This window comes from Cetorhinus maximus, chromosome 29 (genome assembly GCF_964194155.1).
Source record: "Cetorhinus maximus chromosome 29, sCetMax3.hap1.1, whole genome shotgun sequence".
Taxonomy (NCBI): domain Eukaryota; kingdom Metazoa; phylum Chordata; class Chondrichthyes; order Lamniformes; family Cetorhinidae; genus Cetorhinus; species Cetorhinus maximus.
Window position 1 is genome coordinate 15,341,753 of NC_135907.1, and position 67,673 is coordinate 15,409,425.

General features: G+C 48.4%; 1 protein-coding gene and 1 non-coding gene across 2 annotated transcripts; both read right to left on the reverse strand.

The window, feature by feature from the left end:
• Positions 1-16,613: 16,613 nt before the first annotated feature.
• LOC144669497 (somatostatin receptor type 5-like) lies at positions 16,614-17,930 on the reverse strand. Its single transcript, XM_078531964.1, has one exon. The coding sequence runs from the start codon at positions 17,918-17,920 to the stop codon at positions 16,733-16,735; it is 1,188 nt and encodes a 395-aa protein (XP_078388090.1). The 5' UTR covers positions 17,921-17,930; the 3' UTR covers positions 16,614-16,732.
• Positions 17,931-34,058: 16,128 nt separating this feature from the next.
• On the reverse strand, positions 34,059-34,188 carry LOC144669874 (U8 small nucleolar RNA). Its single transcript, XR_013573775.1, has one exon. It is a non-coding gene; the product is annotated as a U8 small nucleolar RNA (small nucleolar RNA).
• Positions 34,189-67,673: the final 33,485 nt, after the last annotated feature.

The following is a 67,673-nucleotide window of genomic DNA, read 5'->3' on the forward strand; positions in this document are numbered from 1 at the left end:
CCTCATTTCTGTCAAATCCTCACACACTCTCTCCCTCCCCTTCTCCTTTGCTCTCCGTCCCTCTCTCCCTCTCTCTCTATCTCGCTCCCTCCCTCTCTCCCGTGAATTCACTTTTGCCATTCCCTTCAGGCAACTGATGGGCAGGCAAGGAACAAGTCAGGTTCTCCCTTCAATACACGCCACCTCTCGCTCAGGCTAATCAAAGCAATTTAACCGAGATCATATCGCGGGTGAATGGATTGGCTTGTCCTTGGGTATTGGGAAGTAGGACTGCACCTCGCATTGAGATGGAATTGATTTCTTGAGCATATAGGAGTTTGCTACATAGACGTCAGTGACTCCAGAGCTGACATAGCTCAAATATCTCAAGATAATCAACCTTGACTCAGACAGAGGTTGTGTGGAGGGTGGGCGAGAGGGTTAAGTGATCTTTGCGTTGCTTGCCAACTTATCATGGAAGATGGATGAAGCACTGTTTTAGTTTTATTAAAGAGTGGTGACGCATATTTCAACACACATCGCACCAGCGCAATACCTGGGGGTTTACCATGGGCCTAGGCACCCTTCCCCTCCCCTACATCCTCCCTGAGAGACTGCGTGAGGTGGTCAAAGGTCACGCTGAGGAAGCAGGCTGCGCGAGTTGACATCCGGAGATGTCAGAAGTGCCGGACATTGGCTGTACTTTGAGAGACCATGAGCGCGATTTTCCGGCCCCCTACACTGGCGGGCTTTGTCGCGGGCTGGACAGGAAAATTTGGGGAGCTGTTACAAGTCAAAGGCTCTCCAAATTTCCCTGTCCTGCCCGCGATGGTGGTGGGACCGGAAAATCCCGGCCCATGGTTGGCTCTTGATCTTCACATCACAAGCTACCGCACTCCAGAGTCCAATCTCATCAACTTTATATCCGTGTCCCTCTTCAGGTCACTACTCGGGAGGAATCTATCACTCAAACAATTCCTACTGAATAAGAACAGGAGTCTTTGTTCCTCCCTTCTATCTCACATCCCTCTTTCCCTACTCTGTGCCTCTTCTCTCTATCATGCTCTCTCTCTCTGCCTTCTTTCTCTCTCTGCCTCTCACCTTTGCTCTCTCTCTCTCCTCACTGCCTATTTCTTGTCCCCATTTCCTTATTTTCTTTCACGTTCTGGTATTTCTCTTTCCTTTGTCATCCCTCTATTTTTCCTCTGTCCAGTTCTATCCTTTGTCCCTCTTTCTTTCGCTTATCTTTCCTCTCCCTCTTGCTCCCCAGCAGAGCTCTGTTAAAAAACATAGTTGTGCATTGCCTTGCACAGCGCACTCTGTCCCTTGCCTTTCTCCCCACCGCTCACGCACTTTGTCTTAACCGCTTGACATCAGAGATCATTAGGTTAATTGCTTTTAGTATTTGAAAACACAGCTGGAGGAGTTACAGAGCTGACATCTTTGTGTGGTAAATCACTGCAGCGACGCAGTCATCGTTTCGCAAACATTAACCCTTTGAACACCGAGTTTCTTTGACAATAATGCCAGGGGTCCTCGAAATTTATCACCCCTCATCGCACGGAGCAGTCGTGCCAGACCTCGCCTGCTGGGATGGCACGGAAGGAGACACGGTGACAAAGGGCAAAGAGCAAAGGTCAATGGCCATAAGGGCAGGCAATCTTCTATTCTGACTGGAAAAGAATTTGAACATTGTGAGCAAGTCACTACTGTGGACTGTTACTTCACTTAAGTGGGGAACTCAAAAGAATACAGAGACGTTTTGTATCTCTGTATTTTTTCTTTATTCATTCAGGGGATGTGGGCGTCGCTGGCTAGGCCAGCATTTATTGCCCACCCTTAATTGCCCTTGTTCAGAGGGCATTTAAGAGTCAACCACATTATTGTGGATCTGGAGTCACATCTAGGCCATACCAGGTGAGAACAGCAGATTTCCTTCCCTAAAGGACATTAGTGAACCAGATGGATTTTTGGGACAATTAACAATGGTTTCATGGTCATCGTTAGACTTTTTAAAATTCCAGGTGTTTATCGAGTTCAAGTTTCACCCCCTACGCCACAAGAAGAGACCATAAGACACAGGAGCAGAAATTAGGCCATTCGGCCCATCGAGTCTGCTCCGCCATTCAATCATGGCTGATAAGTTTCTCAACCCCATTCTCCAAGCCTTCTCCCCGTAACCTTTGACCCCCATACCAATCAAGAACCTATCCATCTCGGTAAGAGGATAAAGGCAGTCGCTCCTTTCACCTGCTGAATTTCATCGTATGTAAAATTTCTATGTCTAGGGAAGTCTATGAATATCATGGACATGACTATGGGACAACTGCGCTATCAGTCAAAATTTGACACCAAACCACGTCAAGAGATATCAGAGCAGCGGACCACAATTTTGGATAAAGAGGGAAGTTTTAAGGAATGTTTTAAGAAGTAGAGAGAGGCAGAGGAAACAAATTCCAGTGTTTAGAGCCTTGGCAGTTGAAGGCACTGCCAGTAATTCTGAAGTCATGCAAGTTGGGGATGAGCAAGAGGCCAGAATTGAAGGAGCGCAGGGACCTTGGGAGGGTTGTAGGGCTAGAGGAACAAGGCCATGGATGGTTTTGAAAACTAAGGGTGAGAACGTCAAACTAGAGGCATTTATATACCCACAGCAATGTGGATCTACTGGCATGCCAATGATTCAGCTCATTGCTGTCTGTAATGTCAACATGTGAAATGGATTTGCACACCATGTTAGGCACCAAAGATGCAGGAGCTGGTTTCACTAAAAGTGAGAGAGAGTTACATGGAGGTTCTCGCCCAAAATTAGGCCTCTTAAGCTGACAATTAAGCATCCAAATCATTGCACCTTATACTGAACGCCTTCGTTCAGTCACCAGGGTTGCTAAGCCAATCCCATGCCAGTTGGTGAAGTATGAAACTAGGCACTAATACTTGTCGTGATAATGGGTTTATACACAGAATACTGCATTACATATATCAGCCTCCTATCCACCAACCCACATGTCCCAGCAGTCTCTCTTTGTAACTCTTTTGAGTATACCAATAAAACTAATCAATTAACTAATTAACAGCCCCTTAAAGGGGCACAGTCTCTCTTTATACTTTTTTGAGCATTAAAAGTAAACAATTGGGCAAATTAGCAAAGTGAATTAATTTGATAGCCCCTTAAAGGGGCACTGTAACAGAGCCAAAACTCCAAAGGAAACTTATCTAATTTAAAGAAACATGTCGTTTTGGGGGACAATGATGCACTCCAGCCCCTGCAGTGCCCACTGGTCGCAGAAAGACTCAAGCGTGCCAGTGGACACCCTCTCCAAGGACACCCAGCCGTGAATGTAGCCACAGGAGGTCCCTCTTTATACTCTTTTGAGTGCATCAAATCAACAAAAGGCCAAGTTAAAAAGTCATATAAAGAAATAGCCCCTAAGGGGCGCTGTAACTAAAGAGAAACTTCAAAAGAATTTTACTGAATCAAATTAAAATGTTATTTTGGGGGCCGATGAATCACTCCATCCCCCACAGTGCCCACCGGTTGCAGAAGGCCTGGAGTGTGCCAGTGGGCACCGCTCGCTGTCTCTCCAAGGGCACCCAGCTGCCAATGTAGCCATGGAAGTCTCTCTTTTGAGGGAAAAATCAAATGAACAAATAGGCAAGTAGACAAATTGACAAATTAAATTAAAAGTGATAGCTCCTTAACGGGGTGCCGTAACAAAACACAAGGGTCTTAAAGGAAACATATCGCATTAAATCAAAACGTGGTTCCGGGGGCTGGTGAAGGTCTCCAGCCCCCGCGGTGCACACCAGTCGTGGAGTGCCTCAAGCCTGCCAGTTTTCACCACATGCTCCCTCTCCAAGGACACCTGGCTGTGAACGTAGTCATGGAAGTCTCTCTTTATAAGTGCTCTAGGTACTTAATTAAACAAAGCCCTTCACCTGTGTATCTTAACAATATAATAAACACACCATTAACAAAGGCGACCCTGAGCCTTTGGTTGCCCGTCATTTGAATTCTCCACCTTGACCCCACACTGACCTCTTTGGCCCAGCATAGGGCAAAGTCCTATACTGTTCCAATGAAGTTCAACAGAAGATCGAGGAACAGCACCTCATCCTTTGAATAGGCACTTTATAACCTCACGGACACTATACACTTTCCAGCAGTAGCCCAAGTGACACTAAATGATGATGATAAAAAAATTAGGTGATCTATCCCCCCTTCCTGAGCCCAACAGGCCACCGCTGAGTAGCCCTGTGTCAAAGTTCCTCTTCTCTCAGGGGAGGTTGGAGCCTGGGATCTTGCTGTTCTCTACCACTCATCTCCACGTTGGGAAAGCAGTTAATAACAGTGTCAGCGGTGGGGGGGGAGCAATTTTACAGAGCTGAAAGGAACCTAGCTTTCCTGTTTGCTTTGGGGTTAATGCAGCAAGCCTCAGGTAATAAACACACAACACTGCCTGCCCAGCTAGTGACGAGCTCACAAGTGATTGTGAGAGAGATTTATCAGCTTAGCTCAAACCTGGGCAGATAACATTAATAAACCTGAAATTGCTTGTCTTGATATTATGAATCCAAACCAAATACAGGTTTAATATTTATAAAGATGAATTAAACATATCTCCAGATATTAATATTGGTTCTCCCTTTTATAAGTGTGGCCAAGATGACACATCAGGTTTAATGTGCCTTACAGAGTTTGATTTAATAATATTTATTGGAAATGCTGCTGTTCTATGTTGCAGAGAGAAGCATGTATTATATTTCTTCTAGACGGTTCATTTATTCAGCTGTTGCAAATGATCGCCGGGGGGTTAGCTCAGTGAGGAGGTGGGCTGCTTAGGTAATGCTTGCCGGAGCAGTTTGTTTAACCACCCTCCTGCCGCTGGATTTGATATTTGACCCTTCCATTTCACTCGTGCACTGCTGTCATATAATGGTTACCAGCCTGCTCTCGCACCTCTTCACCCCACCAACATATCCTTCCATTCCTTTCTCCCTCATGTGCTTAATCTAACTTCCTCCCTTAAATAACATCACTGCTATTCACCTCAGCTACTCCATCTGCTAGTGAGTTTCACATCTGAAACACTCTCAGAAGTTTCTCCTGAATTCCCCATTGGATTTATTGCTTGCATACAGTATTTTTATTTATTCCTTCACTTCGCTGGCCAGGCCAGCATTTGTTGCCCATCCCTAATTGCCCTCGAGAAGGTGGTGATGAGTTACTTTCTTACTGTTACTGCTGCAGTCCCTGTGGTGTGGGTACACCCACAGTGCTGTTAGGGAGGGAGTTCCAGGATTTTGACCTAGTGACAGTGAAGGAACGGCCGATATATTTCCAAGTCAGGATGGTGAGTGGCTTGGAGGGGAACTTGCAGGTGGTGGTGTTCCCATCTACCTGCTGCCCTTGTCCTTCTAGATGGTAGTGGTCGTGGGTTTGGAAGGTGCTGTCTAAGGAGCCTTGGTGAGTTCCTGCAGTGCACCTTGTAGATGGTACACACTGCTGCTAATGTGCGTTGGTGGTGGAGGGAGTGAATGTTTAAGGTGGTGAATGGGCTGATCATGCAACTTGCCTACTGAACTCAGCAATGTAGTTTCCATGTCTCTAGCGGTTGGACCTTCCCTCGATCTCGAAAGGGGACTGATTATCGGACTGGCAAATTTGCAATTTCTGAGCAGCTGCACTTGTAGGGAAGGTCCAACCGCTAGAGACGTGGAAACTACATTGCTGAGTTCAGTAGGCAAGTTGCATGATCAGCCCATTCACCACCTTAAACATTCACTCCCTCCACCACCAACGCACATTAGCAGCAGTGTGTACCATCTACAAGATGCACTGCAGGAACTCACCAAGGCTCCTTAGACAGCACCTTCCAAATGTCCTTTGCTGCCAAGGTCATAATGACATTAGCAAGGAACCATCACAAAAAATCTAATCTTGGGGTGTGGACAATACTAGCAATGCAACGTTTATTGTCCATCTCTAACTGGCTTAAGAGTCGACCATCTAGAGTGGAACTGGAGCCACACGTTGGGAAAACGCAAAGGTCAGATTCTCTTCTCGCGAGGGCATTACAACAACAAGCTTTCTGGTGCCAAATTGCCAGCGTTATTGAATCCAAGTTCACAACGCTTTTGGATGAGATGCAAAGTCAGGACAGATGGGTTACTGGTTCAGCCCCATGGCCACTCGGTTACTGTGTCCTGCAAAGGGGAGGCTGCTTCCATTCGGAAGTGCCTCTGAAACATAGGGTGGAATTTTCCATACCCGCTGGCGTCGGGCAGCGTGAGCGGACAATACGGCGCAAAGGCCAAAAATCGGTTTCACCACGACGGGAAACCAGTTTGCCGCCGTCCACTCGGCCCATCGATGGCGGGCTGCATTTCCTTCTATCGGATGTCGGGAGCCTCATTGTAATACATCAGCCTGTCATTATAAGGCCAGCCTGTCGGAATCATTCCCCCCCCCACACCACCCCCCACCCCCAGCTGGACTGTCCGAGCACCCACACCGACGTGTTTCACAACAGCATATAGAGGGCGTGCGCTTGACGGGCTGCACTTTGAGGGGAACTCGGAGGTGGGTGCACAGTAACGTGGCACAAAGCTCATGAGGGTCACCTGTTGGGCTTCAAGGTTGAGGCGTGTTGGGGGACGCAAGGGCTGCCCTGCGGTTGAGGCGACTTGGGCGGGGGGGGGGCAATGGCTGGCACTGCGGTTGAAGGTAGCGCACAAGCACGTGTAGGGTGGGGAGTCGGGAAATGGCCAGGCATTCGAGAAACCTTGTATAAAGTGACCATTCCTCCGCAGCTGAGACAGTTCGGGCGCAGCCACATTGACATGCTCGGAGTCGGGCCTCTAGCTTATCTGCCCACTCAACCAACGCAGAAGCACCAAATGCTCCAGAGCTTTTCACCCTCGGGAACAGGCTGCAAACTAATGAGCTCTTGGGAGGCCCTCATAGTGCCAGATTTGTGGAGAATGATGATGACATCCAGTGAGGAGACCCCATTGATCCTCACATCACATCTGCTTGAATGTTTGACTCCAGTCTGGCTTATTGCAGTGCCCATACCCTCTGTGATAAGGCTTCTGTCGTGGACTGCAGAACAATTGGACGACCGGGCATGTTGTACAATCTCCTTGCTAACGCTGGCCGTGGGGGAGACTGGTCCAAACTGGGATAATGACAGTGCAAGAGGCTGTGAGCGCCTCCACCAGTGACTGCTCCAGAAACTTGTCACCTGATCCGGACTCAGCAAATTTCTGGACTCCCGCAATCCTCCGAGGGCCGGGGACCTGGGAAGCCCCTGCCTCCAGCCTGCTGTGGATCAGACTGTGCAATGTGCTCACCAGATTGTGATCCCGAGGCTACTGTAAAGCTAGGTCCCACCGAGGTGTGTGTGTCTCTGCGCTGGCGGAGGGTGTGGGTGAGCGCTGTGATGGGACTTCAAAGTTGGTGCCTTCAGATTCCTCTTCAGAGGTTTCTTCGGGACTGGATTGGAGGCCCTGGGTTGCGGATGTACCTGCGGAAGCAAAGGGAGATAATTAGTGCATGGCAGTGGCCTGTGAAACAGGACAATCACTCACGGTATGGTTGTCCGCTGGATGTTGCGCTGCTGGATCCTCACTTGGTAGAGCAGCACCGAGCTCACCGTCAGCACAGGACCGGTCCTGGTCATCGCCGGCCGGCTGGATGGCTCTGTTTTCATGATCCATGAGCACCCTGACTTTAGGCATTCCTCCACCGGTCTGCAACCTCCCCCTCTTGTTGTGTGCCAACTTGTCCTGCATGGATAGAGATGGGGAGAGTGTAAGCAGGACGCCCGCCAGGCCAGATAATAAGTATGCCTGGCCTGTGTGGGTGGTGAGTGGTCCCATGGACGGGATGAGGACAATGAAGATGTCTTTTTTTTTAAATCTCCCTGGAGGTTGACAGAGATGTTTCCACTAGGGAGTCCGAAATTTGGGCCACAAATAATAGATAGTCACCGATAAATCCAAGAGAGAATTCCGGATAAACTTCTTTCCAAAAGAGGATGTGGAATTGCTGCCTCAAGGAGTGAATAGCATAGATGTACTCAAGGGGGGAAAGGGATTATGTTGATGGGGTGTGATGAAGAAGGGTGGGAAGACTCTCGTGTGGAGCATAAATACTGGCATAGACCATTTGGGTCAAAGGGCCTGTTTTTGTGCTCTAAATTCTATGTAAATCTACATAATTCCCAGTCGGCATTGATGAAGATATATAAAGAAAAACAAGATATGCACTGAAGAGCTAAACAATTAACTCCAACCAGAATTATGTTTTATGTCCCTGTTAATTCACATGCTCCCCCTTCTAAATGCCAAAAGCATTAAATGAGAAACCTCATTAGCCGAGGCAACTGCTGAACTAAAGTTGTCGCTCATTTGCATCTTATCAAACTCTAATTGAAATCCCTCCAAAAGTCGTCTGGTGTTGCTTAGCGACAGTGCCCGAGGAAGTTCAGGGAAGTGATTGGAACGCTCGCGGGGAGCTGGGGTTGGTGAGCGAGCGAGGAAGCAGAGAATGTTGGAGAGAGAAAATGATGGATCTTTCCCCCCCCACAACCCCCCACTAACCCCCCTCCCCCCAACCCCCCCGGCCACCATCCTTCATGGTCTTTGAGCAGAGCTGTACTCTCACAAGTAGCTCACTCTGGAATTTTTCCAGTCAGCATTTCAAGAGGAAATACAGGTGAAGATTTTGGGGTGATACCCTCTGTTGTGCATAGGGATTTTAGGACAAAGATCTCATGTTATCGAAACACGGTGAAAGGAAAGTGGAGAAGATGAGAAAAAACAAGTTGAGACTTTTTAAAGGGGGAAGCAAAATAATATTTTGAAAATCACAGCCTACGAGCACGACTGGGAGAGAAGTACAGAGCTCTTTCTGAGCTGGGAAAATAGGTTGTATGATCTTCCTTTGTGCTGTAGAATTTCATGATGTCAGGACTATATAAAGTGCTCAAAAAAAAGGAGCCAATATGTCCAATGGGTTTTAACACTTGTGAAAGCGCTGCGTGCAGCAACTGTTATTCTACACGGGGATCTGAAAAGGCATCGTGAAGGGTGAGTCAGATCTGCAATCGGGTATTCAGCCCTTTGAGCCTGTTCTGCCTCTCAGTCAGATCATGACTGATCTGTATCTTAACCCCAGTCGCCTCCCATTTCTTCACATCCCTCAATACACTTGCCTGACAAAAGCTCTCTCTTGAAGATTTCAATCGTCCTAACAAACACGTCCTCTCCGCGGGGAGAGTTCCAGATTTCCAAAGCAATTTGCAAAAAAAAAAAAGGAAGAAAATGTTACCAGATTTCACCCTCAAAAACGCCAGTAGCCAAATGGGCGAAACTAGCGGGAAACTTGGGGATGAAAGCAAAACACTCCAGGTGCTGGAAATCTGAAATAAAAACAGAAAATGCTGGAAAAACTCAGGCTGCACCTGTGGAGAGAGAAACAGAATTAACGTTTCAAGACCCTTCTTCAGGGCTAAAGAAAAGTAGGAATGTGATGTTGTTTGTACTGTTTAAGAGGGGGTGGAGCAGGTGGAATAAAATAGAAGCTCAGGGGTAGGTGGGAGCTCAGGAGAGATTGACAAGGATGTCGTGGACACAAGACAAAGGGAGTGTTAATGGGACTGTTAAAGACTAAAGAAGGTACTGATAGTGGCATAAAGGTAAGATAGCAGAATGCGCTAATAGTAGAACAAGGGTCAGTGCTCTGTGAAAGCACAACATTAGGGTCACAAAAGTATAATAATTCTCATAATATTATTGTGATTTATTGTAAAAGTAGGTTAATAGTGGGGTTTGGATAGTTTTTCTGTGTGTGCGCGTGTGGGATTTAGTTGAATTGGAGACGGCTGGTCTGGAGGCTTTGACTCATCAAAAGAAGCTAGGTTTGAAATGCTAAATATGTAAACATGGCTGAAGTTTTAGAAGGTGAGGCGAGGAGAAGTTGCATTTTTTAAATAAATCAGGGTAGTTTGAATTTCAAAGAGATGGTAGGATGTTACACCTAGCCAGAGAAGCTAGGCCAAGCAGTGTGTTTATTTTTCCCAAAGGTTACTGATAATATTAGCACCATGAAGAGATTTATATTATGAGAAAGGTAAAGTTCCAAAGACATATGGGAACAATGGGATTTGCATTAAAAGGGAGAATCATGTATAAAGGAGAATGAGGCTGTGTGTCAGGGAAGGCATTGTAAGGTCTAACACAAGTGTGAGAAGCCTCCAGTATTTGTGCATTAAGCTGCTGTCTACAGAAACTGAAGCTGGGAAAAGCTACTTTGAATTCTACTGTCCAGGGTACAGTGGTGACTTGTCAGGATCTGTTTCAATCTATTTTTTTACCGTTGCCTTACAGGGGTGTAACTGAATGTCAGCTTAATTAGGGGTTTTAGGAGTTATTGTAGCAGTAATTTGTAGACCTATGTATGTGCTGGAAATCTTCTCATTTGTTAATAAATGTTTAATTTAGTTTTCTAAAATTCTCTGAAGTCTGGGCGAACTTATTTTACTGAATTCAGGGCACGCATTCTCAAAATAAATACAAATTGCAAAACCATCGTGACTTCCTGATCAAGGGCAAGATTTTCCCTTCATTGGGTGGGAGCAGTGAGCGGCCTGGGAGTAGCCACGAAATGGACCCGCCGCCCACGATCGGGCCCAGGCCGCGATTTCACACCGGTGGGCCAGTTAAAGCCCGCCCAGTGTGAAACATGGCTCCGCACTGGCTGGGGTGGAGACCTGTCAGTCACTGGGTCCAATGGCGACTCAGCGACCAGTTTAAATGCGGCCCAGGCAGCCCCTGCAAGGTTGCCATGGAGGACACTCCCTGAGCCGACACTATGGGCCCGAGTGCACCTGGACACGGCAGGTGGGAGGGCAGGTCGGGTGGGCACTTGCCTCCCCCCTCCCCCCGCTCCCCCCAGCTTCTTGATTTTCCTGGAGGAGGTGGCTGCCAGGAGGGACACCCTGGTCCCTAGGGATGGGAGGAGCAGGCCAGCGAATCTCACCAAGATGGCATGGAGGAGGTGACAGCGCTGGTCAGCAACAGTGCTGTGGTGTGGCACTCCTGGGTGCAGTGTCGGAAGCGCTTCAATGACCTGCTGTGCTCAGGAAGGGTGAGTACCATGTTGGCATGGATCAGTGTGCAGATGTGTTAAGGTTTGACCGTCCGCCCATGGACCTCAGGGCTACTAGAGTCTGAGAGCCAAATGTCATTGATGCCGGGGCTGGCCAATGGGGTGAGCCCCGGCTGCTTGGACTGAGCGCTTTGTGGCTCGAGGGCTACAACTTGGATGTGCCCTGCGAGGTGTTCCTCAGCTGGGGTTGGCCAGGCTGCAATGGCGCTGCAGGTACAGAGTGGACTAATCCATGCTACTCTGTTGTATCAGGAGAAGATGGCCCACAACAATATAGAAAGGTCGCGGACCAGACAGGGCCCCGCTTGCCTCCTAATCCTCTCCAGATACGAGAAGACACCCTGGAGTTCGACAGCCAAGCGCGCCCCACGTGCAACCGGGTGTGGAGAGGCTGGGTTGCCAGGCGAAGGTCAGAGTGCAGGGCACAGAGGTGAGACTTTCACATTGTGCGACCATTCTAGTGCAGTCTCTTCATTGATGTGAGCCTCGAACCTGGAGTCCCCATTGATCATTGGAAGACGAGGCCACCATGATGCAGATCCCCAATGTCTCACCAGGGTGCCTGGCATGCACAGTGACAGTGTGATGACTTTAACTAATGACATGTCCTTCTTCTCCCGTTTAGGTTCACCAGCAGGCATTCGCTATCCAGACCCCAAAGGGCCACCCCTGACACCGGAGGACCACCGGGTGTCATTGTCACCTGCGTCACACCCGCTCTCTGAAGCAGACACCAGAGCAGATACCAGGACCTCGATGGGCATTAGAGCAGCAGCCACTATCTCCGTGCACATTGGTGAGAGCGGGGGGGTGGTGGAATGGGGGTGGGCGGGGTGGGGTGGGGGAGGGTGGAGGGGTGTTGGGGGAGTGGAAAGGATGAAAAAAAGATTTAGAACATTTTGAAAAGAATTTTTAAGAAGTTAAAAATTTGGGGAAATTGGGGAGATAGGCTTAAGTACTCGAGGTAAGTTTTTGTATTAGAGTGCCCCAGGCAATGTTGACATACCTTTCCTCTGTCGTGTTGAAACTGGTTGGAATCCAATTGATTCAATGCAAGGCTAAGCCAGCAACCATTGAATGGTAAATCAGTCCAGTTTACTTTGCATTTTCCACATGACAGCCTTGTGCAACAATAGTTGTCAAGTTGCAATTGCTCCATGTTAATAAATTAACCTTCAACAGCCTGAAGAAAAGCTTTCATTTATATAGCGCCTTTCACAGCCACTGGACACCTTAAAGTTCCGCTATTTAATTTATTCGTTCAGGGGGTGTGGGCGTCGCTGGCTGGATCAGCATTTATTGCCCACCCCTAATTGCCCTTGAGAGGGTAGTGGTGAGCTGCCTTCTTGAACCGCTGCAGTCCATGCTAGTGAAGTAGTTTTGAAGAGTAGCCACTATTGTAATGTAGGACATGCAGCAGCCCATTTGCGCACAGCAAGCTCCCACAAACAGCAACGTGATGATAACCAGATAATCTGTTTCATTTTTGCATCATGTTCTTTGAGGCTTATATATTCAATACATACACATCCAACCTGAATGTTGCTGAAAAAGAGAGACATGTCGCTGAAGCTTTTCATCTTGCACTCATCAGGACAAATGCAAGAATGCCAAATTTCAAACACTCACAACAAGTTATACTACAGGAGAAAAGGGTGCTGATTGGTTGGCAAGTCAGCTATGGCTATGAGAGACCGCAGAAAGCCCACTGTCCTGACGCAGCATATACCGGGCCCCTCCCTGCCCCCCTCCATTGCCTGGTCCACCAGTGGGACCGATAAAATTTCACCCTTTGTCTTGTCTGAGGTCCGAGAAGTGGTATCGCTGTTAGCACCATCTATAGTACCTTAGATCCTGGGGAAGCCTGTAATGTGGGAAAAGCCTAGTGACCCCTTGTCCTGCGTCACACTGGGAATGTGATGGATGTGTTCCACCTGGTGTAGAGAGCCTCAGTCAGCTCACTGGTATTGTGGAGATGTCGCTGATGTTAATGACTGCAGCCCGGAATGGTGTACAAGTTATTAGCCATGGTGACCTTGATAGCCACAGGCTGTGCTCTCGATGCCTTGGGTTGAGTTGTCAGTTATGGCATCAGTGGGCATCATAGTGGACACCAGGCACGTTGCTCCTGGATGCAGTTGAAGTGTGAAAACCTACTGTGGGTGTCGCCTCCTGTGTAGAGCCCTGTTACCACCTGCCCCACCTTCTCCTCTTTACCCTCTCCTGTCTGCTTTTCTGCTCTCCCTCACCTTCCGGCCCCACATTCCTGGGATGGGAGCGTCCTGTGAGGAGAGATTATGCGTCCAGCTTCTCTGGAGTTTAGAATGAGAGGTAATCTCATTGAGAGATATAAAATTCACAGAGGGCTTGGCAGGGTTGATGCTGAGAGACTTGTAGTAATTATAGTTTTGGGAAACGTAGGACTGTAGCTTTAAGAGTAACCCTGTGTTGCAAAATCACATGACCTGTGTAAACCAATGGGTTAGTAGGGCGGGGAACCTCTACAGGAGAGATCTTTAGTTATAGAGTTTGATGCACATGTGTAATTGCTGCTGCTGTCTTGTGAATAAAGTTAAATGTTTCCACTAAGAAAGGTTTTCTGAAGATTAACTCTATAACCAGTCTGCTCCCCTCTGACTGGAGTCTAGAACACAGGGTCACAGTCTCAGGAGAAGGAGTCAGACATTGAGGACTGACATGAGAAGGAATTTCTTCACTCAAAGGGTTGTCCATCTTTAGAATTCTCTACCTGAGAGAACTGCGAATGCTCCTAAGTCGATGAGCATGTTCAAGTCTGAAATTGATAGAATTTTGGACACTATGGGGAAGATTTTTCCCTCGTTGTGTGGGCTTATGGAGGGCGGGCAGGAGAGGTGAGGAAGCTGATCGCCGCCCGCGATTGGGGCTTCACCGCGATTTCACACTGACAGGCGCTCGCAGGGAAAGCTCCCTGAGGCACAGAGCTGTCCCAGGGAGATGAACAGTTTAAAACATGAGAAATAAAGATGTTAAAAATGTTATACAACACGTGACTCTGTCACATGAGCAGGGACATGTCATTGATGAAATGTTTTCGTTTTTATCTCATTTTTAATTGCCGTTGGAAACCTCATCCCTCCCTCGGACGAGGTGTCCTAAAAAAACGCCAAGGTCGCTTTGGCCTTTCCGCCAACCGTTCAATTATCTCTTTAACGGCCTTAATGGGCCTTTTAATTGTCGGCGGGCGCACTGCCGACTCCGGCGCGCGCCCGCCCACCGAAATATCGCACAACTGCGCGGCGACATCGGGACGCTCGCCCGACGCCATTTTGCGTTCAGTCAGGGCCGGGCGCGCGCCCGCCCAGCGAGCTAAAAGTTCTGGCCTGCGAGGAGATCAAGCGATTATATTGGGCAGGCAAGTGGAGTTGAGGTGGACGATCGGCCAAGATCTTCTTGACTGACAGGGCAGGCTCGAGGGGGCCGTACTACTGCCCCCTGTTTCTCATGTTAAGTGCAGGTCCTTCCGGACCGGGCGTGACTGGGCTAAACGGGTCCCAAAAGCACCTCACCCTCGACAAAGAACCGTCCTCAGGAGTCACAGCCGCTGGCCAAACGGACAAAATAGCCATTAAGAGAAAAAAACGGTCCAGCAAGTTAAACAGCAGCCCACGGGGACAAAAGCATCACCTTCATCGGGAGGGTGGTCCCTTCGCATTGAGGCACTGCAGGCTTGCTGACAGTTAGCGCCGGGATTTGCTGGTGGGCTTTATCAGTCAAGTTTTGGGGCAAACGAATGACTGATAAAGATCCTACAACTCGTGCCGGGCCCTTATTTAACGATTGTACATCCAGCGCCTGCCCCTAGGGACTGCCTACAGGCAGGCCAATCCAACATGGCGGGTGGCGTGGCAAGGGTCAGCGCAACACCACCCGCTATACAAGACGCAGCAAACCAAGACTCAGCATGACCAGTTCCTCTGGCAAAATGGTCCCTCACAGCCCGGCGGTGGGGTACATACATGCCAATTGTTTTTAACTGCTGGCGGTACACAATGCTCTCAGCGGCAGCGCCAACATTTCCACCATCTTGCAAGCGGAAGGATAACAGGGGTAGATAAAGGGGAAGCAGTGGGCGGGGTTTTTGTTCTTGCAGGAGGCATTCAACAAGGTACCGCGTCGGGAGGACGTGAGGGTCCCTGAGACGGTGCCGGGGAGATCGACCAGCCATGAGGGGATTGAGCCGCAAGGTTAGGCTACAGAAGGCGTGGCAGTTCTCCTTGGAGCACAGGAGAGATTTGATGGAGACGTACAAGATCAGGTCAGCAAAGGAAAGCTGTTCCCGAGAGCTGGTGGCACAGAGGGGACACAGGTGCAGGGCTGTGGGCAAGAGACACAAGGTTGCGGGGGGGGGTGGGCGGGAGGGTGGATTGCTCGACAAAAAGCAGGCATGGACTCGAAGGGCCGAATGGCCTCCTCCTGTGCCACTATAACTTTCTCCGTCACTGTGAAGCTTCAAAACTAGACCCTGGAAGAAAAAAAAACTTCACCTGTCAAATATCCTCCTTGTGACTGTTATACACACTTGATTTTAGTTTAGCCTCAGGCAACACTTCACCCGGGCAAAGAAATCTTCCCTGTTGACATTTTTGCCACATATAGAATAGAAAGGAATCCTTCCCTCCCTTCCCCTCACTGGGAGTGCTGATTGAGTTTCTCGAGCTGACAGATGACAAACAATTAACTGGTCGCTTGATGGGTTTTAATCAACCAAGGACAAAGACAATCACAATGATAACTGTTATAAAACCATTTGGCATGCATAAGGTACCTGGCAATGCGGCACAGGTATTTCTGCAGTGCAGTGTATATATACCGTGTAACAATGCAGACACGCGATCCAGATCTAATCTACAAAAAGGCTGCACACATCACTGGGTAACAAAGCTCGTGAAGTGTATCCTTGAACAATTCAAATGAGCAGGTTCTCTCCCTCTGTGTCAATCTGCCTCACCCTCCCAAACTCGCGTGTCCTCTTGCAGGTTAACGTGCTGTCAAGTGATCCGCTCGGCTAATTGTCCCCTCCCCCCCGCAATATCCACCCCCCCCCCCACCCCTCCAACCCCCCACCCCAACCCCACCCATCCTCCTGAAGACTTGGACCCAACCTCAACTTTGGCACCAACAGGTCCGTGACTGTGGAACTGTCCCCCAGTGAGAGTCCATGCTGGGGCATATATTAGGGATTGGGTTAACAACTGCCCCACGGCCCTGTTTCTTGATGCCCACTTGTCTTGTGGTGCGGCACAAGAGCTTGGGGGGAAACCTTGGCATCAAACCCTGATTGACATTTGCCACCCCTCTCCCACCCCCCCCCCCCCCAACCCACAAACTAGGGGCACTGAGGCCAATTGTAGCACCACCCCACTTTTAAATGAGGCATGGACCACAGTGTGAGCAAAAGGACCTCTCCTAATATATCCTGTTAACTCCATACCAGGGGGTGCAATTCCCGTTGAGGTAATTGGCCTAGAAGGTTTAATAAATTCAGATTTATTCGACTACAGAGAAGGAACATGGGCAGTCACGATATTTCACAATAGCTTACAAGTCACTGATCTCCAGTGTCCCATTTTTGGCTGAGTTAGGTAAGATTTCGTTGGGGATCTTCTGCTCCGAGCTGATGCCCAGCAGGCTCTCTTGCGCCTGAGCGTTCTGGGCAATATTGTGGATATGCCGCATCTCCAAGAAGGTGCTGCTTGTCCCTCTGCTGCCCGGGTTCTTGTCGTCCACTTTCCTGGTGGCGCGGCACAGGATCTTGTGGAAGCCTTGCTTGAAGTTGTCCGAGAGGAAGCCGTAGATGATGGGGTTGGCGCAGCTGTTGGCGTACGACAGCACCACCACGAAGAAGTAGAGGCCCACCAAGGCGGGCTCCGAGGGCATGGTGGACACCAGGTTGACTATGTTCATCACGTAGAAAGGCAGCCAGCAGAAGACGAAGACGGCCACCACGATGACCACCATCCAGGTCACCCGGCGCTCTGATTTCTTCCTCTTGGTGGAAGTAGCCCTCACCTTCTTGCCAGAGGACTTCACCTTGATCACAATGAGGAGGTAGCAGAGGCAGATGACCAGCAGAGGAGCAAAGAAGCCCAGGGTGGCTGTGTAAATGATGAAAGCCGTGGACCAGATGATAACGGGCTCTGGCCAGTTGATGTTGCAGGTGTGCATGCCAGTCTTCACATCTGAGAAGATGACAACTGGAAGGACCACCACGAAGGAGACAGCCCAGACCATGGCGTTGATGATCTTGGCCACATGGGATTTGCGCCACTTGATGGACTTCATGGGGTGGACCACCGCAAAGTACCTGTCGATGCTCATGACGGTGAGGCAGAAGATGCTAGTGAACTGATTGATCCCGTCCACCGTCATGACCAGCCGGCACATCAACGAGCCGAACGGCCAATAGGACAAGGCATTCTGAATGGCGAGGAAAGGCAGGCCTAGCATGAAGAGCTCGTCAGCTATGGCCAGGTTCAAGATGTAGAGGTTGGTGACGGACTCCATTTTGGCGTAGTGAAGGATGACGTGGATGACAAGAGTGTTGCCACTGAGTCCAATGACACACACGGTGAAGTATATGGCTGGAATCAGTATGGCGCCTCCACTGGGCATGCCTGAAGGCTCCGAGGTGCTGTTACTGGATATGTTTTCGATATAAAGCGTCGGAATGCTGTAAAATAAAGGACTTGCCGAAGGTGTCACAAGATAGGATAGAGGTTTCTCCATTGCTTCCCGGGTGTGTCCAGCTACAATGGATTCCTGAAAAAACAAAACCAAATTCATATTAGCGAAGCCCAAACTGAACCATGTTTATTCATTCTAACTATGTTACTCCAGGTTAACACTCCTGGTTTAGTCATGGTAATCATGTTACTCCATAGTTATCTCTGTTAACCATGTTAATCTATATTACTCCATAATCCATGTTACTCCATGTTTGGTCATGCCTATTTGGTAACTTTCCACTGACTGAAAGGAAAAAAAAGGTTTTTCCTTCTTTATTCTTTCAAGGGATGTGGGTGTCGCTGGCCGGGCCCAGCATTTATTGCCCATCCCTAATTGCCCCTTGAGAAGGCGGTGGTGAGCTGCCTTCTTGAACCGCTGCAGTCCATGTGGTGTAGGAACACCCACAATGCTGTTAGAGAGGGAGATCCAGGATTTTGACCCAGTGGCAGTGAAGGAACGGCCGATATATTTCCAAGTTGAGATGGCGAGTGACTTGGAGGGGAACTTGCAGGTGGTGGTGTTCCCATGTATCTGCTGCCCTTGTCCTTCTAGGTGGTAGATGTCACGGGTTTGGAAGGTGCTGTCAAAGGAGGCTTGATGAGTTGATGCAGTGCATCTTGTAGATGGTACACACACTGCTGCTACTGTGTGTTGGGGATGGAGGGGGTGAATGTTTAAGGTGGTGGATGAGGTGTCAATCAAGCGAGGCTGATTTGTCCTGGCTGAGGTCAAGCTTCTTGAGTGTTGCTGGAGCTGCCCTCATCCAGGCAAGTGGAGAGTATTCCATCACACTCCTGACCTGTGCCTTGTAGGTGGTGGTCAGGCTTTGGGGAGTCAGGAGGTGAGTTACTCTCCGCAGAATTCCCAGCCTCTGACCGAGTGAGAGGTTAAACAGAGGATCCACCAAAATTTTGCTTTAGTATCTGATCCTGCCACTCAAAAAGTTCTCCTGGTGCACTGGCCAACGTTCCACTCTCAACCAACACCAGCAAATACAACAACCTGCATTTATACAGCACCTTTAACGTAGCAAAACGTCCCAAGGTGCTTCACGGGAACGAGCATCCAACAGGGCTTGACAACGAGCCACATAAGGAGTCATTAGGATAGGGAACATCAGTCTTATGGAGCATCTTAAAGGTGGAGAGAGACAGGTAGAGAGTCGGAAATGTTTAGGGACGGAATCCCAGATTTATGACCTTGGCAAAAACAGATTAACAGTTCCTGAAAAGCCGCTGTCTAAGGCCTTTCAGCCATAGTACACCGAGGAGCTGGAAACCATGTAGACCAACCCCCCCACAACCGACCTTGGGCTGTATGCCTGAAATGAAACGTGTACTGTGACTAGCAAGAGTATTGCAATTGTATTGAGGCACCTCTAAGTGGAACATGCTGCAATGGAGAACAGTTGATTTTCATTGCATTTTCTGTCATTTTCAATTTGAAATGTTTTGTAGTGTACTTTTACAAATGTCGTGAATAAGGTGTATTTTTGGAAGAAAGAAATTCCTCAAATCAGAGATATTTCAGCAATGGCTCTGATTGAAAATGGCTCCCAATCTACCCTACACCCACGGCAAGTCAGTGCACACCAGAGTAACTTATTGTGTGAAGTTTTGTGACAATTCAGCCTGATAAGACACAATGACTATGATCGCGTTATTATTTGTTATAATTTTAATTGTAGTCTAAGATTAAATCTGAAATTGAATAAAATTCAGACCTGCAGGCCTGTACATTTTTTTAATGGACGTTGGTTCACGGTTAGTTCATGGGTTCCTGCCAAGGAACATTTCGGAGCTGCATTGCCCAAGCTGGAAATGAATTGGTACAGGTCTTTCGGCAGTGCTGGGAGTAATTTAAGGTGATGGGTTACTAGCGGTATGCTAAATATATTGGGAATAACATCCCATAAATGGGTTATTGCTAATGGAAGTCTCCAGGCATCACTAAGGAGGTAACTTCTGTTACATTCTGTTTGGCTGATCTCAGAAGCAAGGTTAATGTTGGCAACACCATGGCCACAGGTAGAAAGAAAAGGAAGACTTGGGCCAAGGCTTTTCATTGGTCGGGAGTGAGCGGGAGCGGGAGCGGTCGGGAACCCGACTGCCGCCCACGGTCGGCTCTGCGCCACCATTTTACGCCAGCGTGCCAATTAAGGCCCACCCAGCGTAAGATGCGAGCCATAGCGCTTCAGCGCTACCTGTGCGGGCGGGGGGAGGAGGGAGAGTCGGGTCCTGCGCTGCCTCAGGGAGATCGAAGCGGTTTTTAAAAAAAATAAATAAAAAACAATAAAAATTCAATGAAACGTGACTGTGTCACGTGAGATGGGGCACGTTTTTATTGTTCCGAAAAAGTTTTTATGCAATCATTATTAGCTTTAGGAAACCTCATCCCGCTCGTCGATGAGGTTTCCTAAAAAAACGTAAAGGCAGCTTGGCCTTTTCGCCTGCCCCGCCCACCGTTGGGTTGGACAGGGAGCGTAACGTTCACGTTAATTGCCTGTTTAATGGCCTTAATAAACCTGTCAATTATCGGTGGGCGCGCAGCCGACTCCAGCGCCAAACGAAATATCGCGAGGCAGCGCGATGATGTCGGGACGCACGCCCGACATCATCGCGCGTCATTTTACGTCCCGGCCTGTGGGGCCCACCCCCGCACACGGCCAATGTAAAATTCTGCCCTTGCATTTATATAGCGCTTTTCACAACCACCGGTCACCTCAAAGCACTTTTACAGCCAACGGAGTACTTTTTGAAGTGTAGTATCACACCAACTGACACGACGCCAGAGCAAGGGCAATACTCGCTTTTTAAAAATATATATATATACAAGAAAAGACACTGATCGAAAGGTGACAGTAAAGATACAGTAAAAAATACTGCAAAGTGACCCCTTCTGGAAAATTTCTGTATGGATTGTCCTGGGGGACCTGTCCTGAGAGGTTGCCTGGAATTTTGCACCTGGGGGATGTCAAAGTCCATTTCAAAGAGACGCTTGAAAGGAAGGGGTGAGAAATGAAAAGACTGGACTGTTAAATCATTGTGCTTCTGTGAAGATAATGGAAACTGCCACCCAGTCAGCTACAACCCACCCAACACCCAAAAACCATCTCGTGTTGATTCATATCTCACAATGTGTCAAAAGGCTTCTGAGATGAAAGACAAATAGACTTTGGATGCAAGACAAGCCAACTGAATTCCACCTCTGCAGTAAGTTTAAAAACTGGCTTCAGCAAGCGGGAAGAAAGGAAAAAGACAATCGCCCCTGTAGAGACAAACAAGCCATCTCTCTCTCTCTCTCTCTCGCTCTCTCACTCTCCCCGGAAACCACCAAATGGTGTCTTCTTCAACAGAGTGCGAAACTGAACAAAGCTAACTCCTGAGTCCAATCGAAATCGCCTAAGGCAATAAGGCTGCAGCCCCAGGTTTAGTGACTCATCCCTCGAGCACCTTTTGGACACCATGGAGGCCCGCTGTGAGTCCTCTACCCCCACTCTGCCTGCAGGAGGGGCAGCGGCATCACCAATCCAGCATGGGAGGCGGTGGCAGCGATGGGCAGTGCCAATACCCTGCAAAAGAGGACAGCCACCCAGTGCCGCTACAGGGTGAATGGTCTCATCCGTTCTGCCAGGGTAATTCACTCCTCTCATCACTCTCAACTCACACGCTCACTAACCCATCACACATCCACAGGGATCTCACACCTCAACATCACTAACTCTCACACACACCCTCACATCCCCATCAGGCTCATATCCTCTGGAGCTCACATCCTCATCCCGTCCATGGCTCCGCTCACCACACAAACATTCCACTCAGTGCCATGTGTCCTGCTCACACTCTCTCCATCTGTTTTCATGCAGGAGAAGCTGGCTCACATCAGCAGGAAGAGGTCCCAGACCAGGGGTGGAGTTGCCCACATTAGGCCCCTCACTCACTGTGAGGAGTTGACATCGCGCTGACTGGTGAGGGTGTGGGCTGTGCCTGCGGTGACAGTGAGTTTGGCGCAAACACTCGTGAGGACTGCACCACATCATCCCTCTCTCACTGTAACTGTGAGTGTCTCTCTCTCTCTCCTGCTTGTGACTCTGCTGCCGTGCACTAATTATTTTTACTTCAGTTCACAGGGAGCTCTGCCAAGTGACCAACACCCTCAGCCAGCCAGTCCCTCAGCTCCATCCAGGTCCTCACCTCCAGCCAAGAGGACACCTCCTCCATTGAAGAGCTGGAAATAAGCAGCCTGGAAGACCCATCACAGCGCTTACCCACACCCTCCACCAGCACAGAGACACACACCCCAGTGGGACCTAGATCTAGAGCAGGCTCGGGTTCCCAATCTGGTGGTCACCGCACGGACACGGGTCCACAGCAGGAGGAGGCAGGTTCAGCCGAGCTCCCCGGCACTCGGAGGGCTGCTGGGGAAGAGGCGTCTGTGAGGCCCGAGTCAGATGACGAGCCTCTGGATTCAGCCTCCCAACTCATCCTGGAGAGTCAGCGGAAGGTGGGGGAACATCACGCAGAGCTGTCGGGAGCCCTCAACAGAGTGGCACGTGAGTCGGAGGAGTGCGTCCGCCTGCTCTCTGATGAAGTGGTGCCCACATGTGCACATATGGAGGTCTCCATGGGGAGGATGGAGGATGCCATGGAGACCCTGGTCCAGCAGGACGTGGAGATGCGCACAGACCTGCACTCCATCGCGGGACCCATGGGTGAGTTCCTGCAATGGCAACGTAAGAGGGAAATGGGGCACCTCGACACCCTCTCCAGGTGCTCCTTCCCCTCAAGGAGTCAGGCCGGGGCCCCCAGGCACCCGAAGGGAGGAGGAGCAGCAGCTGGACACCCCTGGGTCATCCACTCAGGAATTTCAGAGGCTGTCCTCTCCCTCCAGGTCCCCTTTGCCTGTGACCCCCTCAACCTCAACCTCTGTCACCACAGGGAGTGCAGCTGGCCAATGAGTGATTCTGGAGGGAGAAGTATGTGTGTGCGTGTGTGTGTGTGTGTGGAGCAGGGCCTATCGGAGCCTCGGGCAAGCACTCTCCATGCATGCGGATCCTTCACGTATCAAACTCACCTCAGTGTCCGCAGCATTTTGAATGATGCCTGCTGGGGTTCGCTTTCAGTTGTCCATCTGAGCTGACCTGCATCTCCACCCAACCAATGATCACACTCCCATACAGCACCTGATCTCGCCCGACCTGTCTGTTGTTTTAGTCAGCATGGTGGGATTCAGCTTTTCATTCGCTCCCCCAGTCTTTCCCCCTCCCCCAGTCACCTTTACCCTTTGTCCCATCACTGTTGACCCCTCCCTCCAGCATCACCTTCCCCCTCCCCTCCATGGGTGTCCAGGTGAACGTGCGCATTCCCTTCCTTCCCGAAAATCCCACCCCAATTCACATTAACCTTCGCTCTCCGCCAACCTCACCCCCCCGACACCTTCGTTCCCCCCTCCCAACCTCACTCCCCCCGACACATTCATTCCCCCCTCCCAACCTCACCCCCCCGACACCTTAGTTCCCCCCTCCCAACCTCACCCCCCGACACCTTCGTTCCCCCCTCCCAACCTCACCCCCCCCGACACATTCATTCCCCCCTCCCAACTTCACCCCCCCGACACCTTCGTTCCCCCCTCCCAACCTCACCCCTCCAACACATTCGTTCCTCCCCCCGCCAACCTCACCCCACCCCCGACACATTCGTTCCCCCCTCCCAACCTCACCCCCCCCGACACATTCATTCCCCCCTCCCAACTTCACCCCCCCGACACCTTCGTTCCCCCCTCCCAACCTCACCCCTCCAACACATTCGTTCCTCCCCCCGCCAACCTCACCCCACCCCCGACACATTCGTTCCCCCCTCCCAACCTCACCCCCCCGACACCTTCCCCCCCTCCCCCACCCAACACCTCTTCCACTCCCAGCCCCCGCTACATCTCAGTTCATAACACCCTTGCCTTTGAATCAGAGGGTTGGGGGTTCATGTCCCACTTCCGGAAACCAAGAACTGTGATTGTACTCGAAAGAGTTGCAATCTGTGACTGTTGATAACTCGAAAGAGTTTCCTCTCCCAAACACAGCTGGACCTTCCTCTCCACCCCCTCGACCATCATCCGTTGTGAGCAGACCCTCAACGGTGACTTTCCAGCTTCCGTGAGCTGCTTCGTAGCTGAGCCGTGTCCGTGAGAATCCACCCAGCCATGGACGTTCCTCCAGTTTGCTGTTGGTGCCGATCTCCAGTATCTTCTGCCCCTCAGATGTCTGCGATGTGGGTAAGTCCCCACTGCCGCACGTCACACTTATCAAGACGTGTTCTGCACCGGCGTGTTTTCCCGCCAACGTGGGTGGACGATCCAGCCAGGGGCAGGGGGTGCGGGGGGCTGAGTCCGGCATATCAATGATATGCAGATGATATGCAGATGATATGCAGATGATATGCAGATGTATTACAATGAGGGTCCCGACGTCCGATGGCGGGGAACGCAGCCCGCCATTGACAGGCTGAGTGGACAATTGCAAACGACACCATGAAACCGATTTCTGGCCTTCTCGCTCAGGCCGCCAAACAGGCCCAACGCCAGCGGGCATGGGCGACCCCGCCCCTGGGGTGAGCCCAGAACCGTGGGTCTCAGAGGTGGCAGTAAAATGTGGACTGAGAAAACGCCAACCTCTCCAAAGAGAAAGCTGTTTGAGAGACTGAACTTGGCTCTGACCATTCGTTAACCTCACACTTATCCACGTTAAACTCCACCAGCCAAATTTTGGCCCATTCACCTAACCTGTCCATATCCATTTGTAAATTTCTTATCTCTTCATTGCAACTTATTTTCCCACCTACTTTGGTGTCATCTGAAAATTTAGCTATAGTACCTTCTATCCCTGAATCCAAGTCATTAACATAGATTGTAAACAGTTGGGGCCCAAGGACTGAACCCTGTGGCACCCCACTAGTTACAGTTTGCCATCCAGAAAAAGATCCATTTATCCTGACTCTCTGCTTTCTGTTGGTTAGTCAATTCTCTATCCAAGCTAATATATTACCCCTAACTCCGTGTGATCTTGTCTTGTGTATTAATCCTTTGTGCGACACCTTATCAAAGACCTTCTAGAAATCCAGATGTATTACAACTACAGGATCCCCATTATCCACTTTGCTTGTCACAACTTCAAAGAACTCTAGCAAATTAGCCAAACACTATTTACTCTTCATAAAACCATGCTGACTCTGATGGATTGCATTTTGACTTTCCAAATGCCCCATTACTACTTCCTTAATAATGGATTCCAACAATTTCCCAACGACAGACTTTAAACTAACTGGTCTATAGTTTCCTACTTTCTGACCCCCCCCTCCTTTTTGAATAAGGGTGTTATATTAGCATGTTTCCAATCCACTGGAACCTTTCCAGAATCCAGGGGATTTTGGAATATTATAGCCAATGCATCCAGTATCTCCACTGCCACTTCCTTTAAGACCCTGGGATGTAGGCCATCAGGTCCTGGGGACTTGTTATCCTTTAATCCCAATGGTTTGCTCAGTACTTTTTCTCTAGCGATGGTGATTGTTCTAAGTTCCTCCTTCTCTATACTCTCTGCACTACCTGTTACTATTGGGATGGTACTAGTGTCCTCCACCGTGAAAACTGAGGCAAAATATTGATTAAGCGTCACTGCCGTTTCTGCCTTCCCCACTATTAACTCCCCAGTCTCATCCTCCAAGGGACCAACATTCACTTCAGCTACTCTCTTTCCTTTTATATACTTGTAGAAGCTTTTGCTCTCAGTTTTTACATTTTGCGCTAGTTTTCTTTCATAATTTACCTTTGCTCTTTTTATTATTTTTTTATAATCCTTTGTTGATCTTTAAAAGTTTCCCAATCTTCCAGCCTGCCACTGACCTTTGCAATTTGATATACCTTAGTTTTTGCCTTTAAGTTATCTTTAACTTCCTTGCTTAGCCATGGATGCTTTTTCCCCCCTCTTACCATCTTTCTTCCTCTTTGGAATATATTTTACTTGGGAGGAATTGAATATCTCCTTAAATATCTGCCACTGTTCATCAACTGTCCTACCTTGTAGTCTTCCTGCCCAGCCCACTAGGGTAAAATCTGCCCTCATGCCTATGTAGTTACCTTTGTCCAGGACACTAGTGTGGGACTCAAGCTTCTCGCTCTCAAACTGAACTTGAAATTCTATCATGCTATGATCACTCTTCCCTAGAGGATCCTTTACTATGAGATCATTAATTAATCGCATCTCATTACACAAAACCAAATCCATAATAGCCTCCTCCCTGGTTGGTTCCACAACATATTGCTCCAAGAAACAATCTCCCTCGAGGCTACCCTTGCCAATTTGATTAGTCCAGTCTACATGGATATTAAAATCACCCATGATTATTGCCGTGCCTTTCTTACATGGTCCCAGTATTTCCTGGTTTATACTGTGCCCTATTGCTGAGCTACAGTTTGGGGACCTATAGATTACTCCCACCAGGGACTCCTTTCCTTTGCTATTTCTTATTTCTACCCAGGCTGACTCTATGTCTTGCTCTCCAGTGCCTATATCATTCCTCACTATAGCACTGATCTCTTCCTTTACCAACAAAGCCACACCACCTCCTTTTCTATCCTGCCTATCCTTCCGAAACACTGAGTACCCTTGGATATTCAACTCCCAAACCTGTTCTCCCTGTAACCACGTCTCAGTAATCGCCACCAAATCATACCTATTTATACCTATTAAAGTCACCCATGATTACAGTTCTACCCTTATTGCATGCATCTCTAATTTCCTGTTTAATGCCTTCCCTTACATTTGGGACCTATAGACAACCCCCACCAATGTTTTCTGCCCCTTGGTGTTTCTTATCTCCACCCAAACAGATTCCACATCATGATTTTCCAAGCCAATAGCCTTCCTCACTATTGCATTGATTTCCTCCTTTACTAACAGTGCTACACCACCTCCTTTCCCTATTTGTCTGTCCTTCCTAAATATTGAATACTCCTGGATGTCCAGTTCCCATCCTTGGTCACCCTGCAGCCATGTCTCTGTAATTGCAACTGTATCATAACCATTTATATCTATTTGCGCTGTTAATTCATCTACCTTATTGCGAGTGCTCCACGCATTAAGATACAATGCCTTTAGACTTGTCTTTTTAACCTTGTTAGTCATCTTAGCTTTATTTTGCACTATGACCCCATTTGTTTCTCACCCTTGTTTTTTCTGCCTTCCACTTTTGCTTCTTACTTTTCTGTCTTTCGTTCCTATTCTTGTTTCCCCCTCCCCTGTCTCCCTGCTCAGGTTCCCATCCCCCTGCCATTCTAGTTTAAACCCTCCCCAACAGCACTAGGCCTTTATTCACTGGAGTTTAGAAGAATGAGAGGGGATCTCATCGAAACAAAATGTATAAAATTCTGACAGGGATGGACAGACTGGATGCAGAGATGATGTTTCCTCTGGCTGGGGGGAGGGTCTAGAACAAGGGGTCACATATATTTAAGAAGGAAATAGATAGATCTCTGGACTCTAAAGGTGTCAAGGGGTATGGAGAGAGAGCGGGAGTACGGCGTTGAGATAGACAATCAGCCATGATCATATTGAATGGCGGAGCAGGCTCGAAGGGCCGAATGGCCTACTCCTGCTCCTATTTTCTATGTTTTTAAGAGTCAAGCACATTGCTGTGGATCTGGAGTCACATGTAGGCCAGACCAGGTAAGGAGGGTAGATTTCCTTCCCTAAAAAGGGGCATTAGTGAACCAGGTGGGTTTTTCTGACAATTGACGGTAGTTGTCATGGTCACCATTACTGCTGGTGGTGTGATAATGTCTCAGCCTTTCACCTGGACTGGTGAAAATTCAGGCGAGACAATAGTTGCTAAGTGGAAGCCAGCCGCTTTGAGTATAAACCACGACCGGCAAACTGAGCACAGTAAATTACTTTTAAACAGTTTAAAAATGCCGAGCGCTTTTAAACAACAGCCAGCGGTTTAACACCTTTCCTATGGAGTATTTTCCAAAAATATACACTTAACTTCGGTTCAACAAGCCCTAGCCATAGGACCTACATTATTATGCCTTAGAATTTATTACATGGTGGAATTCTAGGGGCTCTGAGGGAAGGGCAACATTAATAGGGGCACTTCTAACGATCTATCACCAAATCTCACTGGTTTATTCAATGAATTCTTAGACCGTTAAAGCCCTCCAGGGGCTGTGCAGAGAGACTGACACTACCAGGCCTGCGCAGGATGGGAGGAGATGAAGAGGGGAAGAAAGGAGAGGAAAAAGATAGAAGCTTAGTAGGGTTAACAACTCCAACTGCCCCACCCAGTCAAATAGCTTCTTTCACCCCCCCCCATTTCCAATACTTTGAACGCTTTTGTTTATTAGTTATAAAAGGATCATTTTTTTTTAAAAAAAAACCCACTATGCCCCGAGGATTATCCTCCTGGATGTTGCCCATGTCCAAGAGATGGATTTTTAATTCCTCCAGACTCCAGGACAATCCTGGAGGGTTGGCAACCCTGAGGGATAGTAGTAGAGGAACGTGGTGGTGGTGGGGGGGGGAAGTTTTAAGTGGGCGTCCTACATTCAGATTCCCCTCAGGCTTACTACTCAACAGCTTTTAATCCCCTGCACGTTTTTATTTTGTTGCAATGCCCCTGGGCATTACAATCTTGAGTCAAGAATTTGCCCAGCGTTAGGCTGCCTTACGAAAGGGTCTGGCAAAACCCGGGAAACTTGAGTCCCATTAATGGATGTTCCTTCAGGAATCAGACGAAATAATAATTAAGGTGGAAAAAGATAACGAGAGACAGGTTCGGAGCTAACAATAGCAGGCCAATGCTCATATATTTCTTCCCAGAGATCTGTCACCCGTTCATCATCTTGGGACGTCTGATTGTTAATTGACGTCGCTCTAAGTGAATCTGTTCCGGATGGTTCTACGATTTCACTTTCGCTTATTAAAACGTCATCATTGATCTTGAGGGAAGTGAAAGCCAGCTTGCGTTAAACTGTTTCGAAGGGTCGGGGAAAGTGCTTCCCAGGATCGTGACAGGTTTAGCTGACACGGGCTCCTGCAGGAGCGTTTTGACAGGTCTGCCTGCACACTTTGAGGGCATCGCTGGCATATTTCACAGGTCTGTGTGTGTGCCAGTGTATTTTGACACGCTTGCCTGTGTGTTTTGAAGGGTGTGTCGAGGGAGTTGTCTGTTCTGGTGGAGTTGCTGATGCTACTTTTGGCAGCTTTGCCGGCCCGTTTTGAGGGGTTTGTTTGGTTGGGTTTATAACCCAATACAAATGGCCGAAATGGTGGTGTAGTGGTATTGTCACTAGGCTGGTAATTCAGAAACCCAGGATAAGGCTCTGGGGACCTGGGTAGAAATTCAATAAAAATCTGGGATTAAAAGTCTAATGATGACACATGAAACCATTGGTGTAAAAACCTACCTGGTTCCCTAATGCCCTCTAGAGAAGGAAACCTGGTCTGGCCTACATCTAACTTCAGGTGCCCACAATAATGTGGTTGATTCTTAAATGGATGTGGGCAATAAATGCTGGTTGAGTCAGTGATGCCCACATCCTGTGAATGAATAAAACCAAAAAGCATATTGAAAGGCTCAGGTTGAAGAGTTCACAAGTGCATTTTGGATGCAAATACGCCTTGAAGGAGTTAGCAACATCAGTCTTTGAATTTGGCTCCATCTCACCCTCTGACGAAAGGTCATCGACCTTGAAACGTTGACTGTTTCTCTCTCCACGGATGCTTTCCAGCATTTTCTGCTTTTATTTCTGATTTCCACCTGCGGTGTTCTGCTTTGGATTTGTCTCCTTGGAGAGGGGGATTGATTCCTGTTCTGGCTCAGGTAGGACTTAGGGCCTGAATCCTCACCCTGCCCCTGGGAGAGTGGGAGGCAATGGCAAACCGAGAAAGACTGCGCAAGTCCTGATACGTCTGCGGAAGGGGGAAACCCAGTAAAACTCGGAAAGAACAGGTAACGGCCTGAACTGGCCTTGTATGTTTTAAAATGGAATTCTGGTTTGGACCAGTACCTGCCATTTCCAAGTCTCACTGTTCTTTCCTTCTGGAAATGCCCTGTGAATCTGTACGCCCACACTCACTCTATTCTCGCTACCCCAACTCCACACTTAATCTTCCCGATCCTGGACGTGAAAGGTTGGCATCGAACCCAATTAATAATTAGCTCGGCCGGCTTCTATCTCCCAGTTTGAAATGCTGTTTGTACGGAGGTACAGTCGCAAATGTCGATAACTATTTACAGATTACACAAATCGCGGCTTCCTGTTTGGACAAAACGAGGAGAAGCAAACACATTTTGTGGTCATGTTCAAGGGTGAGATACGCATGGTTGCTTTGGAGTGTCGCCAAAATTGTAGGAGAAGGGCACTTAACTAATATAAACACAAATAGTTGGGCAACAAGCTCCTTGGAGTCATAGATTAGAATGGGCCCCATTAAAATGATCATGAATCCAGGCCTCCCAATCTGATTCCTCCCCAGGTAAATGACAGTCTTAAGATATTTATTGCTGCAGCTCCGATGTCCCCTTGTGTTATTATCCAATAAAAAACTGTCTGTTTCCTCATTCATGTCTGACTGCCAGCTGGTTAATAGCTGTGGCAGCTGTCTGGATAGTTTGTGGAGGCAACATCAGGAGGAGTCATTTATACCACAAACTCTCTAACTGTCTGATTTTGCTGCCTAGTTACAGCCTGATGGTGCAATACTGGGACTATTTCACACATCTGCTGAGAGACCCACTTGCCTGGATGAGTGCAGCTCCCACAACTCTCATGAAGCTCAACACCATCCAGGACAAAGCAGCCCCGCTTGATTGGCACCACATCCACCACCTTAAACATTCACTCCCTCCACCACCGACGCACAGTAGCAGCAGTGTGTACCACCTACAAGGTGCACTTCAGCAACTCACCAAGGCTCCTTCGACAGCACCTTCCAAACCCGCGACCACTATCACCTAGAAGGACAAGGGCAGCAGACACATGGGAACACCACCACCTGCAAGTTCCCTTCCAAGCCACTCACCACCCTGACTTGTAAATATACAAGTCCATCAGGCAGTGGTCTACACATAACATCTTAGAGGCCCTGCGGGAAAAGGAGAGGGTGGATCCTGTGGGATGGTTCCCCGAGCAGATTGTCAAAGTGAAAGACGCTCTTTGGTCTGCCCGAAACTTGTTGGTCTTCCAGCGCAAAGAGTTGTCCCTGACCGAGTGTTGCGGACTGGCACATTCCAAGGACCAGGACTACGTGCTGAGAGACACACTAAAGCTTGGGGCAGCCGCCGCAAAGGCGCAATGGGGAAAGGTCGCTGTCTAAGACCTTTCTGCCATAGTGCACTGAGGGGCTGGGAACTGTTGAGAGCCCCTCGGGCTGTACAGCTCAAAATGAATGTAGGCAGTGAATACTAATTATATTATAATTGTATTGAAGCATCTCAGAGTGCAACATGATGTATGTTGGTAACTCCAATCCCATTGTCTGATTGTCTGCATTGACCATATTGAAATGATTGTAATATTCATTGATTGTATCGATACACCTTGTGATCCATGTGTAAAAGTTGAATCTGATTGTACTTATGTGATGGTGATTTTGAAATGATTTGGAATGTTCTTCCAGATATTTTATGAATAAAGTATATTTTTCAAAATAAAATCACCGTTCCTTCACTGTCGCTGGGTCAAAATCCTGGAACTCCCTCCCTAACAGCACTGTAGGTGTACCTACACCACATGGACTGCAGCGGCTCAAGAAGGCAGCTCACCACCACGTTCTCAAGGGCAACTAGGGATGGGCAACAAACATTGGCCCAGCCAGCGACACCCACATCCCGTGAGAGAAAAAAAATATTGGCCCCATGGCCAACTCCTTCACATTAAGAGTCCCTTAAAGGGTGATCGACACTCATTCTGATCAAGGGACATATTGGAAAAATAGTGAGCCATTCGGCCCATCAAGCCAGTTCTACCATTTTGTTAGCCATTTGATTTGACCAGTTACTAGTCTGCCCTGAGTCAGCTGGATTCAATGAGAGTGGTTGTTGAGGTGGGGCAGGCTGGCAAAGAGAGGGGGCATTCATGAACAAACTGACTCGAGTCCTGGCTGGCCTCCCACATTCTACCCTCAGTAAACTGGAGGTCATCCAAAAATCTGCTGGCCATGCCTGAACTCGGAGCAAGTCCCTTTCCCCTACCACCCCCTGTGTTCGCTGACTTACACTGACTCTTGGGTCAAGCAACACCTTGATTTTAAAATTCTCACCTATTTTCGAATCCCTCCATTTTCTTGGCCCCCTTCCCTATCCCTGTAATCTCCTCCAACCCCACAGCCGTCCTCCAGATATCTGCACTCCTCTAATTCTGGCCTCTTGTGCTTTCCCAATTAAAATTGCTCCTTTAGTAGTCCTGAAAAAAGGGGCAAGTTGAAGTTTTGCATCTTGCCAAAAGCCAATACCAATATCCCCTTATGTTGCCATTCTTATGAGTGTCCTGGTGAGTGCAAGATGAAAATCTTCGACATTTCTCTTTTTTCAGCAATATGACCAAACATCTATTTAAAATTGCTCCACCATTTGTGACCACGCCCTCAACTGTCTAGGCCCTAAACTCTGGAATCCCCTCCCTACACCTCACTTTCCTCATTTACCACACTCCTTAAAACCTAGCACTTTGACCTTAAGCTTTTGGTCACCTGACTTAATAGTGGCTCGGTATCATTCTTTGCTTTATAATACGAGCATACAAACAAGGGGCAGGAGTAGGCCATTCAGCCCCTCGATCCTGCTCTGCCATTGAATAAGATCATGGCTGATCTGATAGTAACTGATAGTAACGATCCTGTGAAGCGCTTTGGGACATTTCATCACGCTAAAGGTGCTATATAAATACAAGTTGTTGTAAAATGGCTGCCGCAGTTAACAAAATGGCTGAGTTCAGCCCACAGACCCGAAACGTTAACTCTGTTAACGTTAACACGGTGGAGAATGCTTTGGAGATCAGGAGGGTAGAGGGGTCACATTGGGGTGGGAGATCACAGGGTGGGAGTGGTCACAGGGGAGGATTGCCGGGGGTGGGTGGTAGTATTGCAATGGCGGTGGTGGGGGGTGCATTGGAGATCACGGGGTGGGAAGTGGTAGAAAAATTAGGCAAGAGCACCAATAAAGTCAAGAATTAACGGGCACCAATAATGGAGAATGAAGTGGGCACCAGGAAAAGGTCAAAATGGAAAAGGGTCTCCAGCAAGTTGCTAAATAGGTGTGGAATACAATAAAAGAGGAACTCTGACCAATCATCAAGCAAAATATGACACCTTGTCACATCAGGGGGTATTAGGGAGGGAGGGGAGGGGAACCAAAAGCTTGGTCAAAGAGAAGGGAGCATTTTAAAGGAGGAAAGTGAGGTAAAGCGCTGAAGAGGATTAGGGAGGAAATTCCAGAGCTCAGGACACAGGCAGCTGGAGGGATGGCTGCCAATGGTGGAACAATTAAAACCGGGCGGTGCCGATGAGGGCAGAGTCAGAGGAAAGCAGATATCTCCGACGTCTGACGGGCTGGAGGGCGGGGACTTTAAAATTGTGGCGCTGCTTAACTGGGAGCAGAGGCAACAGAGATTGGGATGACCCAAGGCTTAAGAAAGCAAAAACGCTGCAGATGCTGGAAATCTGAAATTAAAAACACAAAAGCGTTGGGAATATTTCCAGCGGGGTCGGGCAGAAACTGGAGAGAAAAAGGCTTGGAGGTTTATTTTATGTCACCAATAACACCTCCAGTATCACCGCCATCAACACCCCCTTCGACCTTTAGTTCATGACACCTTTTGCAACCTCTCCCTTGCCTCCACCTTCTTCTATCCAACTTCCCCTGTTCCACCAGCCCTCCTGCCCCCGAAGGAGAGTCGTAGGGACTCGAAACCTGAACTGCCTTCCTCTCCGCAGTATTGATGCCCCTTGTTGGTAGTGAAGGTTTCAGGTTGGTCACTTTCTAACCAGAACAGAGAGGGGATAAAACTCTCAAGAATCATCCAACCCCAAAACACACATTGTTATTCTTCCTTCCTTTATAGATTAAAAAAAAACACATTGTCAGTATGAATCAGAATGGCCCCGAGGGGTTGTTAGGTCCTCAGGGGTGGGAGCTAGTTAATCACCGGCTCATATCCCCCATTCATCATGTTCTGCAACTCCAAAAGGAGTAACAGGTAAGGATATACCATACTGATAACCAGAGACTTCCAGAGGCCTGAGACCAGTGACAGGCAACACACCTCTAGATCAGGGTGAGCCGCCCCGTAAGTCGCATCGTGTACAGCTTTCTGATGGCTTTTCGCTCCGCCTTGGAAATAAAAGCAGCTCCAATACTTTGAAACGTGTTCCTTTTGGGATCATTTCGCTGTGGAGTTCCGAGCTCCCATAATCCCCGGCGCTCTTCATTTGCATGCCGCGCCGAGGGGGCGGGGCAGACTCGTCATGCAACTACCACGTGGGCGGGGCTACAAGGACAAGTTGGGCATCACGATTGTAAAGGGAAAGAGCTCAACTATTGAGAGAAATCACTTTCTACCAATTTTTAACATTCCTACCAATGCTGTCGAAACGTTAACTACTCTAACTGAGCCTCTTTGGGCTAAAACTTTCACGCTTCTAACCATCACATGGCAGCCAATTTGCACACAGCAAGATCCCACAAACCTGATCGCGACCAGGTAATCGCTTTTAGGGGTGGTGGTCGAGGGGTGTGTTTGGGCCAGGACACTGGGGACAGTTGCCCTGCTCTCCTTTCAATAGTGCCGCAGGATCTTTTAACATCCGCCTGAGAGAGCAGACCGGGCCTCAGCTTCAGTGTCTCGCCTGAAAGACAGCACCTCCGACAGTGCGGCACCCACTCAGAGCTGCACTGGAGGACGGGTTACATACAGGCAGGGTTAATCTCCTAGAGGCCCCAAAGCACGTTACGGCCAATGAAGAAGTTTTGATGTATAGTCGCAGTCTTAAGGTAGGAAAAGCAGCAGCCAATTTGTGCACAGCAAGCTCCCACAAACAGCAATGGCATAATGGCCCAAAGATCTGTTTTCATGGAGTAAAGATGGAGGAACTGTCTCCTGTGGCAGAAGGGTCAGCGGCCAGAGGACACAAATTGTCAAAAGAGCCAGAGGTGGGGATGAGGAGAATTTATTTCACACAGCGAGTTGTGTGATCGGGAATGCGCTGCCCTTAAGGGCGGTGGAAGCAGATTCAATAGTAACGTTCGTAGAGAGTTTGATAAGTTCTTGAAGGATGAGGAGGGGGTGAGGGGAATGTTTGCAGAGCTTTGGGGCAAGGACAGAGGAATGGGACTAATTGGATAGCCCTTTCAAAGAGTGTTCAAAGGCACGATGGGCTGAATGGCCTCTTTCTGTGATATCAAAGCAGATTAAAGTTAGGAAGTTGACTAAAGATGGCACCTGTCAGACATTGGGAACAAAAATGACAGGCTCTCTACAGGCTGGCAGCAGGGTTGGCTTCAGCACCCCGCCTGCTGTTATATTAATGAGGGTGACACTCAGTTATTTCATGTGTGTGATCCGTGTGTTGAATAAACAGGAACAGTTCATCAGCACAGGGGCTTCACCCAGCTGAACGCGCATGTACACACACACACAGGCACATACACACACACACACATTCACACACACACACATTCACACACACACACTCGCACACACACACACATGCACACACACACAGGCACATACACACACACATTCACACACGCACACATTCACACACACACACACACATTCACACACACACACACATTCACACACACACACACTCGCACACACACACATGTACACACACACACACGCACACACACATGCACACACACACACACACACACATTCACACACACACACTCGCACACACACACACATGCACACACACGCACACACACACACGCACACACACGCACACACACACTCACACACACACACGCACATACACGCACACACACATGTGCACGCACACACACAGGAACACAACAGCCCAACAATGTACAGCAAGTGCTGTGACCTTTCAACCAGGTTGTGCCAGCAACACTTTAGGTAAAAGAAGGGAATATATCTAACAAAACGTCTCAGGGTGTCTTTTCAGTCAATTAACTAATGTGTTTGGGAAGGCAATCACTGTTGTAGTGTAGGAAATGCAGCAGCCATTTTGTGCACAGCAAGCTCCCACAAACAGAATATGATTCTCAACTGCATAATCCGTTTTCATGTTGACTGAAAGACAAATATTGGGCAGGACACTGGGGAGAACTCCCCCCCAAGCCCCCACCCCAACACCCCCCAGTCTTCACAATAGTGCCACGGCATCTTTCATGTCCGCCTGAGGGGGGCAGATGGGGCCTCGGTTTAACATCTCATCTGAAAGGTGCTAACTCCGACAGCGGAGCAGCCCCTCAGTGCTGCAATGGAGCGTAACTTATCTCCAATCCCCACACGGAGCTTGAACCCGCAACCTTCTCCGAAGGCGGAGGGGCTACACACTGGGCGTGGAGTGGCTGCGGAAGACAGGAATACGCATGGTCCTCGTGATAAAACACTAGCCTGGGTGGCAGGAGTGGAGGCGATCAGTGATTTGGATAGGCATTTGATGGAAATAAACTTGCAGGGACACGGGGATAGAACGGAGGAATGGGGACTGACTGGGCAGGGAGAGACAGCATGGGCTCGATGGGCCGAATGGCCTCTTTCTGTGCCGTAATGATTGAGTGCCAGCCTCACACAGCCAAAGGCCACACGCGAGGAGTTAATGCTGATGTTTGAAAGGGGACGATGGGCGTGGAGAAAATAAAGGAAGGGAATTGGGGTATGAAAAGGCTGAACTGTACTGTCACAGCGGCAACAGCAAGGTGGGCGTCCCGAGCCCCTCAGACTCAGCTGACTGTCTTGTCAGTGATTTGTGAGGCTGGAGGCAGCAAGACACAGGCTGGAGGCAATCGAGGAGAGACGAGTGACGAGGCAGTGAAGGGGGGGAGGTTTAACCCCTCAACCAACACTGCTGAAAAAAAATAGAGCCGTTAGCATGTTGCTGCTTATGGGATCTTGCTGTGCGCAAATTGCCTGCCGCATTTCCTGCAATATAACGGTGACTATCGTTCCAAGGTACTGTATTTGTTATAAAGTGCCTCGGAGACGTTCTGAGGTCATGAAAGGCACTAAATGAATGAAAACTATCTCTTTAAGGAGAGACCAGGAAAAGTGGGAGGGGAAGAGTCAAAGAATATTCGCCTCAGGACATTAACTCTCCACAGTTGCTGCCTGTCAGCTGCTGAGCATTTCCAGAACTTTCTGTGTTTTTCCTTCTTGTTTCCCGCATCCGCCGTATTTTGCTTTTATTTTAGTCATTAGTTTGTCTTTGAGCTTGAGATGTCCACCTCATTCCACAGGAAGTCTACCTCACTTTGTCCAGTCTCTCTTGCTTAGGGCATATCTGAGCAAGGGCTCTTAAAGGGACAGGCTCTTGGGAAGGTAGCTCCACCTTAGTGAAGGTATATTATGCTACATTCTCCAGGTCCCTGACTCCTAATGAGTAATGTCACAAAAGACCCTCTAACAATGAGTAGATGGTCAAATGAGTGGATGCATCGGTATTCTGTCACACAGATGTTGTATTAAATTGAAACCTCACTTTAATAAACTCAGATAGTCTCAGAGACACTGGAGTACCGGTAATGTCACTAGGCTGAGACCCAGACATGATCTGGGGGTACATGAGTTCAAGTCCCAATGCAGCTGGTGGAATTTAAATTCAATTAAAAATATCTGGAATATAAAACTAGTCTTAGTAATGGTGAACTATCATTGATTATCTTTGTTTAAAAACCCATCTGGTTCGCCAATGTCCTTCAGGGAAGGAAATCGGCCGTCCTTACCTGGTCTGGCCTACATGTGACTCCAGACCCACAGCGATGTGGTTGACTGTTAACTGCCCCCTGAAATGGCCCTAGAAAGCCACTCAGTTCAAGGGCAATTAGGGATGGGCAACAAATGCTGGCCTAGCCAGCGACGCCCACATCCACTGAAAGAATAAAGAACAAAGATGCAATGGAACACTCTGTAGAGTGTGGTTACAGAGAACTACGCAGAATGTACAGCACAGAAATGGGCCATGATAGCATTTATGTCCTACATAAGTCTTTTCCCTACTTTTGTTCAAAAAGAAATACTTAAAAGAGCTTTACAAAATACATTTCAAATTGTCATAACAGGATGTGCAATAAACAATCAACCTTTTCCACAGAGTACGTTTCACTTTGAGCAGCCTGAAAACAATTGTATTAACTATGTACGTTCAAGAACAAGCTTACATCCTGAGGGGCCCTACACTGTTACTAGTCCCTCGGTGCACTATGCCTGAAAGGCCTTACACACTGATCTTTCCCTATTGCGCCTTTGCGGCGGCTGCCCCAGGCTTTAGTGCGTCCCTCAGCACGTAGTCCTGGTCCTTGGAATGTGCCAGTCTGCAACACTCGGTCGGGGACAACTCTTTGCGCTGGAAGACCAACAAGTTTCGGGCAGACCAAAGAATTGATGATCCTCCAGCTGCAGTTGATGTTTGTCTCGGTGTGTGTCCCTGGGAACAGCCCGTAGGGCACAGAGTCCTGTGTCACAGAGCTGCTCGGGATGAACCTTGACAGCAACCACTGCATCTCTCTCCAGACCTTCTTTGCAAAGGCACATTCTAGAAGGAGGTGTGCGATCGTATCTTCCCCAACACAGTTACTTCGAGGGCAGTGTGTGCGGTGGTGCAGAGGCTCCGGGTGTACATGAAGGATCTGACAGGGAGGGTCCTTCTCACCACCAGCCAAGCTACGTCTTGGTGCCTGTTGGAAAGTTCTGGTGCTGAGGCATTCTGCCAAATGGCTTTGACAGTCTGCTCGGGGAACCATCCGATAGGATGGGATTACTGGTCTAGTTGCATTACCAGTGTGCCAGTGTCTCTGAACCATCTTTCAGGTAGTCATCCTTGACGGTGAAGGTGACAGAGGATCAGTCAACCCAGTTGCCAAAGAACATGGCCTCGCTCTTGCCACGATTTACCTTGGCACCCAGGTAGTCAGGATCCACCCTCTCCTTTACCCTCAGGGCCTCTATAGGACATTACGTGCCGACCACTGCCTGATGGACTTGTGGTCAAAGGTGTTTCTCTGCACAAACTTTTCCACCAGGGACAGGTGGTACGGCACGGTCCAACTACTCAGAGCGTTCCGCGGCAGCGTGGCCAGACCCATCCTTCGCAACCCCGGCGACAGGTAGAACCTGACCGTGTATTGACACTTGGTGTTTGCGAGAGAGCTTCACACCTGACCACCAGGATGGAGAGGGGCCGTCGCTCCCACATGCCCAGTTGCTGCCTCGCCTTGGTTACTCGCTCCTTCCAGTTTTTGGCACAAGCCCCAGTCTCTCTGAACCATATCCCCAGCACCTTCAGGTAGCCTGGCCTGACGGTGAAGGCGACAAAGGATCGGTTAGCCCAGTTCCCAAAGAACATGGCCTCGCTCTTGCCATGATTTACCTTGGCTCCCGAGGCCAGTTCGAACTGGTCGCAGATGTGGATCAGTCTGTGCACCGACAGCGGATCCGAGCAGAAGACGGCGACATCGTCCATGTACAGGGAAGCTTTGACCTGAGTGCCTCCACTGCCTGGGATTGTCACTCCTCTTATACCCGGATCCTTCCTGATGGACTCAGCAAAGGGTTCTATGCAACAAACAAACAGGACAGGGGAGAGAGGGCAGCCCTGCCTGACTCCAGATTTAATAGGAAAGCTTTCTGATTCCCACCCATTGATTGAAATTGCGCTACTGATGTTTGTGTAGAGCAGTTGGATCCAGTTGCGGATTTCCCCCCATCTAGGAGAGCACATCCACCATGTAGGTGTGCGATATTCTGTCAAAGGCCTTCTCCTGGTCCAGGCTGATAAGGCAGGTGTCCACACCCCTGTCCTGCACATAGACAATCGTATTCCTGAGCAGCACGAGGCTGTCAGAGATCTTCCTGCCCGGGCACAGTGCAGGTCTGGTCAGGGTGGCAGTGAACTTTTTAGTCCACGTTCAACAGTGAAATGGGTCTCCAATTTCTAATTTCCTCTCTTTCCCCCTTGTGCTTGTAGATGAGGGTGATGATGCCTTTGCTCATGGATTCTGACATGCTGCCGGCCAGAAGCATACTCTCGTACACTTCTAGCAGGTCTGGGCCCATCCAGTCCCACAGAGCCGAATACAACTCCGCCGGCAAGCCGTCGCTTCCGGGAGTCTTACTCTTCCCGAAGGACTTGACGAAGGCTTTGTCAGCTCGCCCAGAGTTAGTGGTTTTTCCAGACTCTCCCGTGTACTGTCACCTAAGACCTCCGTGATAGAGGACAGGGAGGACTGGGAGACCGTGCTGTCTGTGGGCTTCACATCATACAATCCGGCATAAAAGGATTTACTGATCCTCAAAATGTCAAACTGCGATGACTTTACTGAGCCGTCTTCTTCCTTCAGGCTGCTGATCACAGAGCTCTCTCTCTCTGTGGAGATTTTGGAAGTAGAAACGTGAGCACGTCTCATCCTGCTCCACGGAGCGGACTCTGGAACGGAAGATGAGCTTGGAGGCCTCTGGAACAAAGAGCGAGGCTTGCTGGCTCTTCACCTCTTGGAGTTCCTCCTTGACATCGACCCCCATCGACTGCAGCCGGAGCAGGTTCTGCATGCTCTTTGGAGTCGAGACATTTCCCCTCCGTCTATCTCTCTCTCTCTCACCTTCTGAAAACCTTTGAGGATGAAAAACTTCTTGATATTCTCCTTGATCACTTCCCATCAGTGTGTCAGGGACTCAAAGGGGGGTTTCATGGTTCTCCAACCTTTGTAATCCTCTTTGAGTTCCTTGGGATCGGTAGTTTCATGTTCAGCTTCCATGGCCCCCTGCCAAGCCTCTGGTCTTCCTGTAAGTCACAGTCAGCCAGTAGGAGGCAGCGATCAGAGAAGAACACCAACTTGAGGTCAGTGGTTCTGAGCGTGAACACTCGGGACACAAACAGGAAGTCTATCCTGGAACAGACGGACCTGTCTGGCCGCGACCAGGTGTATCTACGCTGCGCTCCGTCTGCAGGGTTGCTGAGGACGTCAGGTAGCTTGGCATCTTTTACCGTTCCCACCAGGAGTCTGGGGGCAGCGTCCAGTCCGCTGTCGGCCCTGCCGGATCGTCCAGGCGCATCGATGATGCAGCTGAAGTCACCACCCAGAACGAGTGGCTTGGAAGCCGTCAGCAGCAATGGGAGCTGCCGAAGGGCAGCACAGCCGCTCGCTGTTTTGGGCTGGGGCGTACACGTTAATCCGTCTCAGGATTGCGCTTTTGGTACATTAGGGCCTGCTTCATGGAGGCGACCAGCAAATTAACCTCGGTCATTGTGAAGTTGCTTCCCTGCAGCGGGAGACTCAGGCTGGAGGAACAGCAATCCTTTCCTCCCGGCTAGATCGGCACCCCCTGGGACCACCAGCTCATCGTCCGGAGCTGCTGCGGTGCGGTATTCCAGGCTCCTGTAGGAACAGCAGGTCAGCTTCCACATTGGCCAAGTAACCTCGTGAAGTGGCTTTAATGGGTTTTTTTTTGAAAAAATAGACTTTATTCATAAAATATCTGGAAGAACATTACAAAGCATTTCAAAATGGCCATCACAAAAAGTACAATCAGATTCAACTTTTACACATGGATCACGAGATCAATACAATCAATGAATATTACAGTCATTTCCATATGGTCATTACAGACAATGGGACTGGAGTTATCAACATACATCATGAGGTGCTTCAATACAATTAGGGCTTTAATACTTCGCACATTAATAGAAGCAAATTGGAATACCCATTTCTAGATTTTAGATAGATAGGGTAGAGAGGATGAAACTTTTCCCCTTGGCGGAGGTGTCAATAAACCAGGGGGCATGGGTTCAAGGAAGGGGCAGGAGGTTTAGAGGGGATTTGAGGGGACATTTTTTCACCCAGAGGGTGATTGGAATCTGTGGTACAGGCAGGAACCCTCACAACCTTTAAGAATTATTTAGATGAGCACTTGAAACGCCATAGCACACAGGGCTATGGGCCAAAATGGGATTAGAGTAGATAGGGGCTTGATGGCTGGCAGGGACACGATGGGCCGAAGGGCCTGTTTCTGTGCTGTATAACTCTATGGCTCTATAACCAATCCCAAAGTTTAAAAAGTAATTTGCCAATACGACAGCTCGTGACCTGTTTGTTCTCGAATCCGTTTCCCCGCACTAAAGTATTTATACACCTGACCGCCCTGGTCAGGCGCTGGTCCCAAAATATCTTCAGAAGTTGGAAAGATTTCTATTGAGGTTCATTTTAAGATACCCGTTTATCACCTTCGAAGGTTACAGAGAGCCAAAAAAGTAAGGGTTTGGCTTCCTAGGTAGAATCTGAAAACACAATATAGATTTTTGAGTGGGCAGTCAGCTGGGGAGCTACTTCACCGGTGGGTGCTTTGCAGGTTTTAATTTGTTGAAACAGAAATACAGGCCCTGGATTTGACGCTTGGCGTACGCGCCAAGTCGGCCGGCCCCGAAGCGGACGCGAAATGCGTGATCGGCGCCCCCCCCACCCCCCCGCCGAACGCAGTTTCATGCTGGCTGGCCAATGAACGGCCAGGGAGCACGAGACGCACACTGAGAAAGCCTCGGCGCTGCCGAAAGGGGGGGTGGGGGGCAGGCGGGAAGAGGGCGGGCACCGACAATAGCGAGGGCACAGGGTGGGCGCTTCTAGCCAAAAGGCAGACAGCTGCCTGCGGAGATGCCTCAGGGAGCTGCAGACCCGGACAGATTAAACGGCAAGAGATAAAGTGCACTGTGTCTATTCAAGCACCTGACAGCAGAACTCAAAATAAAAAAGTACACCAGCCCCCCAGATATCCTTTTTTTTTTATTATATTTCACCCAGGACATTTCATCCGGCCCTTGGATGAGGTTTCGTTAAAAAAAAGGGAGCTGCATGTGCAATGAGTGCAACAGCGCCCGGGCAATGTAAAATCGTGGACAGTAGAGTTTTTTAATGGCCTTAAGTGGCCCTTTAATTGTCGGCGGGCGTGTGAGGGAGTCAGGACGCGCTCAATATTGCCCGCGTGTGCTCAGGTCAGGCACCCACCCACCCAGTCAATGTCAAACCCTGGCTATGGATTTGATTGGGTGGAAGGAGGTTAAAAGGGCATCGAGAGCTTCTTTACGAGGTGTGAATAAGCTCAAAGCCAAGCTGCGGACTGCAATCTCTTCTTGGCCTCCACCTATCACTGGCCCTCTATCCAGCTCTACCTGTCCCACCGCCCCCCCCTCGACCAGCTTATATTTCACCTCATTTCTCCATTTCCTTAGTCCCGATGAAGAGTTGCACGGACTCGAAACGTCAACTGTGCTCCCCTCCGCAGATGCTGTCAGGCCTGCTGAGTTTCTCCAGCTGTTTTTGTTTTTGTTCCAGATTTCCGGCATCGGCAGTATCTCGCTTTTGTCTGCCGGATGACTTGCTGGCGGTGCTGAGCAGGTATGTGCTGGGTAAAGTTAAGACTCTAATTGCATGCGGGTGGTCGGGGAGTTTTTGTTAATGACGACCGCGCTCGAGGACATGTTTTTTTTGTTTTAGGTCCGGGGGTGTGAGTTTTGGGGGCTGTCGCCGCTCGGTTGGGATAGGAGACGGGTTGGAAAGCTGGCTCCCACATCTGGAAGGGCAAAGCTCAGGTGTGCAGCAGGAAAGTCATTCTGCAATGGCTGGAGCCGATCTGATTCACCCCCCACCCCGTCATAAAGCGCGTCCACCATTCGCAATTTCATCCCTTGCGCGAGATTTCGCGGGAATGTAACCCCCGTGAGCGGTGAGAGTCGCCCGTTAATTGCTGGCTTCACTCGTGCGCGAACTTTCTGTCTCCTAAACCTTGCTTACGAGAAAGGTTCCAGGGATGAGACACTCTGGTTACGAGGAGAGATTGGAGGAGCTAGGGCTGGTTTCCTTGGAGGGTTGGGGGTGGGGGGAAGGCCTGAGAGGGGACTCGGTAGAAGTTTTCAAATTCACGGGGGGCCTGGACAAGAGCAGATGGGGGGAGAAACTGTTCCCGCTTGTAAACGGATCGAGAACCGGAGGGCACGGGTTTTAAAGTGTTTTGCAAAAGTAGCAAATGCGAGGTGAGGATACACTTCTTCACACGGCGAGTGAGATTCACTGTGTGGTGGGGGCAGGTTCAATTGAGGCATTCAAGAGGCCGTTGGATGATCATTTACATCGGAATAAGGTGCGGGGTTACGGAGAGCAAGGCTGGAGATTGGCACTAAGGTTAAAATGCTCAGAGAGTCGGTGCAGACACAATGGGCCGAATGGCCACTTCCTACACCACAACCATTCTGTGTTTCTGTGTTCCTCGCATGAGTACACCTAAGTCACTCAGTCCAACCTTGGAAGTAAAAACAAAAAACTACTGCGGATGCTGGAAATCCAAAACAAAAACAGAATTACCTGGAAAAACTCAGCAGGTCTGGCAGCATCGGCGGAGAAGAAAAGAGTCGACGTTTTGAGTCCTCACGACCCTTCAACAGAACTGAAGTATAGTTAGGAGAGGGGTGAAATATAAGCTGGTTTATGGTGGGGGGCGGGGGGAGAGAGAAGTTGAGGGTGGGGTGATTGTGGAGATAAGCAAGCAGTGATAGGAGCAGATAATCAAAAGATGTCACAGACAAAAGGATCAAAGAGGTGTTGAAGGTGGTGATATTATCTAAGAAAATGTGCTAATTAAGAATGGATGGCAGGACACTCAAGGTACAGCTCTAGTGGGGGTGGGGTGGAAAGACTGACAAGGTATTAGTTGTAGATTTTAAAATAATGGAAATAGGTGGGAAAAGAAAAATCTATATAAATTATTGAAAAAAACCAAAGGGAGGGGAGGAAACGGGGTGGGGATGGGGGGAGGGAGTTTAAGATCTAAAGTTGTTGAACTCAATATTCAGTCCGGAAGGCTGTAAAGTGCCTAGTCGGAAGATGAGGTGCTGTTCCTCCAGTTTGCGTTGGGCTTCACTGGAACAATGCAGCAAGCCAAGGACAGACATGTGGGCAAGAGAGCAGGGTGGAGTGTTAAAATGGCAAGCGACAGGGAGGTTTGGGTCTTGGAAGCCTTGTTGTGTCCACTGAAGTTGTTGACCATTCACTAAAGCGGGTGATCCCACTCTAACGCTGTAAAAGACACTCCGCAATAGGGAAGATTAAGGGTTTGAAGCCCTGATATTTGCTCAGGCTGCCCAGCAGCAGCTTCCTAACATCGTTCACCTTTACAGAGCTGTTGAAATAGCTGAGAGTGGAGCTATTAATCTCCGAGGAATGTGGACTGCAAGCCTAGAAACTGGAATGAAAATTACCATAAAGCCGAGTGTATAGCTCCCCCCCACCTTTTATATTGCAGCAGACCGAAGCCCTGAGTTCTCAGCAGCGCTATATAACCTGAGACTTCAGCTCCCAAGCACCAGCACAGAGGCAGTCCTTTTTGGAATAGTGCACATTCTAATCCTTTCCAACTGTAAACGGACGTTGTCTATTGCAATAAAAACAGAAAATGCTGGAAAATCTCAGCAGGTCCGGCAGCATCTGTGGAGAGAGAAACAGAGTTAACGTTTTGAGTCCGGGTGACTCTTCTTCAGAGCTCTACTAACACACACCCACACACACACACACACTCACACAAACACACACACTCACACACACACACACACACACTCACACAAACACACACACACACCCACCCACACACACTCACTCACACACACACACACACACACACCCACCCACACACACACACACACACACTCACACACACACACACACACTCACACACGCACACATACACACTCTCACACACACACACACACCCACACACACACACTCACACACACACACTCACACACACTCACACACACACACCCACACATACACACTCACACACACTCTCACACACACACACACACACTCACACACACCCTCACACACACACACTCACACACGCACACATACACACTCTCACACACACACACACACCCACACACAAACACTCACACACACACACTCACACACACACTCACACACACACTAAAAGAAAAGAAAGGACTTGCATTTATAGCGCCTTTCACAGCCTCAGGACCGCAGTGCTTTATAGCTAATGAAGTACCTTTAAAGTGTAGTTGCTGTTGGAAAGTAGGATAGACAGCAGCCAATTTGCGCACAGCAAGCTCCCACAGACAGCAATGTGAGAGACAATGATCAGATCTTCTGGGGTTTTATTTTTCACTAATGTTTCAATCTCTCCCAAATTCACACCATCCCCGTTCTACATGGACGCGAGGCAGTCCTTCTCGGGAGAGGGGGAGGAGAGGAGCAAGCTGAATCAGCTCAGAAATCGAAGCCTAGAAATGACTATCGGTGCTTTCAGAGGCCAGAGATGTTTGTGGCGAATGTGCTGGAAAAGCTCAGCAGGTCTGACAGCGTCTGCGGAAAGAGAAGCAGGGTTAACGTTTCGAGTCCGGTACAACTCCTCTGGAGAAGAGGACTCAAACCGTTAACCCTGTCTCTCTCTTCACTGACGCTGCCAGGCCTGCTGAAGCTTTCCAGCGTTTTCTGTCTTTATTCCAGCTTCCGCAGTATTATTTTGACGTCCGTGCAATATCCCACTGCCCACGAGTTTAGCGGGGGATCTAAACGGATTGAGATAAACCCACGTTAGAGCGGCAGGTAGAGGGAGGGCACTGGAACGTTCACAAATATCATGAGAGAACTTTATACCACACCTGCCAAGGCGTTGTAAAGTGTTTTGTGGCTGAAGATGAGCAGTTGCTGTTGTAACATAGGAAATTGAGCAGCCAATTTCCACACAGCAAGTTCCCAAGAAAAGCGTGCCAAACTGGTCAAACTGTTTTGCGATGGGTGTTGTTTCAAATGCTTCCCCTGATAACACCATCTTCTCCATCCACCTGAAAGGGGGCACCCCTACCATCGCAGCACTCCCTCAGCACCACCCTCAAACATCAGTCTAGATCTCTGAGTTCAAGCCGCTAGATTGGGACTTGAACCCATATCCTTCTGACTCAGATGTGAGAGCGCGCTACCAACTAGGCCACGAGTGACAGTCCTTCAGATGCCTGTTATCACCCACTTACACCTTCATTGCTCATGTCTCAGTTATGGTTTCCACTTGGCACTGAATTGTGCCAGGGAGTTGGGCTGCTTTTGCCAATTCCGATATTTTCTCAATTTCCCAAAATTCGAATTAATTTGTAGCAATTTGATTTACAAACTGCTGGGTAATTGTGAGATGTTGTAATTAAAGCTGTAAGAGATTGCAGGATGCCCTATCAGCATTAAAGCAATATCTACTTTCTTCGAACCCTTGTGTACGGCTTGGGGCTGGTAATAGAAAGCAAAGGGCCTCTGAGCCAGACCCCCAGTCACTGTTTGTGAAGTCAGATTTGACAGATGCTGAGGAACATCACAGGTGAGTTCATATCTGAGTTGTGCACCACCCATCACACACACGTGCGTGCATAGACACGCATACACAAACACAAAGGCACTCCCACGTAGGCAGACATGTCCCAAACACTAACACACACAAACACATAAATGAAGACACGCACTCATACCCACATGTGCTAATGCACATGCATACAAACACTCATGCATACCCAATATCGCATACATATATGCCAATGCACATACATACTCATGCAAACACATACACTAACGCGCACACATAGAAATACACACATTCACAACATGCACTCATGCACACACATGACCAAACACGCCCACACACATAGGCACACTATTGCACACACATGCCTGCATGCATGCAGTAAGGCACACACATGTGTGCACACATGTAAACACATGCATGTACACAAACACTTATACAAGCATAAGGCTCACACACTAATGCCAACACACACACACACACTCATGCAAACACATGCACTAACACACACACATGCAAAACAACATGCACTCACACAGGCACATGCGCTATATGCACACACATGTACGCGCACTATTGCATACACATGTCTGTATACATGCACTAATGCACACACATGCCCGCACGCATGTAAACACATGCGTACACACACATGCGCACTAATGCACACATGCAAACAATGTATACACACACAGCAAAACTAAATCTGTGAGGGTGGTTTCCTCCCAACTTAACTTTCATTCAATGAGTTTCAGAGCAGAACAGAGCAGTGAGTTCCTGTGGAAGAGTGGGAGCAGTGTGCTTGCTGATATGCTTTTTAAGAGGATCTTAAATTGCTTGGAGTATAATGTTGACACTGGCTTGATTCCAGACGAATCAAATATTAAACTGAGATTAACACTTATCAATGGAACGTTGAGCTCCATCAGTCTCATGCAACACCTATAAGACGATAAATCATAGAACCTTCTAGAACAGAAGGAAGCCATTTGGTCTGCCATGTCAGTGTTAGCTCATTAAAAGAGCTGTCCATTTTCATCACACACCCAGCGTTCCCTCACAAACCTGCAAATCAGTTCCGATGGAATCTGATTTCAACATCTTTTCAGAGAGTGTCTACAATGACAGTGACACTGTTAACCCTTTCAATGCTTCAGGGCTAATGTCAGTGGGACGGTTAACCCTTTCGGTCCCACCTTCAAGTCTCGAGCACAACATTGAGATGAACACCAACAGGGCAGCACCGAGGGGAAATTGTTCTATTCTAATATGTGCAGCCTGGTGAACTCCCTCGCGTTTTGGCTTCTTTTAAATATTCCATCATCAATTCACACAGATTTCACTTTTAGTGCTGCTTCATCCCTTACAAACTCTCATTAGGTACAACGTCTGGTGAGATCTGCTCTGCCAGGAGGATGTAAAACTCCCCGTGGCGCTCCTTGGAGGGGAGTTCCTCGGTATCCATTAATGAATTGTTCAGTTTGACGCAGCACACACCAACACAAATGTTAACATTTACTGTGTGAATCACTATGTGCTTTCCATTGCTTCACCATCAGAGGCTGTGCCAAAGGTCCTAAGCTCCAGAATTCCCCTCCCTAAACCTCTCTGCCTCTCTACCTTGCTCTCCTGTTTTATGACTTAGGAACACAGGACTTTGGAGCAGGAGTAGGCCATTCAGCCCTTCAAGCCTGCTCCACCATTCAATAAGATCACTTCTTAAAACCTACCTCCCTGACCAAGCTTATGTCCAGTTGTCCCGCTGTCTCCTTATTTGGGTCAGTGTGAACGTTCCTCTGTGAGGTGCCTTGGGAAATGTAATTACTCTAAAGGCTCGATACGTCCCTAACCTTTAATATCCCTGACCAACAAAAATATATCTCAGTTTTGGCATTTTCAGTTGACCCCTCCCCTCCACCCCTCCTCACCCTTAGTCTCAAGAGCACTTCAGGAGACAGAGTTCCGCATTTCCACTAATCTTTGACATAAAAACATGCATTTATGACCACCAGACATCTCAAATGCTTTGACAACCAATGAAGCGCTGTAATGTAGGAAATATGGTGGCCATATTTGTACACAGCAAGCTCCCACAACAGCCATGTGATCATGGCCGGTTAATTTGTTCCTGAGATGTCGATTAAGGGTTAAACACCAGGGAGAGGTCCCCTGCGCTTCTTCGAAAGAGTGCCACAGGATCTTTGACATTCACGCAAGCAGGAAGCACCTCCAACCATGCAGCATCCCCTCAGTACTGCACTGGAGTGTCAACCTTGAGTGGAGTGGGATTTGAACCCAGGATCTGGTGCCCCAACAGTGACAGTGCTACCAACTGAGCGACAGCTGCCAATTTATGTGAAGATGTGTGTCCTGACATCCCTCCTGAATGGCTTAACTCTCATTTGAAGTCCTCTTGTTCTGGATTCCCCAGTTTTTTTTGTTTCTGTCAGTTTCCTGGCCCTTTCTCCATCCCTGAGAACCTTGGCCCATTTTGGAGCTGGCGGCAAAGTGACATTGTCACTAACTAGTATTCTAGAGACCCAGGGTAATGCTTTGGGGACCTGGGTTGGAATCCCACCATGGCAGGTGACGAAATTTAAATCCAATAAAAACCTGGAATTATAAGTCTATTGTTGACCACGAAAACATTGCCGATTGTCGTAAAAACCCATCTGGTTCACTAACGTCCTTCAGGGAAGGAAATCTGCTGTCTTTATGTGGTCTGGCCTACATGTGACTCCAGACCCACAGCAATGTGGTCGGCTCCTAAATGCCCTGTGAACAGGAGCAATTAGGGACGGACAATAAATGCTGGCCTAGCCAGTGATGCCCACAGCCCATGAACAAACATATAAAAAAAAATTTTGGCTTTTAACCCAGGCGACCGTTTCAGGCCTGACTTACAGACATCTCCACCCCAGCAGCCGTGTGTCACGCAAACTCGTCAACAGGCCAGGGACCCTCACTTTTAGAGCGGAAAAGTGGCAGGTCTGCCTCAAATGTCCCTGTAAAGGTAAAGCATCTCAAACAATTTGAACAACAGGCTAATCAAGTGACTTCATGTTGTTACTGTGCAGTGGCTACACAAGTGAGCTCTCCCTTAAGAGCTCTCTAGGTGATGATGCTCTATTGGCAAAGTTGGGTACGTATGGCACTAAGAGCTTGAAAAACCTGAGGCCTGTCTGCAAGTCCTCTTTGTCCTGAGGAGTAAGCACGTCCCGTGCATCTTCACACTTGCCTGGGCCAGGGCGGACCCCGGAACTTGAAGAAACAAAGCCAAAAAAAAAGTGAACCTGACCTGACATTTCTCGCTGTTGAAGGCGAGTCCTTCACGATGAGCTTTCTGCCAACGGGATGCTGCCATTGGCTCAGAAGGGCATTCTGCCCACCACACAGTTGAACAACGTCGTCTATAGATTTCAGCGCCAGTGCGATGCCAGGTACGTACGCCGTACGTCTCAGCAATTGGCTGATCAAATCAATCAGCTGTTTGTAATAGGCAGAGCACAGACCATCCTCAATCAGCCCGTGATCGGACAGCACTTGCTGAACAATCCCGAGTGTGCTAATAACTACACTAACAACCAATTTAAGATAAGCAGATAACTCGTAACACTTACTCTTGCTAGAAGTGACATACATTCCTATGCAGGGACTGGTTCTCTGCAAACAAAAGGAATATGTTCAAGCCTTGCACCTTTTTTTGAATTACCCATGAGTTTGGGGAGCCTATAGTTCCCCTTGCTTTCTCCATGGCAACACCTTGGCCAATCAGAGTTTACTTGCCAATAAATCAGCACCCTTTTCCCCTGTAGTATAAGTTGTTGTGATTGTTTGAAATTTGGCATTCTTGCATTTGTCCTGATGAGTGCAAGACAAAAAGCTTCGACAATATGTCTCTCTTTTCAGCAACATCATATTTCCATGTGGCTATCTGCATCTGCAGCTCATCAATCTTATTTACCACACTTAATGCATTCAGACATGCACTGTAACCCTAATTTAGACTTTATGACTTTCTCTCTTATGCTGAACCCACCTAACACCTTATTATTTCCCACATGAGCAATATCTCTCTCTCTCCCAATTTTCTTTGCACCTTGGTATTCCTCTCTAGTATTACCTCCGGGTTCCCAAACCCCTGCCAAATTAGTTTAAACTCTCCCCACAAGGAAATTGGTCTCAGCTCTGCAAGTTTAGGTGAAACCCATCCAGCCTGTTCAGGTCCCATCTCCTCTAGAACTGACAAGAATCTAAAGCTCTCCCTCCTGCACCATCTCTCCAGCCACGCTTTCATCCTCCTATTCCTTTCTTGCATGTGGTACTGGGAGTAATCCAGAGATGTCCAATTTCGGGGTGGCGCTTGCTAATTTCCCACCTAGCTCCCTAAATTCTGACCGCAGGCCCACATCCCTCTTTCTACCTATGCCATTGATGCCAATGTGGACCACGATTGCTGGCTGTTCACCCTCTCTCCGCAGATTGCTCTGTAGCTTTTCAGTGGCATTCTTGACCCTGGCACCAGGGAGGTAATATTACGTCTGCAGCCACAGAAATGCTCGTGAGTTCCCTTAATCTCCTATTCCTACTGCTCTGCCAGGTCTTCCTCATGGGCCCTTGTACAGCTGAACCAGCTATAGTGCCATGGACATGGCTCTGTCTGAACACCCCCAGATGAACCATCACTTACATCAGCTTCAGAGCTGAGTATTGGTTGGGGCGTGAGATGCACCCAGGGCACTCCTGCACTATCTGCCTGGACCTCCTTGGCCACCTGGTGGTCATCTATTCCCTCTCCCCCTGCACACCATTAAGCTGGGAGGCGACCCCATCTCTAAACGTGTTCTCCACAAATCCCCCCAGACTCATGGGTGCCGCGCAATGACCCCAGCTGCTGCTCAAGCTCTGAGATCTGCAAGCTGACAACGCCCCCTGTACAGACGGGGCAGAATTTTGCCCTCGTCGGGCGGGCTTGGTGGGGGCGAGGGGGGAGGGGGTCAGGAAGCTGACCGCCACCCACGATCGTGCCGCGGCCACGGTTTCACGCCGGCGTTTCCCCAGTGCGAAACATGTAGCGCTCAATGCAGCCTGTGTTGGCGGGTGGGAGGAGGAGGGCGAGTAGGGACGTTCGTGCATTTTCGCGGGCGTGCGCAATGAAAGCTCCATCGGGCACAGAGCTGTCTCGGGGGGCTGAAGATTTTTTAAAAATTTTAAAAAACAAAGAATTTTGAAATGTTAAAAAGCATGTGACTCTGTCACATGAGCAGGGACCTGTTATGAATGAAATTTAAACATTTTTATTTAATTTTGATTTGCTGTTGGAAACCTCATCCCGCCCGTGGATGAGGTTTCCTAAAAAAAATCCAAAGGTCTCTTGGCCTTTTCGCCTGCCCCCCTCCCCTCCCCACCAACAGTAAGGTTGGACGGGCAGCGAAAAATTGAACTTCATTGAAATTGAACTTAATTATTACCTTAATGGCCTTTTAGTTGTCGGCGGGCGCGCAGCTGACTCTCATGCACGCCAGCTGACTAAAATGTTGCGCGAGTGCGCGATGACGTCGGTACGCTTGCCCGACATCATCGCCCGTCATTTTACGCTTGTTCAAGTCGGGTGCGCACCCGCCTGACAAGCGGAAAACCCTGGCCATGGTTATCCAGCCCATGACTTCCCACATGGAACAGGATGTGTACTCAAGCAATCAGAGCTGCCCTGTCATTCCTCTATCTATTAGATAATATATCTTACTGCTGAAAGAAATAAACTCACCAACTACTCACTTCTTTCCTTCTGTTGTCTCTTCAATATAGGATGATAAATTGAAATGCTTTACTTAACCCTTATTATTGAAAAAAAGTCTTTAATTTCCCAGCTCCTTATATTAATTTCCTAACTTTGGAGAAAGAGAAACATAGCTACAATGCTCACCAGCCAATCAATTCATGGCCTTTCTGTGATATCACAGTTTGTTTTTTTTCTCTCTCACTTCAGTGATCCCGGTCTGCTTCAAAGTGATCCCAACCTGCTGCACACTCCTCCCAGTCTGTTTCACAATGACCCATACCTTCTTCACACTCCTCCCGGTCTGCTTCACTGTGATCCTGACCTTTACACTCCTCCCAGTCTGCTTCACCCTGATCCTGGCCTTGCTACACACTCTTCCTGGTCAGCTTCACAGTGATGCTGACCTGCTTCACACTCCTCCCGGTCTGCTTCACAGTGATCCTCACCTATTTCACACTCTCCCGGTCTGCTTCACAGTGATCCTGACCTGCTTCACACTCCCACTGGTCTGGTTCACAGTGATCCTGACCTGCTGCACAGTGATCCTGAACTGCTGCACAGTGATCCCAGTCTGCTCCACAGTGATGCTGACCTGCTTCTCACTCCTCCCGGTCTGCTTCACAGTGATCCTGACCTGCTTCACAACCCTCCCGGTCTGCTGCACAGTGATGCTGACCTGTTTCACACTCCTCCCGGTCTGCTTCACAGTGATCCTGACCTGCTTCACAACCCTCCCGGTCTGCTTCACAGTGATCCTGACCTGCTTCACAACCCTCCCGGTCTGCTGCACAGTGATGCTGACCTGTTTCACACTCCTCCCGCTCTGCTTCACAGTGACCCTGACCTGCGGCACAGTGATCCCGGTCTGCTTCACATTGATCCTGACCTGCTTCACACTCCCCTGGTCTGCTTCACAGTGATCCTGACCTGCTGTCCAATGATCCCAGTCTGCGTCACAGTGATTCTGAACTGCTACATAGTGATCCCAGCCTCTTCACAGTGATTCTGACCTACTTCACACTCCTCCCAGAAAAGCACCAAGAAGATGCTAACATTCAAGATTCTGCCGTGGATTTAAATAATTTTCACAGATATAAAATAATTGACAAAAAAGCCAAGTGGGAACTGAGGAGAATTTTTTCCTTACTCTATAAGGTGTTCTGACCTGGAATGCATTGCCTGAGAGGAAGCAGATACAACAGTAACTCTGAAAAGGGAATTACATAAATATTTGACATAAAGGAGCAAGGGAGAGTGAGACTAACTGAATAGCTCTTAGAAAGAGACAGCACAGGCAAGACATGCTGAATGGTCTCCCCCTGTCTGTATGATTCTATGTTAAAGACAAGAGGCTTAAACAGAATAGCTCACAATGTGCGAGTGCCAATGTTTCATCCCTCAGGACCACTGAGCTTTCATAATCTAAGGCTACAGGCGCTCCATTGGCCCGATCTAGTTTAGTTTAACTAAACTGGTAGCCTGCTTTCTTTCAGTCCGCTTAAAAGGTATCTATTTTTGCATTTCTTCTATCTGCGCTCGCTTTCGCACATCTCACAGGCATTGGGCGCAGCACGGAGGGAAGGGATAGTCACAGCGGCGTTCTGTCAAGCGGTCCGAAAGTGGCAGAGGGAGAAAAAGTTTGCAGACAAGACATGAGAAAATCAAAAGGCTGTGACTTGGGAGTTTTTGGAAGCAAACTAAGGCACGTCTGTCCTTTCCGTTAAATGCCCAGAAGTTTTGGCAGCAAAATGGCAGGATAATTAAAAATGGTTATTTCGGTTCAAAAAAAAAGCTACATTATCAATCATTTTATTTCAGCTTTTTGGAAGACCTTTTTCGGGGGGGGTTTGATAGGAGTTAGGATTTCCCCAATTAGATGTCAGCGCTGTAAAATAAAATGGGACATTTTGCATCCAGTGTCAGCATCAGGCACTCCCCAGGAGAGGTGTAATGCAGGTTAGCCCTGGAGAGAAGCTCCCTCTCCATTGCCTGTCCATCAAAAAAAAACTGCCCATCGCAACCTTTTAGAGCAAATTGCCTCTTTGAGAGGTATTCGCGAGAGGTCTTACCTTGGTCGCAGGGAGATCAGCCCCTCTATCTAGATGTGCCTGGTTCCGTGCAGATAAAGAGACACAAATTGTTGTCTGTTTGAGCCTCGTACCCTCTCTGTCTTCAAGCTCCCTCCTTGCAACACCAGGACTTAAACAAACACGCTGACACGAGAGATACCATTCCTAATCTTTGCAAACAGTGCTTCACCACTCTGACACTCTCATAAATATTGCTATAAATCGTGCCAATCTCTTTAATTGACAGTGAAGAGACCCGCTCAGGAGCTTTACTGAGGGAGCGCCAATCAGCTCCTTTGTAGCCAACAAAAGGACCAACCAGTCTTGCTTGCGGGGGTGGAGAGTTGACAAGATTTATCCGACTGATTCCACAAGGTTTAGAAGTTTTCTCTACCATTCATTTATCATTTATATAAAGCACTCTCTCTTTGTACCTATTCAGCTCTGTAGCCTGTTGCGCTGAATGACTGCTGCTGGCATTTCCATGGCTACCTTATCAAATAGATATTAAATGCTTGAGGTTTTCTTCATTTTTCTTTCACAGCAGCTCCAGCCGTCATCTTAACATAGAATTGCATAGAATTTTACGGCACAGAAACAGGCCATTCCGCCCACCTGCTCTATGCTGGCATTTTTATGCTCCACACTAGCTTTCCTCCCGCTAGACAGCATCCAATTCAATCAGCATACTATCTTTAGATACCTATTCATTTCTTACCCCCACCCCCCACACCACTCCACTCCACCCTCATTAAATCTTACATCCAGCTATATGTCCCTGAGAAGCCAAATGATCACATGGATGTGGTTTTTGTGTTGGGGAAAGAGAAGGAACTTAATTAGTTGAAGTGGAATGGATGGTCCTCTGCTGGGGGTCATTCGGTTTTGAGGTCCTCCATCAATTTGTAGGAGAATCGCAGAATCGCAGAATTTTAATGGCACAGAAGGAGGCCATTCAGCCCATCATGTCTGCACCGGCTTTCCAAATGAGCATTACGACCTAGTGCCATTGCCCTGCCTTTTCCCCGTACCCTTACACATTGTTTCTATTCAAATAATCATTTAATGCCCTCTTGAATGCCTCGATTGAACCTGCCTCCACCACACTTCCAGGCAGTGCATTCCACACCCGAACCACTCGTTGCGTGAAAAAGTTTTTTTCTCACGTCACATTTGCTTCTTTTGCAAATCACTTTAAATCTGTGCCCTCTTGTTCTTGATCCTTTTATGAGCAGGAACAGCTTCTCCCTATCTACTCTGTCCAGCCCTCTCATGATTTTGAACGTCTCTAATCAAATCTCCTCTCAGCCTTCTTCTCTCCAAGGAGAACAGTCCCAACCTCTCCCATCGATCTCCGTAACTGAAGTTTCTCATCCCTGGAACAATTTTTGTAAACCTCTTCAGCACTCTCTCCAATGTGTTCACATCCTTCCTATAATGTGGCACCCAGAACTGTACACAATATTCCAGCTGAGGTCTAACAAGTGTCTTATATAAATTCAGTATAACCTCCCTGCTCTTGTACTCTATGCCCCTATTAATAAAGCCCAGGATACTATATGTTTTATTAACTGCTCTCTCCACCTGTCCTGCCACCTTCAATGATCTATGCACATAGACACCCAAGTCTTTCTGCTCCTGCACCCCCTTCAAAATTTCACCCCTTATTTTATATTGTCTGCCCATGTTCTTCCTAATTTGAGGATTTGAGGCAGCAGGAACAGTAGCCTCTGCCCATGAAGACAGAGGCTTTAGGGTTCACATCAGGCTGAGTTCAGCAAAGCCCTTGCCCCCAAAGGAGAGATGCACTCAGATGGACCCAAGCTTGGATTGTGCAGGCTGCCTCATATCAGATCTGTGCTCCCTCTGGGAGTAACTCTTTCGAGTTATCAACAGTCACAGAATGTAACTCTTTCGAGTACATTCACAGTTCTTGGTTTCCGGGAGTGGGACATGAACCCACAACCTTCTGATTCAAAGGCGAGGGTGCTATGAAACTCTTTCGAGTTATCAACAGTCACAAAATGTAACTCTTTCAAGTACATTCACAGTTCTTGGTTTCCGGGAGTGGGGCATGAACCCACAACCCTCTGATTCAAAGGCGAGGGTGCTATGAACTGAGCCACAGCTACATGATCTGTGAATTAACCCTTTTCAACCATCTCAGCTCCAAGTGTCAATGTATCGGTAATTATGTTGCATAGCAATTACCTTGTTAAAGATGATTGCTAGTTAATACAGCTGATGGGCATTGGTTCTCCCATCGAAACAGTATAAATGGATACAGATGGAACACTCCGGAGTCGGGGGCGGGGGGGGGGGGGGTACCAGGAAGTTTGTTCCACTGAAAAGCTGCCTCATGAATAAGCCAACTTGTGGAAAAAGTCTAGCTTTGGACTTATTCTTCCGCCTCTTATTGTGAACGCCATTAAGCTCTGGAATTCCCTCTCTCAGCCTCTCCACCTCACTCTCCTCCTTTTAAGATGCACCTTAAGACCTACCTTTTCGACCAAATGTTTTGGGCACCTTTCCTAGTTGGCTCAGAGTCAACTTTTGCCTGACTATGATCCTGTGAAGGGTCTTTGGGATATTTGGCTATGAACCACCACCTGCAAGCTCCCCCCCCGCCATCCCCCCACCAGATCACACACCATCCTGACTTGGAACCATATCGGCAAGCTTTCACTGTCACGGGCTCAGGATTATGGAACTCCCTCCCCAACAGCACAGCGCCGGATTTCTGGGTTCAAGTCCACAGAGTGGTCATGTTCGGTGGGTGTGGATTAACCCCCCTCCGCCCAAAATCACACAGGTTGAGGGAACCCATAAAGTCAAAGGAACAAGTCCCCCGTGACTTGTCGGTAGGAGGTCTCAAAGAGAGACCCCGACCGTCGGGAATTTTTAAAATTTGTTCATGGGACGTGGGCAGCACCAGCTGGGCCAGCGTTTATTGCCCATCCCTAATTGCCCCCGAGAACAGAGTGGCTTGCTAGGCCGTTTCAGAGTCAACCACATTACTGTGGGTCTGGAGTCACATGTAGGCCAGACCGGGTAAGGGTGGCAGATTTCCTTCCCTAAAGGCCATTAGTGAACCAGATGGGTTTTTACGACAATCGACACTGGTTTCTTGGTCATCATTAGACTTTTAATTCCAGATTTTTTTTTTACTGAATTCAAGTTCTGCCGTCTGCCGTGGAGGAATTCGAACCCGGGTCCCCGGAGCACACAACCAGAGGAGAAGGCCACTTTGGATGATTGTATAGCAAAGTTAAGAGCATATTTGGGCTAGATAATGGGGAAGTGTTTACCTGCTGGGAGTAAAGTCATTTGAGCATTCTGATGTAGATAACAGAGAAGGTTCCATTTCCTGAGGGAAGAATAACAAAGTAGGTTTTTAAAATGATTTTCTTCTCTTTTTCTCAACCTGCTAAACAAGCAATCATTTTCTGGAACCATTCTAACTTTTCTGTAACCCATTTAAACTGGTGCCCATGTTAAATCTGCAATCGCGGGTACAACATAAACTAACCCCATTAAGCACAACAGCAATTTGAGCGAGTGAGTCATCAGCTTGTTCTCTTACCATTTTCGGGTCAAAAGGACTATACGTGGAGCGTGCGTTTTACGAATGGTAGGAAGTCCTGCACCTTGCAGTGTATAGGAGTGACCCCCGCCACCCCCACCAGCCCCCCAACTGTCCCCATTGGTTGTTGTAAAGCCAGAAGGAGCGCTTATGACAAGGTCTAGCAGTAAACTCTTCCCCTGCTGTAAAGAAGGTGGGTGAATTTTGTACACCATCAAATAATACATAGAATCATAGAATGATACAGCACAGAAGGAGGCCATTCAGCCCATCATGGCTGTGCTGGCTCTTTGAAAGTTCTACCAATCAGTACCCCTGCGCTTTCCCCGTAGCCTTACTAACCTTTTCCTTTTCAAGTATCTATCTAACTTCTTTTGGAAAGTTACTACTGAATCTGCTTCCACTGTCCTTTCAGACAGAGCATTCTAGGTTATGCCAACTCATTGCATTAAAAAGTAGTCCCCCTCATTTTCTGCCTGGATTTTATTTTTTTTTTTGCAATTACCTTAAGTCCATGTTCTCTGGTTACCGGATCTGCTGTCAATGGAAACAGTTTCTCCCTATCCACTCAATCAGAACCCCATATGATTTCAAACACTTTGGTTAAATCTCTGCTTAACCTTCCCTGCTCTAAGGAGAACGCTCAGACAACATCCCCGCCTCACCCTACCCCCACCCAGCTTCTTCAGTTAACTGAAGACCCCCGCCCCCAGCACTGGTACCATTCGAATAAATCGCCTTTATTCCTTGTCCAACCCTTGGAGATCCTTCCTGAAGTGCGTAGTCACATGCAGGCTGACTGACTGTAAAGTTCACCATGTGATGTTAGGGTAAAGCGCACCAGCGTAAAATTCCTCACAAGAAGACAAGAAATAGGAGCAGGAGTCAACCATACAGCCCCTCGAGCCTGCTCCACCATTCAATACCAGCATTGCTGATCTTCAACTTCAACTCCACTTTCTCACCCGCTCCCCCTATCCCTTGATTCCCTGAGGTACCAAAACTCTGTCTATCCCAGCCTCAAATGTATTCAATGATGGAGCATCCACAACCCTCTGGGGTAGAGGGATCCAAAGATTCACAACCCTCTGAGTGGAGTAATTTCCCCTCATCTCAGTCCTAAGTGATCGGCCTCTTATCCTGAGACTGTGCCCCCGTGTTTTAGATTCCCCGATCAGAGGAAACAATCCCTCAGTGTCCACCCTACCGAACCCCTCAGAGTCTTGTAGGTTTCGATGAGATCCCCCCCTCTCATTCTTCTAAACTCCTGAGAATATGAACGCAATTTATCCAGGCCTCTCATGATGTTCTTAAACTCACAAAGGGGTTGCCCATATTCTGCTCCGTGTCTTCACAAACGCTCAGGGAGAATGGTCATCACTGAATTTCGCTATTGCGACAAGTGATACGCTGTGAAGGGCTCACAGTTGATTGACGTATCACAAGACGGTCGACCTCAGAAGTCAAGAGTGACAAGGACGCAGCTGTGGCACCCACAGGGGTCAAGAGCGAGGCACATCGAAATGGGCGCCGCACCAAGCTAAACCGATCTTATGTCGATGTTAAAACACAGGGGGCGTAAAGGAGACAAATTGGATAAAATATTCTCCCTTTGTCAGCTCCTACCAATGACTTTGCGCCCAGCATGGTACTGAGATATCCAGGTCCCAACCCTCCGTTGGCGCCGTGAGTTAGGGTGATAGAACGTTGCCTTGCGCCTCACTGGGGTGAAAAAGTGACAAGTTGTTCAGGGTTCCTCACTAGAACAAGTGCATGTGGTTGTTGCTGCTGAAACAGGATCTCAGCAATGCCTCATGCAGTCGAATAACTCATGTCAGCTTGCACATGAATGACCAACAACAATCACCTGCATTTATCTAGTACATTTAACTTAGTAAAACACCCTAGGATGCTTCATAGGAGTATCATTTGACACTTAGATAGGGCGATATTAAGACAGATGACCAAAAGAGGTAGGTTTTAAGCAGCGTCTTAAAGGAGGAGATAGAGGCAGAGAGACAGAGAGGTTTAGGGAGGGGGTTCCTGAGCTTAGGGCTTTAGCAACTGAAGGTAGGGTCACCAATGGTGGAACGATTAAAATCAGAGATGCTCAAGAGACCAGAATCAGAGGAGCGCAGATATCTTGAGATTTATTGGGTTGGATGAAATTGCAGAGATCGGGAGAAGCGAGGCCATGGGGGAATTTGAAAACTAGGATGAGAAGTTTGGAATTGAAGCATGGTTTAACTGGGGCCCAGTGTAGATCAGAGGGCACAGGGGTGTTGGGTGAATGGGACTTGGTGCGAGTAAGGATGCAGGAGCAGAGTTTTGGATGACCTCAAGTTTACAGAGGGCAGGAAGTGGGAGGTCAGTTGCTCAGCCATGTCGTAGGCCAACAAAGGCACAGGTGAGGGTTACAGCGGCGGATGAGCTAAGGCGGGGTTAAGGCAGGCAGCGGGGGAAATCGGTGGTCCTAGTGATGGCATGAATACATGATCAGAAGCTCATCTCAGGGTCAGCTATGCCAACACTGCTGTAAACAGTGTGTTCAACCTCAGACCATTGCCAAGGAGAGGGATAGAGTCGATGGCAAGGGGGCTGAGTTCATGGTGGCAATGAAAGACAATGACTTCAGCCTTCCCAATTGTTTAGTTGGATAAAAATTCTGCTTGCCCTGGATGTCGGACAGGCAGACTGATAATCGAGAGACAATGGAGTTGTCGAGGGGGCTGGTGGCGAGGTAGAGTTGGGTTTCATCAGTGTACATGTGGAAGCTCTGTTTTCAGGTGATGTCACCAAGGAGCAACATGTAGATGAGAAATAGGACAGGGCAAAGGATAGATCCTTGGGGGACACCAAAGGTCACCGTACGGGAGCAGGAAGTGAAACAATTGCAGGTGATTGGCTGGCCGCGACTGGGTAGGTAACTGGGCAAGTGCAGCCTTGCCCAGATGGATGGCGGTGTAGAGACATTGGGGGCAGATGGTGTGGTCAGCCGTGTTAAAGGCTGTCGTGTAGAGAGACCAACATGGGTGGGCCTCCAGTGTGATTTCGCTTATTGAGGTGAGGAAGCGAGCGAGGCTGTAGAAAAGACAGTGTTAACAAAATCATTCATTGTGATTAGAGCCTCTGCATTGGTGGAAGAATAGAAAGAAAGATTTGTATTTATACAGTGCCATTCACAACCTCAAAAAATCGTCAACTGCTTTACAGCCAATGAAATATTTTTTGAAGTGTTGCAAATTTTACATCTCGGAAATATGCTGGGATAATACTAGCTTCTATGTGTATAACAGATTTTATTCACAGTGCTTAAAAATGTCTGCTCCATGCTTCGAGCTCAGGCTTCCAGCTCTTTCTACAGCCTGTTTACTTATCTCTGAGTCCACACCCAGGCTTAACCAATCAATGACAGTGAGCATCAATCGTAAATAGACTCTAATCAAACACAGGTCAATTGAACACTGCATAATGTAGGAAAACCAGCAGCCAATTTGTGCACAGCAAGCCCCGACAAACGGCAATGATCAGATAATCTGTTTCTCAGTCACGTTGATCGAGGGATAAATATTGACCAGGAAACTGGGGAGAACACCGCTGCTCTTCTTCGAAACAGTGGCAGGTGGAATCTTTTATGTCCACCAGAGAGGTCAAATGGAACCTCGGTTTAACATTTCATCTGAAGGATGGCACCTCTGACAGCGCAGCACTCCTGCACTGGGAGTGCCGGCCTCGATTTCGTGTCCGCACTAGGATTTGAGCACACGACCTTCCGACTCGGAGGTGTGAGGCAGTGTTACCCGCTGCCAGCCTTAAACATAAAACAGCAACTCATTTTAATAGGGCAAGGCGGCATTTCCCGGTTTGGCAAACTGCCCTCATCACCCCCATCTTTGAAGGTGAACTGGTTTCCATGGTGACCGTTAATGGCTTTATCTTCTATTGCTTTCCTTTCAGTATTTCTGTGTGAGCGGAAGCGCTGGAGTAGAGCCGTATAAAGCATATCTGAAGTTGCTCCCGAGGCTAGTAGGTGAGGTTAAGAAGCTTTGTGACAGCTCACAGGTTAACCATGTGCGGCGTTCACATCAATTCAGCAATGCAGTCAAGACATGACAGGTCTTTCTGAAGCCCTCTGGATTAATGGCTGTCTCTCTATTAATGTTAATTCAGCCCCCACGCACTGCCAGCCTCAGTAACTCCCACAGCAGTCAGCTGGATAATGTCAGCAGCCACTTGCTGTTTAAACAACGAGCTGACAGTACCGCACAGTAAAATTAGAAGCAATCCTTTTATTTTTAATTAAAAAAAAAAATATGATTCATACCTTTGAGGGGAAATTTTTCTAGGGCCGCCCAGGGGATAGAACCGGCAACAGAAACTGTTGGAACAGGGGCCTGAGCAGCGAGATCTACTCACCACTCAACAACAACGACTTGCATTCATATAGCACCTTTAGTGGAGTAAACCATCCCAATGTGTCTCACAGGAGCATTACCAAATGAAATTTGACACCACAAGCCAAATAAAGAGAGATTTATGACCCAAAAGCTTGGCCAAACAGGCAGTTTTGCAGTCACGCCTTAAAGGAGGAGGGAGAGAGAGAGGATGGGAGGATTAGGGAGGGAATTCCAGAGTTTAGGGCCTAGGTAGCCGAAGGTCCGGCTGCCAATGGTGGAGCGATTAGAATCGGATTTGGAATTGGAGGGCTGCAGATTTGTGGGAGTGCACCAGAAGGTTGTAGGGTTGGATGAGATGATAGAGACAGCGAGGGGTGAGCCCTCGAGGGAGCTGAAAGCAAGGGTGAGAATTTTAAAATTGAGGCGTTACCGGACTGGGAGCCAATGAGCAGAGCTGGTGATGGGTGAATGGGACCCAGTGCGAGTTCGGACACAGGACCACAGAGGTTCGGATGAGCTCAAGTTTATACCTCATCCAAACCCAATTCATCCAAAAGTTGGTGCAGATAGAGAAACAACACCAACAACTTGCATTATTTATACAGCGCCTTAATGTAGTCAAACGCCCCAAGGAGGAGAACAGAGGATCTTGAAAGAGGGCAGTGCTCCTTTCACCTTGTATGTAGAGGTCACAGAAACCTGCAACATATTTGCAACTACATGGATAGTCTATGGTCCGACCAAATAATTAATCCTACCTTGTAAAGCATTGGAGAAATACACTAGTAGACTGTCAAATAATGAATACAAACCAAGCTGTTGTATCTTAGTGTTCCTACTTTATATTTTCCTTTATTTAAAGATTGACAGTAAAATTCAGAAAGCCACTCAATGTTGGAAGATCCTCAGTGTCAGAGTTTCTTAATCAATGGTTCATAGAGTCCATTCTTCATTTTCTACTTTTTTCCCCAAAATATGCTTCATCCAGGAAATCTTTAGAGTTCATTATATAACAGTTTGACATTATATAAAGTGCAATAGAGTTCAATATCTTTCAATACAGTACGTGGCACTCTGAGGTGCCTCACTACACTTACAGTTACCCGTTATATTTACAATATAAATTTCATGTCAAAGAAACAGCTCGAGTGGTTTTACACAGATTCCAGACCCTCAGTGTACTATAGTGGGAGAGCCTTAGATAGAGAGCTTCCCACAATGTGCCTTTGCAGTGGCTGACCCAATCTTTAGTGTGTTCCTCAGACATAGTCCTGGACCTCGCCCGCAACTCGGCCGTTAACATCTCCTTGCGCTGGAAGAGCTACAAGTTTTGGGCAGACTCAAAGGGCGTCTTTCACTGAGTTGCTGATCCTCCAGCCGCAGTTGGTGTTTGTCCCGGTGTGTGTCCCTGGGGACAGCCCGTAGAGCACAGAGACCTGCGTCACGGAGCTGCTTGGGAAACCTCGACAGAAACCACTGCCTCTCTCTCCAGACCTCCTTTGCAAAGGCACACTCCAGGAGGAGGAGGACAATGGTCTCTTTCCCACCACGAGGGTAACGTGCAGAGGAGAGGAGAGTCTGGGTATGCAGGAAGGATCTGACAGGGAGGGCCCTTCTCAGCACCAGCCGAGCTACGTTTTGTGCTGGTTTGAAAGTTCTGGTGATGAGACATTCTTCTTTTTCTGTCACTCCATCGGAGCAACAGGCTAGGCTATATCTTAGTGACGATGAATAACTTAGTCAATGGCTCTAGACCAATGCAGACTTTTTTTTATTCATTCGTGGGATATGGGTGTCTCTGGCTGGGCCAGCATTTATTACCCATCCCTAGTTGCCCTTGAGAAGGTGGTGGTGAGCTGCCTTCTTGAACTGCTGCAGTCCATGTGGTGTAGGCACACCCACAGTGCTGTTCGGGAGGATTTTGACCCAGCGACAGTGAAGGAACGGCGATATATTTCCAAGTCAGGATGGTGAGTGGCTTGGAGGGGAACTTCCAGGTGGGTGGTGTTCCTATGTGTCTACTGGCCTTGTCCTTCTAGGTGGTAGCAGTTGGGGGTTTGAAAGGTGCTGCCTAAGGAGGCTTGGTGAGTTCATGCAGTGCATCTTATAGACAGTACGCACTGCTGCTACTGTGAGTCAGTGGTGGAGGGAGTGAATGTTTATGGAAGGGGTGCTTTGTCCTGGATGGTGTCAAGCTTCTTGAGTGTTGTTGGAGCTGCACTCATCCAGGCAAGTGGGGAGTATTCCACCACACTCTTGACTTGTGCCTTGTAGATGGAACTTGTACTTCAGGTTAGGGTGATGCGATTGTCCCAGAGTTTCCAGGATGTGAAGATTAATCTCCGGGAAACAACTGAGAGCAACATACAGGAGAAAAATCTACAAACAAATAGCGTTTATTTTCAATTTCTTTGGACACTTAGTCATTTAGTAGGTATAAAAATATTGGAGATGGGTTGGGCCACTGTTTCACTGACAAAGCTTCAATCCAATTGCATGACAGGGTCAGTTCTATTTCCAATTGGCTGTGGCACCCGGAGGATGGACCAATGGCGAGGGCGCAGGGGTGGGGCAGTTTGAGGCTGGAGGTCATGTGATGAAATCTCCAGGGGTACAGCCAGCCAGAGTTGGCAACCAAAGCCTAGGGCCTCTTGATTTGACCATCAGATCTCTCTTTTTCCTTGTGACTGTTGTCTCCTATCTCCAAACTTCCTTCTTTTAAATGTGCCTCACAGTCCTGCAGACATGGATTTTTTTTTCTATCTGCTTTCTTGGTGAATCTGGGAGAAATCTTTTTCGAGGAGCTTCACAAGTGAGTGAGCATTAAGGCCACAACCAGACTAACCTCAGTGCACAGGGGTTAGTCGGTAATTGAGCGGGGACCTGGCGTCACTGCTATGAGGAAAACTGTGACGTTTCTGTCCCCACTCTTTAATATTTTCCTATACAGCGTCCAAAATAACAGGGAACCCAGGGAGAAATAAATCCAGGCATTTACCGATGCTGAACGGATGGAATCAGGACCCAGTGAACAAGAATTGACAGTTGCTGATGCAGAAAGCCAAGGTGAGATAGAGTTAGAAATATTGGGGTCAAGGGTTAATAGGCACATCAATGTGAATCAGATTTCCAGGCGGTGAAGGAACTTCCAGCTAGTGTAATCGCAACAAAGCAGAGCTGAGAGATTGCCTGTCGTGGGAAATCTTAACAACACGCAGCTGGAGAAAGCGTAGACATCATAGGCGGGTAGTTTGGGGGGCGGTTGTGTTTAGAAATTGGACCTCTTTGCGGCCATCTCACATCAGCTAACGGTCACAACGATTTTGGGAACCCACTGATCCATGTCCGAGGGAGGGTTTTATCCTCTGATGGGACGTGGACGTCACTGGCAGGGCCAGCATTTGATACCGTTCCCTCGAACTGGGAGGCTTACGAGGCCATTCCGGAGGGCGGTTAAGAGTCAACCACATTGCTGTGGGCCTGGAGTCACATGTAGGCCAGACCCAGGTAAGGACGGCAGATTTCCTTCCCCTAAAGGACATGAGTGAACCAGATGGGTTATTACGACAATCGATGGTGGTTTCATTGGGAGGCTAGCTTTCAATTCCACATTTTATTGATCGAATTTAAATTCCATCAGTGGCTGTGGTGGGATTTGAACCCGTGTCCCCAAAACGTTAGCCTGGATCTCTGCTCCGGTGATATTACTGCTGCGCCATCACCCCCCACCTCAGGTGAGGTGTCGTGGGATCTTTAACACCCACCTGAACTGAAAGGGAAGACAGGATCTCGGTCTAACATCTAGCCTGAAAGACGTGCAACCCTCAGCTGCCCTTTCAGGTAAGGGGCCTAATATCTGTCTTAGAATCTTACAGCAAAAAAAACGGCTTGGGTTGAGCGAAGCAAATTGTCAGCCTCCTCTGTTCGGGGAAGCCTCAACTTAGGCCTCAGTCATGGCTGCCCAACACAATTTGAGGGTACAAATTGTTTCTGTTGAACTAGAGCAGGCAGGCTGCCCCCTGGAAACAAAAAGGTTGCATTTATGTAGTGACTTTCACAAACTCGGGCTGCCCCGGTGAAGTATTTCTGAAATGTAGCCACTGTTGTAATGCAGGAAAGACGGCAGTCAATTTTGCGCACAGCAAACTCCCACAAACAGCAATGAGATCATTTTGTTTTTTTATTCGTCCATGGGAAGTGGGCATCGCTGGCTGGGCCAGCATTTATTGCCCATCCCTAATTGCCCTTAAGAACTGAGTGGCTCGCTAGGCCATTTAAGAGCCTGGGGGTCTGAAGTCACATGTAGGTCAGACCAGGTAAGGGAGGGAGTTCCAGGATTTTGACC

What these genes read in the sequence shown, in the direction of transcription:
- LOC144669497 (XM_078531964.1), bottom strand. Translation starts at nt 17,920, where the DNA reads ATGGAGAAACCTCTATCCTATCTTGTGACACCTTCGGCAAGTCCTTTA.